The 67,412-nt window shown below is 34.0% G+C and overlaps 2 pseudogenes; one reads left to right on the top strand and one right to left on the bottom strand.

The window, feature by feature from the left end:
• Nucleotides 1-7,061: 7,061 nt before the first annotated feature.
• Nucleotides 7,062-8,485, top strand: LOC141388143 (NADH-ubiquinone oxidoreductase chain 6-like; annotated as a pseudogene).
• Nucleotides 8,486-12,023: 3,538 nt separating this feature from the next.
• Nucleotides 12,024-13,438, bottom strand: LOC141388142 (NADH-ubiquinone oxidoreductase chain 6-like; annotated as a pseudogene).
• Nucleotides 13,439-67,412: the final 53,974 nt, after the last annotated feature.

Genomic DNA, 67,412 nt, shown 5'->3' with positions numbered 1-67,412 from the left:
TATTTATTCTATATTATCTGAGAAAGTCTAATATCTCAACGTCAAGTAATCTTCCCAATTCAATTAAATTCATCAATTGAATGATTACAAAATACCCCACCTGCTGAACACAGATATAATGAATTGCCTTTATTAGTTAATTTGTAATATGGCAGATTAGTGCAATGGATTTAAGCTCCATATATAAATTATTTTACTTTTATTAGAAAACTAATGTCAACATGAGCAAATTAAGGTTTACAAGATAGTTCTTCCCCATTAATAGAACAATTAATTTTTTTTCATGATCACGCATTAATAATTTTAGTAATAATCACTGTATTAGTAGGTTATTTAATATTTACTTTATTTTTTAATAAGTATGTAAATCGATACTTATTACATGGACAAACAATTGAAATTATTTGAACTATTTTACCTGCTATTATTTTACTATTTATTGCTTTTCCTTCTTTACGTTTTTTAGATGAAATTAATGAACCTGCAGTAACTTTAAAGGCTATTGGTCATCATATCGATATTGAAGTTATGAATATTCAGATTTTAATAATGTTGAATTTGATTCATACATAATCCCAACTAATGAATTGCCTGTAGATGGGTTCTGTTTATTAGACGTTGATAACCGTGTAATTCTTCCTATAAATTCACAAATTCGAATTCTGGTTACAGCTGCTGATGTAATTCATTCATGAACTATCCCTGCGTTAGGTGTAAAGGTAGATGGTACACCTGGTCGATTAAATCAAACAAATTTTTTAATTAATCGGCCAGGACTATTTTATGGACAATGTTCAGAGATTTGTGGAGCAAATCACAGTTTTATGCCAATTGTAATTGAAAGTGTTCCTGTAAATTATTTTATTAAATGAATTTCTAAGAATAACTCTTCATTAGATGACTGAAAGCAAGTACTGGTCTCTTAAACCATTTTATAGTAAATTAGCACTTACTTCTAATGAAAAAATTTGTTAAATATATAACATTAGTTTGTCAAACTAAAATTATTAATTCATTAATATTTTTTAATCCCTCAAATAGCACCAATTGGTTGATTAAGTTTATTTATTATTTTTTCAATTACATTTGTAATTTTTAATATAATAAATTACTATTCATATATTCCTCCGATACCTAAATCAATTTTAAACAATAAGACTCACTCAACAAAATCATTAAATTGAAAATGATAACAAATTTATTTTCTGTATTCGACCCATCATCAAGTATTTTTAATCTTTCCTTAAATTGATTAAGTACTTTTTTAGGAATTTTGATAATCCCATCTATATACTGAATAATACCTTCTCGATATCATATTTTTTGAAATAATATTTTATTAACTCTTCATAAAGAATTTAAAACATTATTAGGGCCTATAGGAACTAATGGTTCTACATTTATTTTCGTTTCATTATTTTCTATAATTTTATTTAATAATTTTATAGGGTTATTCCCATACATTTTTACTAGTACAAGTCATTTAACATTAACTTTAACATTAGCTCTTCCTTTATGACTATGTTTTATATTATACGGTTGAATTAATAATACCCAACATATATTTGCTCATTTAGTACCACAAGGAACTCCAGCTATTTTAATACCATTTATAGTATGCATTGAAACAATTAGAAATGTAATTCGACCTGGAACTTTAGCTGTACGATTAACAGCAAATATAATTGCCGGACATTTACTATTAACACTTTTAGGAAATACAGGACCTTCTTTATCAATTATTTTAATTAGTTTCCTAATTATTACTCAAATTGCTTTATTAGTTTTAGAATCAGCAGTTGCTATAATTCAATCTTATGTATTTGCTGTCCTAAGAACATTATATTCTAGAGAAGTAAACTAATGTCAACTCACTCAAATCACCCATTTCACTTAGTAGATTATAGCCCATGACCATTAACAGCTTCAATTGGTGCTATAACAACAGTTGCTGGAATAGTAAAGTGATTTCATCAATACGATAATTCTCTTTTCCTATTAGGTAACATAATTACAATTTTAACTGTTTATCAATGATGACGAGATGTTTCCCGAGAAGGAACTTATCAAGGTCTTCATACTATTTCTGTAACAACAGGATTACGATGAGGAATAATTTTATTTATTCTTTCAGAAATTTTATTTTTTGTTTCATTTTTTGAGCTTTTTTCCATAGTAGTTTATCCCCTTCAATCGAACTTGGAGCTATATGACCTCCTATAGGAATTACTCCATTTAATCCATTCCAAATTCCTTTATTAAATACTGTAATTTTATTAACTTCTGGAATTACTGTTACTTGAGCTCATCATAGTTTAATGGAAGGAAATCATTCTCAAACTACTCAAGGTTTATTTTTTACTGTATTATTAGGAGTCTATTTTACAATTCTTCAAGCTTATGAATATATTGAAGCTCCATTCACAATTGCTGACTCAGTATATGGGTCTACTTTTTTATAGCAACAGGATTTCATGGTCTTCATGTATTAATTGGGACAACTTTCTTAATTGTTTGTTTAGGACGACATTTAAATAATCATTTTTCAAAGAATCATCACTTTGGATTTGAAGCTGCTGCTTGATATTGGCACTTTGTTGATATTGTTTGATTATTCCTTTATGTGTCAATTTATTGATGAGAAGGATAAATTATTATCCATATAGTATATAAAGTATATTTGACTTCCAATCATAAGGTCTATTATTAATAGTATAGATAATTTTTTCAATTTTAACAATTAGCTTAATCCTTTTATTAATTTCTGTAATAGTAATACTATTAGCTTCACTTTTGTCAAAGAAAACTATTGTTGATAGAGAAAAATCATCTCCATTTGAATGCGGATTTGACCCAAAATCATCATCTCGACTTCCTTTCTCTTTACGATTTTTTTTAATTACTATTATTTTTTTAATTTTTGATGTAGAAATTGCATTAATTTTACCAATTATTTTAATTATTAAATTTTCAAACCTTATATATTGAACAATTACATCAATTATTTTTATTTTAATTTTATTACTAGGACTTTATCATGAATGAAATCAAGGTATATTAAATTGATCAAATTAATAATAGGGTTGTAGTTAATTATAACATTTGATTTGCATTCAAAAAGTATTGATTTTTCAATCTACCTTGAATATGAAGCGATATATTGCAATTAGTTTCGACCTAATCTTAGGTAAATTTACCCTTATTCTTTAATTGAAGCCAAAAAGCGGCTTATCACTGTTAATGATAGAATTGAGTTTTAAACTCCAATTAAGGAAGTATGATGTTCAAGTAAAAGCTGCTAACTTTTAATGGTTAAATTCCATTTATACTTCTATTTATATAGTTTAATAAAAACATTACCTTTTCATTGTAAAATTAAATAATTTTATTTTATAAATTACTAAAAAAAATTCAGTATATTCAAAGATTAATTAATCTCCCTAACATCTTCAGTGTTATACTCTAAATATAAGCTATTTGAATAAAAACAAATTATATATATAAATACAATAACAATCCAAAAAACAAAACTTAATAAATAAATTTTTAAATTATTATTTTGTAATATTTGATTTAATTGAGAATTCTTTGTTAAATTATAATAAAGTTGTTGCCCACCAAAATATTCTGACCAACCTTGATCAAATGACTTGATACTTAACTTTCCTAAAATTAAAGAATAATTAATAATCCCATAAGTAGAAATATAAGGTATAAATCATATAGAACCCAAAAAATAAGAACTATTATAATTTATTAAAGCCTTATTTATAAAAAATAAAGAAACATTAGAAATTATATAACCTATAAATCCTCCAATTACACATACAAATAATGTTAACAATTTTAAATTAAAAGGTAAAATAATAACTTCTGGTGTAGGAAAAATTAATCAATTTAATATACTTCCTCCTATAATTCTTAAAATTAATAAACCTATTATACTCTTTATTGTTATTTTGTTATTCTTTTCGTTTAGTTTATTATACAATAACTGGGGATTCTAATTTTTCTTCATTAAATATATTAAATGATGAAGGTTGAGTAATATAACCTTCATCATTTAATATATTTAATGAAGAAAAATTAGAATCCCCAGTTATTGTATAATAAACTAAACGAAAAGAATAACAAACTGTTAAACCAGTAGAAAAAAAATAAAGAAAAAAAGAAAATATATTAATATAAGAAAAAGATACTAATTCTAAAATTAAATCCTTAGAATAAAACCCAGCTAAAAAAGGTATTCCACATAAAGCTAAATTAGCTACATTAAAACAAGAAGATGTTAATGGTATTATCAAACTTAATCTACCCATTAAACGAATATCCTGATTATTATTTATATTATGAATAATAGCTCCAGCACACATAAATAATAATGCCTTAAGCAAGGCATGAGTTAATAAATGAAAAAAAGCTAACTTATAGAAACCTATAGATAAAATTCTTATTATTAATCCTAACTGTCTTAAAGTAGATAAAGCAATAATCTTTTTTAGATCAAATTCATAATTAGCACCTAATCCAGCTATAAATATAGTTAACCCAGATAATAATAGTAATAAATTACCTATTCAACTTATTCTTAAAACAATATTAAATCGAATTAATAAATAAACACCAGCTGTAACTAAAGTAGAAAAATAAACTAAAGCTGAAACAGGTGTTGGAGCTGCCATAGCTGCAGGTAACCAAGAAGAAAAAGGAATTTGAGCACTCTTAGTTATAGCAGCTAATATAACTAATAACCCTACAATTATTATTTCATTATCAGATTGTATAACATCTAAATAAAAAATATAATTTCAACTACCATAATTTAATATTCAAGCAATAGCTAATAAAAGAGCCACATCTGCAATTCGATTAGACAATGCAGTTAATATCCCAGCATTATATGATTTAATGTTTTGAAAATAAATTACTAAGCAATAAGATACTAACCCTAATCCATCCCATCCTAATAAAATTCTAATTAAATTTGGGCTAATAATTAATAACATTATTGATATAACAAATATTAATACTAACATAATAAACCGATTAATTTTATAATCACTTCCTATATATTCCTTTCTATAATAAATAACTAAAGAAGAAATTATTAAAACAAATGATATAAAAATTAATCTTATTCAATCTAATAAAATTGTTATTACAATTATTAAAGAATTTATTGAAACAACTTCTCATTCAATAAAAATTATATAATCATTTATAATAAAAATTAACCCTATCGTAAATGACAAAAGACTACAAAAAAATAAACTAACGAATCTAATAGAACAAATTGATAAATATTTCACGATTTAAAAAGATTTCATCTTATCATTGACACCACAAAACAATATTTTTATTAAACTATTTAAATTATAATCATAATATACACATATCCCCCTTTAAAATCAATAAATTTAATGGAAATCAATGTAAAAATAAAAGTAAATATTCTCGAATTTTACCACCTATAAAAGAATAAATACCTGAAAATAACTTTCCATGTTGTCTATAAGCATATAAATATAATATATAAGCAGCTCTAAAAAAAGATAATAAAGATAATATTAATATTGTTACTCAAGATCAACTAACAATTCTATTAATTAATGAAATTTCTCCTAATAAATTTAAAGTCGGAGGAGCCGCTATATTTGCTGAACTTAATAAAAATCATCATAAAGCTATAGAAGGTATAAAATTTAATAAACCCTTATTAATTAATAAACTTCGACTACCTAAACGTTCATAAGAGATATTAGCTAAACAAAATAACCCTGAAGAACATAACCCATGAGCAATTATTAAAGTATAAGAACCGCATATTCCTATATAAAAAAAAAAAACATTGTTCCACAACATCCCATACAGGACAAGGGAGACTTCTCTCATATTCCTATATAAGTTATAGTTATTAAACCAGCTAATACAATACCTATATGAGCCACCGAAGAATAAGCAATTAATGCCTTAAGATCAGTTTGGCATAAACAAGTTAATCTCACTAATGCCCCACCTACTAATCTAATTCTAATTCAAATAAAATAAAATTTTAATCCTAAAAGTTGTAAAAAAGGAAAAACCCGTAATAAACCATACCCTCCTAACTTTAGCATAATTCCAGCTAAAATTATTGAACCCGAAACAGGAGCTTCTACATGAGCCTTAGGTAATCACAAATGAACTAAAAATATTGGTATTTTTACTAAAAATGCTATAACTAATGAAAAATATAAGATCTCATAATTAAATATATAATTATTTAACAAATAAAAATTCATAGTATTTGTAACCTTATATAAGTAAAAAATACCAACTAATATTGGTAACGACACTAATAAAGTATAAAATAATAAATAAACACCAGCCTGTAAACGTTCCGGTTGATACCCCCACCCTAAAATTAAAAACAAAGTAGGAATTAATCTTCTTTCAAAAAATAAATAAAACATAAATAATCTTATTGTACTAAAAGTTAATACTAATATTAATAATAATAAAATAATATTAAATAAAAATAAATTAGTGTAATTACTACACTTAAAGACAGACTCTCTAGCCATTAACATTAAAGAAACAATTCATAAACTTAATAAAATCAACCCATAAGAAATTATATCAGAACCAAATAAGTAAGAAATTGACATAAAATTATTTGAATATATATTATTTAAAATAAAAACAAAAGAAATTAAAAATAAAAATATTTGAACCATTCAGTATAAATATTTAATAAAACATAATGGAAATAAAAATAAAATTATAAAAATAATTTTTAACATTGTAAAATATTAAATCTTTGAAAATAATCATATCCATGTGTACGAATTATTGAAACTAAAATTGAAAGACCTAAAGCCCCTTCACATACTCTAAAAGTTAAAAATATTATTCTAAAAAAATTTTCATAATTATATATATTTAAATATACAAATAATAAAATAAATAACCGTAAAACAATATATTCTAATCTTAATAATATAGACAATAAATGCTTTCGATTAGAAACAAAAGTAAATACTCCTATAATAAATAAAATTCTAGGTAAACATCAATTTAAAATGATTAACATTAGTTTTAATAGTTTAACAAAAACATTGGTCTTGTAAATCAAAAATAAGATTAATTCTTTTAAAACTTCAAGAAAAAAGAAATTTCTTTATCATTAATCCCCAAAATTAATATTTTATTTAAACTATTTCTTGATATTATACAATGAATTTTAATAACTCTTCTATTTATTTTTAACTTTATTTTTATAAACATTAAACACCCACTAGCAATAGGTTTAACACTTTTAATCCAAACTATTTTAGTGTCAATATTTTCAGGATTAATAACTAAAACATTTTGATTTTCATATATTTTATTTTTAGTATTCTTAGGAAGAATATTAGTTTTATTTATTTATGTAACTTCATTGGCTTCAAATGAAATATTTACTTTTTCTACAAAACTCTTAATCTCTTCAATTTCAATTTTTATAATTATAATCATCTCATTATATTTTATTGATAAAAGTATTTTACTTCAATATACTAATTTAGAAACCCAATCAATTTCAAATTTAAATTTTTATATAATAGAAAATTCTTTATCATTAAATAAATTATATAATTATCCAACTAACTTACTAACAATTTTACTAATAAATTATTTATTAATTACACTAATTGCTGTAGTTAAAATTACTAATTTATTTAAGGGTCCTCTACGACCTATATTTAACTAATGAACAAACCTTTACGACTTAAGCATCCAATTTTAAGAATTGCAAATAATGCACTAGTAGATCTTCCTGCCCCAAGAAATATCTCATCTTAATGAAATTTCGGGTCATTATTAGGCTTATGTTTAATTATTCAAATTTTAACTGGATTATTTCTTGCTATACATTATACAGCAGATATTAATTTAGCATTTAATAGAGTAAATCATATTTGTCGAGATGTTAATTATGGTTGATTATTACGAACTTTACATGCTAATGGTGCGTCATTCTTTTTTATTTGTATTTACCTTCATGTAGGGCGAGGAATTTATTATGGATCATATTTATACACCCCTACATGATTAATAGGAGTAATTATTTTATTTTTAGTAATAGGAACAGCTTTTATAGGATATGTTCTTCCATGAGGGCAAATATCTTTTTGAGGAGCTACTGTTATTACTAATCTATTGTCAGCTATCCCTTATTTAGGAATTGATTTAGTACAATGAGTCTGAGGAGGATTCGCTGTGGATAACGCTACATTAACTCGATTCTTTACATTCCATTTTATTTTACCTTTTATTGTATTAGCAATAACAATAATTCTTTTATTATTTTTACATGAAACAGGTTCAAATAACCCAATTGGGTTAAACTCTAATATTGATAAAATTCCTTTCCACCCTTATTTTACTTATAAGGACATTGTAGGATTTATTATTATAACAATAATTTTAATTTTATTAGTACTAATTAACCCGTATTTATTAGGAGATCCTGATAATTTCACCCCAGCTAACCCCTTAGTAACACCTGTTCATATTCAACCAGAATGATATTTCTTATTCGCTTATGCAGTTTTACGATCTATTCCTAATAAACTTGGGGGAGTAATTGCTTTAGTATTATCAATTGCTATTCTAGCAATTATACCATTTTATCATTTAAGAAAATTCCGAGGAATTCAATTCTACCCAATTAATAAAATTTTATTTTGAACTATAGTGGTTACAGTAATTTTATTAACATGAATTGGAGCCCGACCTGTAGAAGCACCATACGTGCTAGTTGGACAAATTTTAACAGTAATATACTTTTCTTATTTCTTATTTAATCCTTTAATTACAAAATGATGAGATAATCTTTTAAACTAGTTAATGAGCTTGAATTAAGCATATGTTTTGAAAACATAAGATAGAAATTAAATTTTCTATTAACTTTTACCACTAAATTTAATTCATTATAATAAATATAATAAAAAAAATTTAAACCCAAAAAAAAAAAATAATAAAAAATTTAACGAATAATGTAAAAAACTTTTTCAAGCTAAATATATTAATTTATCATATCGAAACCGATGTTAAGTCCCACGAACTCAAATAAATATAAAAGAAACAAAAGTTAACTTTAAATAAAATATAAAAGAAAATACATCACACCCCAAAAATATTACACAAAATAATATACTTATAAATAAAATTCTCGCATATTCAGCTAAAAAAATTAATGCAAAACCCCCTCTTCTATATTCAACATTAAACCCAGAAACTAATTCAGATTCCCCTTCAGCAAAATCAAATGGAGTTCGATTAGTTTCAGCTAAAGAAATTCTAAACCATACTAAAGCTATAGGGAATATTAAAAATAAAAACCAAATAAATAATTGGTATTTATAAAACATTAATATATTATATCCTCCAATTAAAAACACAAAACTTAATAATACTAAAGCTAATCTAACTTCATAAGAAATTGTTTGAGCTACAGCTCGTAAGCCTCCTAATAAAGCATAATTAGAATTAGATGACCAACCAGCAATTATTACTGTATAAACTCCTAAACTTGTACAACATAAAAAAATAATAAACCTAAATTAAAAGAAAATAACTTAATAAATATAGGTATACATATTCAAACTAACAATGATAAAAATAAAGAAAAAATAGGTGAAAAATAATAAGAAATATAATTTGATAATAAAGGATAAGTTTGTTCCTTAGTAAATAATTTAATTGCATCACAAAAAGGTTGAGGAATTCCTATAATTCCAACCTTATTAGGACCCTTCCGAATTTGAATATACCCTAATACCTTACGCTCAAAAAGAGTCAAAAAAGCAACTTTTACTAATACACAAATTACTAATAATAATCTACCAATAATAAATAATAAATTTTCTAAATAAAACATGTACTATTTGTAATATAAATTACATATATAAATTCTAAATTTATTGCACTAATCTGCCAAAATAGTAATATTAATTATATTCAATAACAAAAATAATAATTTATCAAATATTAGGTCCTTTCGTACTGAAATATTTTAATTTTTTAAAGATAGAAACCAACCTGGCTTACACCGGTTTGAACTCAGATCATGTAAGAATTTAAAAGTCGAACAGACTTAACATTTAAACGGCTACACCTAAATATATCTCTTAATCCAACATCGAGGTCGCAATCTTTTTTATCGATATGAACTCTCCAAAAAAATTACGCTGTTATCCCTAAAGTAACTTAAATTTTTAATCGTTAATAACGGATCAATTAATCATTAATTAATGATTTAATTAATTAAAAGTTTTTTAAATTTTAATATCACCCCAATAAAATATTATTAACAATCATAACAAAAAAAATCCAAAAAATTATAATTGCCTAAATATAAAGATTTATAGGGTCTTCTCGTCTTTTAAATATATTTTAGCTTTTTGACTAAAAAATAAAATTCTATTATAAATTTTTATGAAACAGTTAATATCTCGTCCAACCATTCATACCAGCCTTCAATTAAAAGACTAATGATTATGCTACCTTTGCACAGTTAGGATACTGCGGCCAAATAAAAATTATTGGGTCACGATATACCGATGACCGTTGCATTTCATGAGACTTGGATGCTTCTTCGAAACGGAATTCGATATCGTCATATAAATTGCATGGATTGTGTGTCAAAGTTTGCTTAACAAACGTCGTGAGAAGCGAGACTGCAGATATTATGGGTCACGATATATTTGCTTTCATATGGACATGTGATTGATTTGACGAAGCTGACCCTTGCATTTCATGAGACTTGGATGCTTCTGCATCTATCTTCGAGACGGAATTCGATATTGTCATATAAATTACATGGATTGTGTTGTGTGTTGTGTTGTTAGTTTGAATATGTATACCTATATTTATTAAGTTATTTTCTTTTAATTTAGGTTTATTATTTTTTTATGTTGTACAAGTTTAGGAGTTTATACAGTAATAGTTGCTGGTTGGTCATCTAATTCTAATTATGCTTTATTAGGAGGCTTACGAGCTGTAGCTCAAACAATTTCTTATGAAGTTAGATTAGCTTTAGTATTATTAAGTTTTGTGTTTTTAATTGGAGGATATAATATATTAATGTTTTATAAATACCAATTATTTATTTGGTTTTTATTTTTAATATTCCCTATAGCTTTAGTATGGTTTAGAATTTCTTTAGCTGAAACTAATCGAACTCCATTTGATTTTGCTGAAGGGGAATCTGAATTAGTTTCTGGGTTTAATGTTGAATATAGAAGAGGGGGTTTTGCATTATTTTTTTTAGCTGAATATGCGAGAATTTTATTTATAAGTATATTATTTTGTGTAATATTTTTGGGGTGTGATGTATTTTCTTTTATATTTTATTTAAAGTTAACTTTTGTTTCTTTTATATTTATTTGAGTTCGTGGGACTTAACATTGGTTTCGATATGATAAATTAATATATTTAGCTTGAAAAAGTTTTTTACATTTTTCGTTAAATTTTTTATTATTTTTTTAGGGTTTAAATTTTTTTATTATATTTATTATAATGAATTAAATTTAGTAGTAAAAGTTAATAGAAAATTTAATTTCTATCTTATGTTTTCAAAACATATGCTTAATTCAAGCTCATTAACTAGTTTAAAAGATTATCTCATCATTTTGTAATTAAAGGATTAAATAAGAAATAAGAAAAGTATATTACTGTTAAAATTTGTCCAACTAGCACGTATGGTGCTTCTACAGGTCGGGCTCCAATTCATGTTAATAAAATTACTGTAACCACTATAGTTCAAAATAAAATTTTATTAATTGGGTAGAATTGAATTCCTCGGAATTTTCTTAAATGATAAAATGGTATAATTGCTAGAATAGCAATTGATAATACTAAAGCAATTACTCCCCCAAGTTTATTAGGAATAGATCGTAAAACTGCATAAGCGAATAAGAAATATCATTCTGGTTGAATATGAACAGGTGTTACTAAGGGGTTAGCTGGGGTGAAATTATCAGGATCTCCTAATAAATACGGGTTAATTAGTACTAATAAAATTAAAATTATTGTTATAATAATAAATCCTACAATGTCCTTATAAGTTAAATAAGGGTGGAAAGGAATTTTATCAATATTAGAGTTTAACCCAATTGGGTTATTTGAACCTGTTTCATGTAAAAATAATAAAAGAATTATTGTTATTGCTAATACAATAAAAGGTAAAATAAAATGGAATGTAAAGAATCGAGTTAATGTAGCGTTATCCACAGCGAATCCTCCTCAGACTCATTGTACTAAATCAATTCCTAAGTAAGGGATAGCTGACAATAGATTAGTAATAACAGTAGCTCCTCAAAAAGATATTTGCCCTCATGGAAGAACATATCCTATAAAAGCTGTTCCTATTACTAAAAATAAAATAATTACTCCTATTAATCATGTAGGGGTGTATAAATATGATCCATAATAAATTCCTCGCCCTACATGAAGGTAAATACAAATAAAAAAGAATGACGCACCATTAGCATGTAAAGTTCGTAATAATCAACCATAATTAACATCTCGACAAATATGATTTACTCTATTAAATGCTAAATTAATATCTGCTGTATAATGTATAGCAAGAAATAATCCAGTTAAAATTTGAATAATTAAACATAAGCCTAATAATGACCCGAAATTTCATTAAGATGAGATATTTCTTGGGGCAGGAAGATCTACTAGTGCATTATTTGCAATTCTTAAAATTGGATGCTTAAGTCGTAAAGGTTTGTTCATTAGTTAAATATAGGTCGTAGAGGACCCTTAAATAAATTAGTAATTTTAACTACAGCAATTAGTGTAATTAATAAATAATTTATTAGTAAAATTGTTAGTAAGTTAGTTGGATAATTATATAATTTATTTAATGATAAAGAATTTTCTATTATATAAAAATTTAAATTTGAAATTGATTGGGTTTCTAAATTAGTATATTGAAGTAAAATACTTTTATCAATAAAATATAATGAGATGATTATAATTATAAAAATTGAAATTGAAGAGATTAAGAGTTTTGTAGAAAAAGTAAATATTTCATTTGAAGCCAATGAAGTTACATAAATAAATAAAACTAATATTCTTCCTAAGAATACTAAAAATAAAATATATGAAAATCAAAATGTTTTAGTTATTAATCCTGAAAATATTGACACTAAAATAGTTTGGATTAAAAGTGTTAAACCTATTGCTAGTGGGTGTTTAATGTTTATAAAAATAAAGTTAAAAATAAATAGAAGAGTTATTAAAATTCATTGTATAATATCAAGAAATAGTTTAAATAAAATATTAATTTTGGGGATTAATGATAAAGAAATTTCTTTTTTCTTGAAGTTTTAAAAGAATTAATCTTATTTTTGATTTACAAGACCAATGTTTTTGTTAAACTATTAAAACTAATGTTAATCATTTTAAATTGATGTTTACCTAGAATTTTATTTATTATAGGAGTATTTACTTTTGTTTCTAATCGAAAGCATTTATTGTCTATATTATTAAGATTAGAATATATTGTTTTACGATTATTTCTTTTATTATTTGTATATTTAAATATATATAATTATGAAAATTTTTTTAGAATAATATTTTTAACTTTTAGAGTATGTGAAGGGGCTTTAGGTCTTTCAATTTTAGTTTCAATAATTCGTACACATGGATATGATTATTTTCAAAGATTTAATATTTTACAATGTTAAAAATTATTTTTATAATTTTATTTTTATTTCCATTATGTTTTATTAAATATTTATACTGAATGGTTCAAATATTTTTATTTTTAATTTCTTTTGTTTTTATTTTAAATAATATATATTCAAATAATTTTATGTCAATTTCTTACTTATTTGGTTCTGATATAATTTCTTATGGGTTGATTTTATTAAGTTTATGAATTGTTTCTTTAATGTTAATGGCTAGAGAGTCTGTCTTTAAGTGTAGTAATTACACTAATTTATTTTTATTTAATATTATTTTATTATTATTAATATTAGTATTAACTTTTAGTACAATAAGATTATTTATGTTTTATTTATTTTTTGAAAGAAGATTAATTCCTACTTTGTTTTTAATTTTAGGGTGGGGGTATCAACCGGAACGTTTACAGGCTGGTGTTTATTTATTATTTTATACTTTATTAGTGTCGTTACCAATATTAGTTGGTATTTTTTACTTATATAAGGTTACAAATACTATGAATTTTTATTTGTTAAATAATTATATATTTAATTATGAGATCTTATATTTTTCATTAGTTATAGCATTTTTAGTAAAAATACCAATATTTTTAGTTCATTTGTGATTACCTAAGGCTCATGTAGAAGCTCCTGTTTCGGGTTCAATAATTTTAGCTGGAATTATGCTAAAGTTAGGAGGGTATGGTTTATTACGGGTTTTTCCTTTTTTACAACTTTTAGGATTAAAATTTAATTTTATTTGAATTAGAATTAGATTAGTAGGTGGGGCATTAGTGAGATTAACTTGTTTATGCCAAACTGATCTTAAGGCATTAATTGCTTATTCTTCGGTGGCTCATATAGGTATTGTATTAGCTGGTTTAATAACTATAACTTATATAGGAATATGCGGTTCTTATACTTTAATAATTGCTCATGGGTTATGTTCTTCAGGGTTATTTTGTTTAGCTAATATCTCTTATGAACGTTTAGGTAGTCGAAGTTTATTAATTAATAAGGGTTTATTAAATTTTATACCTTCTATAGCTTTATGATGATTTTTATTAAGTTCAGCAAATATAGCGGCTCCTCCGACTTTAAATTTATTAGGAGAAATTTCATTAATTAATAGAATTGTTAGTTGATCTTGAGTAACAATATTAATATTATCTTTATTATCTTTTTTTAGAGCTGCTTATACATTATATTTATATGCTTATAGACAACATGGAAAGTTATTTTCAGGTATTTATTCTTTTAGAGGTGGTAAAATTCGAGAATATTTACTTTTATTTTTACATTGATTTCCATTAAATTTATTGATTTTAAAGGGGGATATGTGTATATTATGATTATAATTTAAATAGTTTAATAAAAATATTGTTTTGTGGTGTCAATGATAAGATGAAATCTTTTTAAATCGTGAAATATTTATCAATTTGTTCTATTAGATTCGTTAGTTTATTTTTTGTAGTCTTTTGTCATTTACGATAGGGTTAATTTTTATTATAAATGATTATATAATTTTTATTGAATGAGAAGTTGTTTCAATAAATTCTTTAATAATTGTAATAACAATTTTATTAGATTGAATAAGATTAATTTTTATATCATTTGTTTTAATAATTTCTTCTTTAGTTATTTATTATAGAAAGGAATATATAGGAAGTGATTATAAAATTAATCGGTTTATTATGTTAGTATTAATATTTGTTATATCAATAATGTTATTAATTATTAGCCCAAATTTAATTAGAATTTTATTAGGATGGGATGGATTAGGGTTAGTATCTTATTGCTTAGTAATTTATTTTCAAAACATTAAATCATATAATGCTGGGATATTAACTGCATTGTCTAATCGAATTGCAGATGTGGCTCTTTTATTAGCTATTGCTTGAATATTAAATTATGGTAGTTGAAATTATATTTTTTATTTAGATGTTATACAATCTGATAATGAAATAATAATTGTAGGGTTATTAGTTATATTAGCTGCTATAACTAAGAGTGCTCAAATTCCTTTTTCTTCTTGGTTACCTGCAGCTATGGCAGCTCCAACACCTGTTTCAGCTTTAGTTCATTTTTCTACTTTAGTTACAGCTGGTGTTTATTTATTAATTCGATTTAATATTGTTTTAAGAATAAGTTGAATAGGTAATTTATTACTATTATTATCTGGGTTAACTATATTTACCCTTGTATTTCTTGAGACATGGATGCTTCTGCATCTATCTTCGAAAGGGAATTCGATATCGTCATATAAATTGCATAAAATGTGTGTCAAAGTTTACTGAACAAACGACGTAAGAAGCGAGACTGCTGATATTATGGGTCACGATATATTTGCTTTCATATGGACATGTGATTTATTTGACGAAGTTGACCCTTGCATTTCATGAGACTTGGATGCTTCTGCATCTATCTTCGGGACGGAATTCGATATTGTCATATAAATTACATGGATTGTGTGTCAAAGTTTGCTTAACAAACGACGGAAGAAGCGAGACTGCAGATGTTATGGGTCACGATATATTTGCTCTCTTATGGACATGTGATTGATTTGACAAAGCTGACCCATGTAATTCATGAGACTTGGATGCTTCTGCATCTATCTTCGAAACGGAATTCTATATCGTCATATAAAATGCAGGGATTGTGTGTCAAAGTTTGCTTAACAAACGACGTAAGAAGCGAGACCGCAGATATTATGGGTCACAATATATTTGATCTCATATGGACATGTGATTGATTTGACAAAGCTGACCCTTGTATTTCTTGAGACATGGATGCTTCTGCATCTATCTTCGAAAGGGAATTCGATATCGTCATATAAATTGCGTAGATTGTGTGTTAAAGTTTGCTTAACAAACGACGTAATAAACGAGACTGGAGATATTATGGGTCACGATATATTTGCTCTCATATGGACATGTGATTGATTTGATAAAGCTGACCGTTGTATTTCGTGAGACATGGATGCTTCTGCATCTATCTACGAAAGGGAATTCAATATCGTCATATAAATTGCACAGATTGTGTGTCAAAGTTTGCTTAACAAACGACGTAAGAAACGAGACTGCAGATATTACGTGTCACGATATATTTGCTCTCATATGGACTTGTGATTGATTTGACGAAGTTGATCCTTGCATTTCATGAGACTTGGATGCTTCTGCATCTATCTATCAACGGAATTCTTTATCGTCTTATAAATTGCACGGATTGTGTGTCAAAGTTTGCTTAACAAACGACGTTAGAAGCGAGACTGCAGATATTATGGGACACGATATATTTGCTCTCATATGGACTTGTGATTGATTTGACGAAGTTGACCCTTGCATTTCATGTGACTTGGATGCTTCTGAATCTATCTTCGAAACGGAATTCTATATCGTCTTATAAATTGCATGGATTGTGTGTCAAAGTTTGCTTAACAAACGACGTAAGAAACGAGACTGGAGATATTATGGGTCACGATATATTTGCTCTCATATGGACTTTTGATTGATTTGACTTGGATGCTTCTGCATCTATCTTCGAAACGGAATTCGATATCGTCATATAAATTGCATGGATTGTGTGTCAAAGTTTGCTTAACAAACGTCGTAAGAAGCGAGACGGCAGATATTATGGGTCACGATATATTTGCTCTCATATGGACATGTGATTGATTTGACGAAGCTGACCCTTGTATTTCTTGAGACATGGATGCTTCTGCATCTATCTTCGAAAGGAAATTCGATATCGTCATAAAAATTGCATGAAATGTGTGTTAAAGTTTACTTAACAAACGACGTAAGAAGCGAGACTGCAGATATTATGGGTCACGATATATTTGCTTTCATATGGACATGTGATTGATTTGACGAAGTTGACCCTTGCATTTCATGAGACTTGAATGCTTGTGCATCTATCTTCGAGACGGAATTTGATATGGTCATATAAATTACATGGATTGTGTGTCAAAGTTTGCTTAACAAACGCCGTGAGAAGCGAGACTGCAGATATTATAGGTCACGATATATTTGCTCTCATATGGACATGTGAATGATTTGACAAAGCTGGGAATTCGATATTGTCATATAAATTGCATAGATTGTGTGTTAAAGTTTACTTAACAAACGACGTAAGAAACGAGACTGGAGATATTATGGGTCACGATATGTTTGCTCTCATATGGACATGTGATTGATTTGATAAAGCAGACCCTTGTATTTCTTGAGACATGGATGCTTCTGCATCTATCTTCGAAAGGGAATTCAATATCGTCATATAAATTGCATGGATTGTGTGTCAAAATTTGCTTAACAAACGACGCAAGAAGCGAGACTGCAGATATTATGGGTCACGATATATTTGCTCATATATGGACATGTGATTGATTTGATAAAGCTGACCCTTGTATTTCGTGAGACATGGATGCTTCTGCATCTATCTTCGAAAGGGAATTCAATATCGTCATATAAATTGCACGGATTGTGTGTCAAAGTTTGCTTAACAAACGACGTAAGAAACGAGACTGCAGATATTATGGGTCACGATATATTTGCTCTCATATGGACTTGTGATTGATTTGACGAAGTTGACCCTTGCATATCATGAGACTTGGATGCTTCTGCATCTATCTTCGAAACGGAATTCTATATCGTCTTATAAATTGCATGGATTGTGTGTCAAAGTTTGCTTAACAAACGACGTAAGAAACGAGTCTGGAGATATTATGGGTCACGATATATTTGCTCTCATATGGACTTGTGATTGATTTGACGAAGTTGACCGTTGCATTTCATGAGACTTCGATGCTTCTGCATCTATCTTCGAAACGGAATTCGATATCGTCATATAAATTGCATGGATTGTGTGTCAAAGTTTGCTTAACAAACGTCGTGAGGAGCGAGACTGCAGATATTATGGGTCACGATATATTTGCTCTCATATGGACATGTGATTGATTTGACGAAGCTGACCCTTGTATTTCTTGAGGCATGGATGCTTCTGCATCTATCTTCGAAAGGGAATTCGATATCGTCATATAATTTGCATAAAATGTGTGTCAAAGTTTACTGAACAAACGACGTAAGAAGCGAGACTGCAGATATTATGGGTCACGATATATTTGCTTTCATATGGACATGTGATTGATTTGACGAAGTTGACCCTTGCATTTCATGAGACTTGGATGCTTCTGCATCTATCTTCGAGACGGAATTCGATATTGTCATATAAATTACATGGATTGTGTGTCAAAGTTTGCTTAACAAACGCCGTGAGAAGCGAGACTGCAGATATTATAGGTCACGATATATTTGCTCTCATATGGACATGTGATTGATTTGACAAAGCTGACCTTTGTATTTCTTGAGACATGGATGCTTCTGCATCTATCTTCGAAAGGGAATTCAATATCGTCATATAAATTGCACAGATTGTGTGTCAAAGTTTGCTTAACAAACGACGTAAGAAACGAGACTGCAGATATTACGTGTCACGATATATTTGCTCTCATATGGACTTGTGATTGATTTGACGAAGTTGATCCTTGCATTTCATGAGACTTGGATGCTTCTGCATCTATCTTCGAAACGGAATTCTTTATCGTCTTATAAATTGCACGGATTGTGTGTCAAAGTTTGCTTAACAAACGACGTTAGAAGCGAGACTGCTGATATTATGGGACACGATATATTTGCTCTCATATGGACTTGTGATTGATTTGACGAAGTTGACCCTTGCATTTCATGTGACTTGTATGCTTCTGAATCTATCTTCGAAACGGAATTCTATATCGTCTTATAAATTGCATGGATTGTGTGTCAAAGTTTGCTTAACAAACGACGTAAGAAACGAGACTGGAGATATTATGGGTCACGATATATTTGCTCTCATATGGACTTGTGATTGATTTGACGAAGTTGACCGTTGCATTTCATGAGACTTGGATGCTTCTGCATCTATCTTCGAAACGGAATTCGATATCGTCATATAAATTGCATGGATTGTGTGTCAACGTTTGCTTAACAAACGTCGTAAGAAGCGAGACTGCAGATATTATGGGTCACGATATATTTGCTCTCATATGGACATGTGATTGATTTGACGAAGCTGACCCTTGTATTTCTTGAGACATGGATGCTTCTGAATCTATCTTCGAAAGGGAATTCGATATCGTCATATAAATTGCATGAAATGTGTGTCAAAGTTTACTTAACAAACGACGTAAGAAGCGAGACTGCAGATATTATGGGTCACGATATATTTGCTTTCATATGGACATGTGATTGATTTGACGAAGTTGACCCTTGCATTTCATGAGACTTAGGTGCTTCTCAATCTATCTTCGAGACGGAATTCGATATTGTCATATAAATTACATGGATTGTGTGTCAAAGTTTGCTTAACAAACGCCGTGAGAAGCGAGACTGCAGATATTATAGGTCACGATATATTTGCTCTCATATGGACATGTGATTGATTTGACAAAGCTGACCTTTGTATTTCTTGAGACATGGATGCTTCTGCATCTATCTTCGAAAGGGAATTCAATATCGTCATATAAATTGCATGGATTGTGTGTCAAAATTTGCTTAACAAACGACGTAAGAAGCGAGACTGCAGATATTATGGGACACGATATATTTGCTCTCATATGGACTTGTGATTGATTTGACGAAGTTGACCCTTGCATTTCATGTGACTTGGATGCTTCTGAATCTATCTTCGAAACGGAATTCTATATCGTCTTATAAATTGCATGGATTGTGTGTCAAAGTTTGCTTAACAAACGTCGTAAGAAGCGAGACTGCAGATATTATGGGTCACGATATATTTGCTCTCATATGGACATGTGATTGATTTGACGAAGCTGACCCTTGTATTTCTTGAGACATGGATGCTTCTGCATCTATCTTCGAAAGGAAATTCGATATCGTCATATAAATTGCATGAAATGTGTGTTAAAGTTTACTTAACAAACGACGTAAGAAGCGAGACTGCAGATATTATGGGTCACGATATATTTGCTTTCATATGGACATGTGATTGATTTGACGAAGTTGACCCTTGCATTTCATGAGACTTGAATGCTTCTGCATCTATCTTCGAGACGGAATTTGATATAGTCATATAAATTACATGGATTGTGTGTCAAAGTTTGCTTAACAAACGCCGTGAGAAGCGAGACTGCAGATATTATAGGTCACGATATATTTGCTCTCATATGGACATGTGAATGATTTGACAAAGCTGGGAATTCGATATTGTCATATAAATTGCATAGATTGTGTGTTAAAGTTTGCTTAACAAACGACGTAAGAAACGAGACTGGAGATATTATGGGTCACGATATGTTTGCTCTCATATGGACATGTGATTGATTTGATAAAGCTGACCCTTGTATTTCTTGAGACATGGATGCTTCTGCATCTATCTTCGAAAGGGAATTCAATATCGTCATATAAATTGCACGGATTGTGTGTCAAAGTATGCTTAACAAACGACGTAAAAAGCGAGACCGCAGATATTATGGGTCACGATATATTTGATCTCATATGGACATGTGATTGTTTTGACAAAGCTGACCCTTGTATTTCTTGAGACATGGATGCTTCTGCATCTATCTTCGAAAGCGAATTCAATATCGTCATATAAATTGCATGGATTGTGTGACAAAATTTGCTTAACAAACGACGTAAGAAGCGAGACTGCAAATATTATGGGTCACGATATATTTGCTCTCATATGGACATGTGATTGATTTGACAAAGCTGACCCTTGTATTTCTTGAGACATGGATGCTTCTGCATCTATCTTCGAAAGGGAATTCAATATCGTCATATAAATTGCATGGATTGTGTGTCAAAATTTGCTTAACAAACGACGCAAGAAGCGAGACTGCAGATATTATGGGTCACGATATATTTGCTCATATATGGACATGTGATTGATTTGATAAAGCTGACCCTTGTATTTCGTGAGACATGGATGCTTCTGCATCTATCTTCGAAAGGGAATTCAATATCGTCATATAAATTGCACGGATTGTGTGTCAAAGTTTGCTTAACAAACGACGTAAGAAACGAGACTGCAGATATTATGGGTCACGATATATTTGCTCTCATATGGACTTGTGATTGATTTGACGAAGTTGACCCTTGCATATCATGAGACTTGGATGCTTCTGCATCTATCTTCGAAACGGAATTCTATATCGTCTTATAAATTGCATGGATTGTGTGTCAAAGTTTGCTTAACAAACGACGTAAGAAACGAGTCTGGAGATATTATGGGTCACGATATATTTGCTCTCATATGGACTTGTGATTGATTTGACGAAGTTGACCGTTGCATTTCATGAGACTTGGATGCTTCTGCATCTATCTTCGAAACGGAATTCGATATCGTCATATAAATTGCATGGATTGTGTGTCAAAGTTTGCTTAACAAACGTCGTGAGGAGCGAGACTGCAGATATTATGGGTCACGATATATTTGCTCTCATATGGACATGTGATTGATTTGACGAAGCTGACCCTTGTATATCTTGAGGCATGGATGCTTCTGCATCTATCTTCGAAAGGGAATTCGATATCGTCATATAAATTGCATAAAATGTGTGTCAAAGTTTACTGAACAAACGACGTAAGAAGCGAGACTGCAGATATTATGGGTCACGATATATTTGCTTTCATATGGACATGTGATTGATTTGACGAAGTTGACCCTTGCATTTCATGAGACTTGGATGCTTCTGCATCTATCTTCGAGACGGAATTCGATATTGTCATATAAATTACATGGATTGTGTGTCAAAGTTTGCTTAACAAACGCCGTGAGAAGCGAGACTGCAGATATTATAGGTCACGATATATTTGCTCTCATATGGACATGTGATTGATTTGACAAAGCTGACCTTTGTATTTCTTGAGACATGGATGCTTCTGCATCTATCTTCGAAAGGGAATTCAATATCGTCATATAAATTGCATGGATTGTGTGTCAAAATTTGCTTAACAAACGACGTAAGAAGCGAGACTGCAGATATTATGGGTCACGATATATTTGCTCTCATATGGACATGTGATTGATTTGACAAAGCTGACCCTTGTATTTCTTGAGACATGGATTCTTCTGCATCTATCTTCGAAAGGGAATTCGATATCGTCATATAAATTGCATAGATTGTGTGTTAAAGTTTGCTTAACAAACGACGTAATAAACGAGACTGGAGATATTATGGGTCACGATATATTTGCTCTCATATGGACATGTGATTGATTTGATAAAGCTGACCGTTGTATTTCGTGAGACATGGATGCTTCTGCATCTATCTTCGAAAGGGAATTCAATATCGTCATATAAATTGCACAGATTGTGTGTCAAAGTTTGCTTAACAAACGACGTAAGAAACGAGACTGCAGATATTACGTGTCACGATATATTTGCTCTCATATGGACTTGTGATTGATTTGACGAAGTTGATCCTTGCATTTCATGAGACTTGGATGCTTCTGCATCTATCTTCGAAACGGAATTCTTTATCGTCTTATAAATTGCACGGATTGTGTGTCAAAGTTTGCTTAACAAACGACGTTAGAAGCGAGACTGCTGATATTATGGGACACGATATATTTGCTCTCATATGGACTTGTGATTGATTTGACGAAGTTGACCCTTGCATTTCATGTGACTTGTATGCTTCTGAATCTATCTTCGAAACGGAATTCTATATCGTCTTATAAATTGCATGGATTGTGTGTCAAAGTTTGCTTAACAAACGACGTAAGAAACGAGACTGGAGATATTATGGGTCACGATATATTTGCTCTCATATGGACTTGTGATTGATTTGACGAAGTTGACCGTTGCATTTCATGAGACTTGGATGCTTCTGCATCTATCTTCGAAACGGAATTCGATATCGTCATATAAATTGCATGGATTGTGTGTCAACGTTTGCTTAACAAACGTCGTAAGAAGCGAGACTGCAGATATTATGGGTCACGATATATTTGCTCTCATATGGACATGTGATTGATTTGACGAAGCTGACCCTTGTATTTCTTGAGACATGGATGCTTCTGAATCTATCTACGAAAGGGAATTCGATATCGTCATATAAATTGCATGAAATGTGTGTCAAAGTTTACTTAACAAACGACGTAAGAAGCGAGACTGCAGATATTATGGGTCACGATATATTTGCTTTCATATGGACATGTGATTGATTTGACGAAGTTGACCCTTGCATTTCATGAGACTTAGGTGCTTCTCAATCTATCTTCGAGACGGAATTTGATATCGTCATATAAATTACATGGATTGTGTGTCAAAGTTTGCTTAACAAACGCCGTGAGAAGCGAGACTGCAGATATTATAGGTCACGATATATTTGCTCTCATATGGACATGTGATTGATTTGACAAAGCTGACCTTTGTATTTCTTGAGACATGGATGCTTTTGCATCTATCTTCGAAAGGGAATTCGATATCTCCATGTAAATTGCATGGATTGAGTGTCAAATTTTGCTTAACAAACGACGGAAGAAGCTATTTGACATAGCTGACCCATGTATTTCTTGAGACTTGGATGCTTCTGCATCTATCTTCGAAACGGAATTCTATATCGTCTTATAAATTGCATGGATTGTGTGTCAAAGTTTGCTTAACAAACGGCGTAAGAAACGAGACTGTATATATTATGGGCCACGATATATTTGCTCTCATATGGACATGTGATTGATTTGACAAAGCTGACTCTTGTATTTCTTGAGACATGGATGCTTCTGCATCTATCTTCGAGACGGAATTCGATATCGTCATATAAATTGCATGGATCGTGTGTCAAAGTTTGCTTAGCAAACGACGTAAGAAACGAGACTGCAGATATTATGGGTTACGAAATATTTGCTCTCATATGGACTTGTGATTGATTTGACGAAGTTGACCCTTGCATTTCATGAGACTTGGATGCTTCTGCATTTACCTTCAAAACGGAATTCGATATCGTCATATAAATTGCATGGATCGTGTGTCAAAATTTGCTTAACAAACGACGTAAGAAGCGAGACCGCAGATATTATGGGTCACGATATATTTGCTCTCATATGGACATGTGATTGATTTGACGAAGTTGACCCTTGCATTTCATGAGACTTGGATGGTTCTGCATCTATCTTCTAAACGGAACTCGATATCGTCATATAAATTACATAGATTGTGTGTCAAAGTTTGCTTAACAAACGACGTAAGAAGCGAGACTGCAGATATCATGGGTCACGATATATTTGCTCTCATATGGACATGTGATTGATTTGACAAAGCTGACCCTTGTATTTCATGAGACTTGGATGCTTCTGCATCTATCTTCGAAACGGAATTCGATATCGTCGTATAAATTGCATGGATCGTGTGCCAAAGTTTGTTTAACAAACGAAGTAAGAAACGAGACTGCAGATATTATGGGTCACGATATATTTGCTCTCATATGGACTTGTGATTGATTTGACGAAGTTGACCCTTGCATTTCATGAGACTTGGATGCTTCTGCATCTGTCTTCGAAACGGAATTCTATATCGTCATATAAATTGCATGGATCGTGTGTCAAAGTTTGCTTAACAAACGACGTAAGAAACGAGACTGCAGATATTATGGGTCACGATATATTTGCTCTCATATGGACTTGTGATTGATTTGACGAAGTTGACCCTTGCATTTCATGAGACTTGGATGTTTCTGCACCTATCTTCGAAACGGAATTCGACATCGTCATATAAATTGCATGGATTGTATGTCAAGGTTTGCTTAACAAACGACGTAAGAAACCAGACTGTATATATTATGGGTCACGATATATTTGCTCTCATATGGACATGTGATTGATTTGACAAAGCTGACCCATGTCACCGACGTAGTCAGGACCGAAATGATTTTCGATCACATAGGGTATTAGCTTATGCTACACATTTTTTTAATTTTTGAATAAAATTTTAAAATGTTTTAAATTTTTCAAGAAATATGTAAAGTATTTGGAGGAAGTATTACAGATAGTTATTTAACTACATTGGTATACTTATTGTCCAACAGATTTGAAAGTATAAAGACTAATGAACGCCTTAGGCTTTTTGAGCAATTTTCCGCATAGTTGTTGTTTAAAAGTGTTGTTTAAGCGTTTATTCGTAAGTGTTACTGAGTTCAGAATAAAATGTTTATTTGTATTTGTTATGGCTTATAAACAACCTCTAGAAAAAACATTCTTGCGATCTTTTGTTTTTGAAATTTTTGATAAGAGCAATTCAACAATAATAATTATATAATTAAAAAAATTAAGTAACAGTGTTTTATTTATAAATGCACTTAAAAGTAGAAAATAATTTTTTATGATGGAATCTCTCAAATAAAACGCTTGCATTTGAATTAAAAATTGTAACAATATTGAACTGCAAGCGTTTTATTTGAGAGATTCCATCATGAAAAATTATTTTCTACTGTTATTATTTGTTGTAACACGGAAGGCACGCCGCAAAAAAACAACAAAGTCATTATTTTCTACTTTTAAGTGCATTTATAAATAAAACACCGTTACTTAATTTTTTTAATAATATACTTATTTTCTAGTTTTTAGTGCATTTAAAAATAGAACACTGAAACTTATTTATTTTATATATATTTTTTTTTTATTTTTAAGATTTTCAATTTTATTTGTATATACTTGAAATTATAAATGATATTTAATGATGGGCTTACATTTATTAATTAAATGTATAATGTTAGTAAACATTTATTTAGGTTGGTAGTGTTGATTTCTGTTGATTTCAGTTAACGCTTCATTATTGCATGGCTTCTTTACTGTTAGTTTCGAGAAATCCAGTTCTTCTATTCTTAATCCATCCAGCGATGGATGACTACATATGCTTGCCCTTCTTCGAAAAGCTTGGATCCCAGATACATCACGGCGTAGTCCACAGTTGACCCTTGTAATTTATGAACAGTTGAGGCCCATGATAGTATCAGTGGAAGCATTCTTCTTTGCTCGAAATAGAGTGAAAAAAGTATTTATTTTTTGACCGAATGTGGAAAAGGTTGTTTGTTAGTTCGGAGGGAGGTGAAAGTTCCTAACATCCACCTTCATAACACCATCCCTTCGAACAACCTCCACCGATCTTCCGAACAACCTCATCCAAACTTCCGAAAAATTTCCTCCGGACAACCTCATCCGAACTTTCAAACAAACTCCTCGGAACTTCCGAACAACATTCATTTTAACTCCGAACAACTTCCACCGAACCTCCGAAACACCACCGCCGAACAACCTCCTCCGAACTTTCCCCTCTCAACATGCTCTTTCAATTTTCAACGGAACCCCATAACCAATTTAGGCCGAAAATGTAGAAACAAACTTTAAAATGTCTGAAATTGGGTGGTACCTATATGGGAGCTATACCAAAACCTGGACCTATGTCCATAATTTTTAATGGGTACGTTTGTGTACAATTGGAAACTCTAGTTGTCAAAAAATGACGATAAAATACCTTAAATCGAGTGGTACCGCTGGATGGGAGCTAAAGGAAAAAATGGACCCATATTGGTTTTGGTTTCATATTCATGTATTGTCATCCAAATCTCAAAAGTGTACAAAGTTTTATTTCGATTGGTCAACTACAACTGTGTGAAAAATGAGTTACCAGATTTGAAAAGCAAATTATATAAATAACTGTAAAACAGTGTAAAAATATACCAAAATTTTGTTTTTGATTTCAAATTCGTGTATTGTCATCCAAATCTGAAAAGTGTGCAAAGTTTTAGTTCGATTGGTCAACTGCAACCGTGTTAAAAATGAGTTACCAGATTTGAACTAAACACACACCAAAGCAAGTTAAATAAAACACTGTAAAAAGGCAAAATTTCTAAAAATAAAAAACAGGCTAAGCCCGGCTGGGATTTGAACCCACGTCCTTAAAACATATCAAAAAATGTTGTCACGGCGTGTTAGCGTTCAAAGCCAAAACTCATAACTTCAAAAGCAGCGCAAAAAGGCGTTTGTCGTGAAGAAAATACATTTCAGCGGCCAAATATCCGCGTAAATGTATAAAACACATTTGCATTTGAAAAACGATAAGTTCTAGGGCAGAGAAGCCACTACATAGTCGATACGTCCGAAGATCTGCTTTACCACCAGTGAAACCAGGTAACGTCATTTGGTGACTATGTGGGTTCGAGTCCTTGGCTTTTTCACTTGCAAATAATTTCCGATCATCAAGCTTAACTCTAAACGAGAAAATTAATAAAAAATAAAAGATACAATCGTTGCTTAATATTGTGGTTTTAAATTTTTGTATATAGTTTCTAACACGTTTTTGTTATGTACTATTTTGAACATCATAACAATTATGTCAATGAATGTCATCTTCAGGGATTTCTCTGTCGATTACTCAATGAATTGTATTTTGGGAAGTACTTTCAATGGATACACATTTCTAGAAATCTTCCTTTTTCCTTCTTCGGCAAAGGACTCTGCTACGACAAATCAAAAAAAAAAAAAAAAAAAAAAAAAACTGGTCGGAAACAGATTCTTCTTCGTCAAAATCTCAGCAAGTATCAGTCGGCTTTGCGGACAGGAATATACCCTGAGCCTACACAACCAAAATCCCTTAACCCAAAGCTATGTATTAGGAGATTTTCAGAATGGTGTAGCCATTTGCGGACGTATGAACTTGCCAACAAAATATAGATTTTATCATTGAACACAAGTAGTCATTTCAGTCATTTCAGTTCTTCACCAATGTTGTTCATTTTCGAACTAAAACTAAGTTTGGACAAATTATTACTAAATCCAAAGTTTGGTCCAAATCTGTGGCTCTATTCAAGAAAAATCGCACATACCGCTTCTTGGGAAAATTCCAGAAGGAGTAGACCAAAAATCACCATCTTCGAACTTTATATAAGGCTCGCAGAAATATCGCGATAAAGTTGTCGTGCGCACCAACCACTACGTTTCCCGACAGGTCTTTTTGTTTATTAATTTATTTATTTCATATTTTTGCTTATAACTAAATTATTAGCATAAAGGAAGTGAAGCCATATTTACTAATTATACAGAGAGGTCTTAAACTGCACTTCTCTGAAAATTTTAGAAATACTCTGTGGAAGGATATCGAACGAGTGGATCGATATTGTCCATATTCGAAGTTGATCAACATTTGGACAGAATATCACGAATGCCAAATTTTAGACCGAATCGGTTGATCTGTTCGAGAATTATCGTGTTCTCCAGGCAGCCACCCACCCAGATAGACGAACATAGCTAAGTGGACTCCAAATTTTCTGAACTCATTTCTTCCAAACACTCTTTGCCCTTAAAACCATTATTTCGATGAGGCACATTTTGACTAAAGGCTGAGAGTATAAAAAATGTAGATTGGGTAAAATTGTGCTTATGGATTTTTGCTAAAAGAATGTATACATGTATAGGCCTTGGATTGGCGCCAGAATTTCATTTTAAAAGAATTCAAGACTTGTTGCCAGAGTTTTCCTAGTTCCTGATCAACTTATGAGAAGATCCATGATAGGAAACCAGAATTTCTGTAAGAGAAATCCGACGATTGACCCGCGATTGGGTGCTAGAATTTCATCATGGATAGACTCACTATTGCTCAGCATTAGTTTTCTATCAAGAAAACCACTATCAGCCTTCAGAAATTCTTTGCGATAAAATCTACGATTGGACACCAAAATATACTTAGGGAAATAACTACAATTGGTTTCTTTATGACAATAACAACGATAGAATTTCCGAAATTGACCATATTCGGACACGGCAGCGTGATAAAAGACAAAAAAGAAGACACGTATCTCGGTGTTTTTTCCTTTATTTATATAACACCTAAATATACCTGTAAATATAAAAAATACTACTGGATAACGCATGATATCCGAACGTTCCCTCTGCATAAATCAATTCTCTACCAATCCCATTTTCCTTCCATAAATTGCTCAATAGAATTCGAGTGGAAAATTGAAGCCGTGATTTTGAACTTTTGTGAAGTAGGAAACAAAGGAAAGGTCCTCAACATTCCATGTAAACAATAAAATAAATGTTAAGATATTTCTTAGGTTTTCCGATTGTATACTCTTTCTTTTGGTCTTACCGAAGTGATATCACTGAATTACATAACATTCACTGTAGTTGTGAGTTATTTGATAAATGATACACCCAAATATATATGCGATTATTAATATATCCATTGTTTTGAACATATATTAACTCTGATATATTGTCAAAAAGACAAGGGACATTGGCCAAGAAGTCTTACGTCATTTTAATTAAAATATAGTAATGAGCAATATTTCATCAGTAATATAAGTCTAAAAGAAGCTTTTCGTCTTTGCTAAATAAGAAATTTTCGCTAACATAAACTTTCAAAATTTTGGTCAGGTGGGCCCCCCCCCCGAAATGAAATCCTGGCTACGTCCCTGACCCATGTATTTCTTAAGACTTGGATGCTTCTGCATCTACCTTCAAAACGGAATCCGATATCGTCATATAAATTGCATGGATTGTGTGTCAAAATTTGCTTAACAAACGACGTAAGAAGCGAGACCGCAGATATTATGGGTCACGATATATTTGCTCTCATATGGACATGTAATTGATTTGATGAAGTTGACCCTTGCATTTCATGAGACTTGGATGTTTCTGCATCTATCTTCGAGACGGAGTTCGATATTGTCATATAAATTACATAGATTGTGTGTCAAAGTTTGCTTAACAAACGACGTGAGAACCGAGACTGCAGATATTATGGGTCACGATATATTTGCTCTCATATGGACATGTGATTGATTTGACAAAGCTGACCCTTGTATAAATTGCATAGATTGTGTGTTAAAGTTTGCTTAACAAACGACGTAAGAAACGAGACTGGAGATATTATGGGTCACGATATATTTGCTCTCATATGGACATGTGATTGATTTGACGAAGTTGACCCTTGCATTTCATGAGACTAGGATGCTTCTGCATCTACCTTCAAAACGGAATTCGATATCGTCATATAAATTGCATGGATTGTGTGTCAAAGTTTGCTTAACAAACGACGTAAGAAGCGAGACTGCAGATATTATGGGTCACGATATATTATCTCTCATATGGATATGTGATTGATTTGACAAAGCTGACCCTTGTATTTCATGAGACTTGGATGCTTCTGCATCTATCTTCGAAACGGAATTTGATATCGTCATATAAATTGCATGGATTGTGTGTCAAAGTTTGCTTAACAAAAAACGTAAGAAACGAGACTGCAGATATTATGGGTCACGATATATTTGCTTTCATATGGACATGTGATTGATTTGACGAAATTGACCCTTGCATTTCATGAGACTTGGATGCTTCTGCATCTATCTTCGAGGCGGAATTCGATATTGTCATATAAATTGCATGGATCGTGTGTCAAAGTTTGCTTAACAAACGACGTAAGAAACGAGACTAGAGATAATATGGGTCACGATATATTTGCTCTCATATGGACATGTGATTGATTTGATAAAGCTGACCCTTGTATTTCGTGAGACATGGATGCTTCTGCATCTATCTTCGAAAGGGAATTCAATATCGTCATATAAATTGCACGGATTGTGTGTCAAAGTTTGCGTAACAAACGACGTAAGAAAGGAGACTGCAGATATTACGGGTCACGATATATTTGCTCTCATATGGACTTGTGATTGATTTGACGAAGTTGACCCTTACATTTTATGAGACTTGGATGCTTCTGCATCTATCTTCGAAACGGAATTCTATATCGTCTTATAAATTGCACGGATTGTGTGTCAAAGTTTGCTTAACAAACGACGTAAGTAGCGAGACTGCAGATATTATGGGACACGATATATTTGCTCTCATATGGACTTGTGATTGATTTGACAAAGTTGACCCTTGCATTTCATGAGACTTGGATGCTTCTGCATCTATCTTCGAAACGGAATTCTATATCGTCTTATAAATTGCATGGATTGTGTGTCAAAGTTTGCTTAACAAACGACGTAAGAAACGAGACTAGAGATAATATGGGTCACGATATATTTGCTCTCATATGGACTTGTGATTGATTTGATGAAGTTGACCCTTGCATTTCATGAGACTTGGATGTTTCTGCATCTATCTTCGAGACGGAGTTCGATATTGTCATATAAATTACATAGATTGTGTGTCAAAGTTTGCTTAACAAACGCCGTGAGAAGCGAGACTGCAGATATTATAGGTCACGATATATTTGCTCTCATATGGACATGTGCTTGATTTGACAAAGCTGACCTTTGTATTTCTTGAGACATGGATGCTTTTGCATCTATCTTCGAAAGGGAATTCGATATCGCCATGTAAATTGCATGGATTGAGTGTCAAAGTTTGCTTAACAAACGACGGAAAAAGCGAGACTGCAGATGTTATGGGTCACGATATATTTGCTCTCATATGGACATGTGATTGATTTGACAAAGCTGACCCATGTATTTCATAAGACTTGGATGCTTCTGCATCTATCTTCGAAACGGAATTCTATATCGTCGTATAAAATGCAGGGATTGTGTGTCAAAGTTTGCTTAACAAACGACGTAAGTAGCGAGACTGCAGATATTATGGGACACGATATATTTGCTCTCATATGGACTTGTGATTGATTTGACAAAGTTGACCCTTGCATTTCATGAGACTTGGATGCTTCTGCATCTATCTTCGAAACGGAATTCTATATCGTCTTATAAATTGCATGGATTGTGTGTCAAAGTTTGCTTAACAAACGACGTAAGAAACGAGACTGGAGATATTATGGGTCACGATATATTTACTCTCATATGGACTTGTGATTGATTTGACGAAGTTGACCGTTGCATTTCATGAGACTTGGATGCTTCTGCATCTATCTTCGAAACGGAATTCGATATCGTCATATAAATTGCATGGATTGTGTGTCAAAGTTTGCTTTACAAACGCCGTGAGAAGCGAGACTGCAGATATTATAGGTCACGATATATTTGCTCTCATATGGACATGTGCTTGATTTGACAAAGCTGACCTTTGTATTTCTTGAGACATGGATGCTTTTGCATCTATCTTCGAAAGGGAATTCGATATCGCCATGTAAATTGCATGGATTGAGTGTCAAAGTTTGCTTAACAAACGACGGAAAAAGCGAGACTGCAGATGTTATGGGTCACGATATATTTGCTCTCATATGGACATGTGATTGATTTGACAAAGCTGACCCATGTATTTCATAAGACTTGGATGCTTCTGCATCTATCTTCGAAACGGAATTCTATATCGTCGTATAAAATGCAGGGATTGTGTGTCAAAGTTTGCTTAACAAACGACGTAAGAAGCGAGACCGCAGATATTATGGGTCACAATATATTTGATCTCATATGGACATGTGATTGATTTGACAAAGCTGACCCTTGTATTTCCTGAGACATGGATGCTTCTGCATCTATCTTCGAAAGGGAATTCAATATCGTCATATAAATTGCATGGATTGTGTGACAAAATTTGCTTAACAAACGACGTAAGAAGCGAGACTGCAAATATTATGGGTCATGATATATTTGCTCTCATATGGACATGTGATTGATTTGACAAAGCTGACCCTTGTATTTCTTGAGCCATGGATGCTTCTGCATCTAACTTCGAAAGGGAATTCAATGTCGTCATATAAATTACATGGATTGTGTGTCAAAATTTGCTTAACAAACGACGTAAGAAGCGAGACTGCAGATATTATGGGTCACGATATATTTGCTCTCATATGGACATGTGATTGATTTGACGAAGTTGACCCTTGCATTTCATGAGACTTGGATGCTTCTGCATCTATCTTCGAAACGGAATTCTATATCGTCTTATAAATTGCATGGATTGTGTGTCAAAGTTTGTTTAACAAACGCCGTGAGAAGCGAGACTGCAGATATTATAGGTCACGATATATTTGCACTCATATGGACATGTGATTGATTTGACAAAGCTGACCTTTGTATTTCTTGAGACATGGATGCTTTTGCATCTATCTTCGAAAGGGAATTCGATATCGCCATGTAAATTGCATGGATTGAGTGTCAAAGTTTGCTTAACAAACGACGGAAGAAGCTATTTGACTTAGCTGACCCATGTATTTCTTGAGACTTGGAAGCTTCTGCATCTATCTTCGAAACGGAATTCTATATCGTCTTATAAATTGCATGGATTGTGTGTCAAAGTTTGCTTAACAAACGACGTAAGAAACGAGACTGGAGATATTATGGGTCACGATATATTTACTCTCATATGGACTTGTGATTGATTTGACGAAGTTGACCGTTGCATTTCATGAGACTTTGATGCTTCTGCATCTATCTTCGAAACGGAATTCGATATCGTCATATAAATTGCATGGATTGTGTGTCAAAGTTTGCTTAACAAACGTCGTAAGAAACGAGACTGTATATATTATGGGTCACGATATATTTGCTCTCATATGGACATGTGATTGATTTGACAAATCTGACCCATGTATTTCTTAAGGCTTGGATGCTTCTGCATCTACCTTCAAAACGGAAGTCAATATCGTCATATAAATTGCATGGATTGTGTGTATTTCTTGAGACTTGGATGCTTCTGCATCTATCTTCGAAACGGAATCGATTGATTTGACGAAGTTGACCCTTGTATTTCATGAGACTTGGATGCTTCTGCATCTATCTTCGAAACGGAATTTGATATCGTCATATAAATTGCATGGATTGTGTGTCAAAGTTTGCTTAACAAACAACGTAAGAAACGAGACTGCAAATATTATAGGTCACGATATATTTGCTCTCATATGGACATGTGATTGATTTGACAAAGCTGACCTTTGTATTTCTTGAGACATGGATGCTTTTGCATCTATATTCGAAAGGGAATTCGATATCGTCATGTAAATTGCATGGATTGAGTGTCAAAGTTTGCTTAAAAAACGACGGAAAAAGCGAGACTGCAGATGTTATGGGTCACGATATATTTGCTCTCATATGGACATGTGATTGATTTGACAAAGCTGACCCATGTATTTCATAAGACTTGGATGCTTCTGCATCTATCTTCGAAACGGAATTCTATATCGTCGTATAAAATGCAGGGATTGTGTGTCAAAGTTTGCTTAACAAACGACGTCAGAAGCGAGACCGCAGATATTATGGGTCACAATATATTTGATCTCATATGGACATGTGATTGATTTGACAAAGCTGACCCTTGTATTTCCTGAGACATGGATGCTTCTGCATCTATCTTCGAAAGGGAATTCAATATCGTCATATAAATTGCATGGATTGTGTGACAAAATTTGCTTAACAAACGACGTAAGAAGCGAGACTGCAAATATTATGGGTCATGATATATTTGCTCTCATATGGACATTTGATTGATTTGACAAAGCTGACCCTTGTATTTCTTGAGCCATGGATGCTTCTGCATCTAACTTCGAAAGGGAATTCAATGTCGTCATATAAATTACATGGATTGTGTGTCAAAATTTGCTTAACAAACGACGTAAGAAGCGAGACTGCAGATATTATGGGTCACGATATATTTGCTCTCATATGGACATGTGATTGATTTGACGAAGTTGACCCTTGCATTTCATGAGACTTGGATGCTTCTGCATCTATCTTCGAAACGGAATTCTATATCGTCTTATAAATTGCATGGCTTGTGTGTCAAAGTTTGTTTAACAAACGCCGTGAGAAGCGAGACTGCAGATATTATAGGTCACGATATATTTGCTCTCATATGGACATGTGATTGATTTGACAAAGCTGACCTTTGTATTTCTTGAGACATGGATGCTTTTGCATCTATCTTCGAAAGGGAATTCGATATCGCCATGTAAATTGCATGGATTGAGTGTCAAAGTTTGCTTAACAAACGACGGAAGAAGCTATTTGACTTAGCTGACCCATGTATTTCTTGAGACTTGGAAGCTTCTGCATCTACCTTCAAAACGGAATTCGATATCGTCATATAAATTGCATGGATTGTGTGTTAAAGTTTGCTTAACAAACGACGTAAGAAGCGAGACTGCAGATATTATGGGTCACGATATATTTGCTCTCACATGGACATGTGATTGATTTGACAAAGCTGACCCTTGTATTTCATGAGACTTGGATGCTTCTGCATCTATCTTCGAAACGGAATTTGATATCGTCATATAAATTGCATGGAATGTGTGTCAAAGTTTGCTTAACAAACAACGTAAGAAACGAGACTGCAGATATTATGGGTCACGATATATTTGCTTTCATATGGACATGTGATTGATTTGACGAAGTTGACCCTTGCATTTCATGAGACTTGGATGCTTCTGCATCTATCTTCGAGACGGAATTCGATATTGTCATATAAATTACATGGATTGTGTGTCAAAGTTTGCTTAACCAACGCCGTGAGAAGCGAGACTGCAGATATTATAGGTCACGATATATTTGCTCTCATATGGACATGTGATTGATTTGACAAAGCTGACCTTTGTATTTCTTGAGACATGGATGCTTTTGCATCTATATTCGAAAGGGAATTCGATATCAACATGTAAATTGCATTGATTGAGTGTCAAAGTTTGCTTAACAAACGACGGAAAAAGCGAGACTGCAGATGTTATGGGTCACGATATATTTGCTCTCATATGGACATGTGATTGATTTGACAAAGCTGACCCATGTATTTCATAAGAGTTGGATGCTTCTGCATCTATCTTCGAATCGGAATTCTATATCGTCGTATAAAATGCAGGGATTGTGTGTCAAAGTTTGCTTAACAAACGACGTAAGAAGCGAGACCGCAGATATTATGGGTCACAATATATTTGATCTCATGTGGACATGTGATTGACTTGACAAAGCTGACCCTTGTATTTCCTGAGACATGGATGCTTCTGCATCTATCTTCGAAAGGGAATTCAATATCGTCATATAAATTGCATGGATTGTGTGACAAAATTTGCTTAACAAACGACGTAAGAAGCGAGACTGCAGATATTATGGGTCACGATATATTTGCTCTCATATGGACATGTGATTGATTTGACAAAGCTGACCCTTGTATTTCTTGAGACATGGATGCTTCTGCATCTATCTTCGAAAGGGAATTCGATATCGTCATATAAATTGCATAGATTGTGTGTTAAAGTTTGCTTAACAAACGACGCAAGAAACGAGACTGGAGATATTATGGGTCACGATATATTTGCTCTCATATGGACATGTGATTGATTTGATAAAGCTGACCCTTGTATTTCGTTAGACATGGATGCTTCTGCATCTATCTTCGAAAGGGAATTCAATATCGTCATATAAATTGCACGGATTGTGTGTCAAAGTTTGCTTAACCAACGACGTAAGAAACGAGACTGCAGATATTACGGGTCAAGATATATTTGCTCTCATATGGACTTGTGATTGATTTGACGAAGTTGACCCTTACATTTCATGAGACTTGGATGCTTCTGCATCTATCTTCGAAACGGAATTCTATATCGTCTTATAAATTGCACGGATTGTGTGTCAAAGTTTTCTTAACAAACGACGTAAGTAGCGAGACTGCAGATATTATGGGACACGATATATTTGCTCTCATATGGACTTGTGTTTGATTTGACGAAGTTGACCCTTGCATTTCATGAGACTTGGTAGCTTCTGCATCTATCTTCGAAACGGAATTCTATATCGTCTTATAAATTGCATGCATTGTGTGTCAAAGTTTGCTTAGCAAACGACGTAAGAAACAAGACTGTATATATTATGGGTCACGATATATTTGCTCTCATATGGACATGTGATTGATTTGACAAAGCTGACTCTTGTATTTCTTGAGACATGGATGCTTCTGCATCTATCTTCGAGACGGAATTCGATATCGTCATATAAATTGCATGGATCGTGTGTCATAGTTTGCTTAACAAACGACGTAAGAAACGAGACTGCAGATATTATGGGTCACGATATATTTGCTCTCATATGGACTTGTGATTGATTTGACGAAGTTGACCCTTGCATTTCATGAGACTTGGATGCTTCTGCATCTATCTTCGAAACGGAATTCTATATCGTCTTATAAATTGCACGGATTGTGTGTCAAAGTTTGCTTAACAAACGACGTAAGAAGCGAGACTGCAGATATTATGTGTCACGATATATTTGCTCTCATATGGACATGTGATTGATTTGACGAAGTTGACCCTTGCATTTCATGAGACTTGGATGTTTCTGCACCTATCTTCGAAACGGAATTCGACATCGTCATATAAATTGCATGGATTGTATGTCAAGGTTTGCTTAACAAACGACGTAAGAAACGAGACTGTATATATTATGGGTCACGATATATTTGCTCTCATATGGACATGTGATTGATTTGACAAAGCTGACCCATGTATTTCTTAAGACTTGGATGCTTCTGCATCTACCTTCAAAACGGAATTCGATATCGTCATATAAATTGCATGGATTGTGTGTCAAAGTTTGCATAACAAACGACGTAAGAACCGAGACTGCAGATATTATGGGTCACGATATATTTGCTCTCATATGGACATGTGATTGATTTGACAAAGCTGACCCTTGTATTTCATGAGACTTGGATGCTTCTGCATCTATCTTCGAAACGGAATTTGACATCGTCATATAAATTGCATGGATTGTGTGTCAAAGTTTGCTTAACAAACAACGTAAGAAACGAGACTGCAGATATTATGGGTCACGCTCTCATATGGACATGTGCTTGATTTGACGAAGCTGACCCTTGTATTTCTTGAGACATGGATGCTTCTGCATCTATCTTCGAAAGGGAATTCGATATCTTCATATAAATTGCATGAAATGTGTGTCAAAGTTTACTTAACAAACGACCTAAGAAGCGAGACTGCAGATATTATGGGTCACGATATATTTGCTCTCATATGGACATGTGATTGATTTGACGAAGTTGACCCCTGCATTTCATGAGACTTGGATGCTTCTGCATCTACCTTCAAAACGGAATTCGATATCGTCATATAAATTGCATGGATTGTGTGTCAAAGTTTGCATAACAAACGACGTAAGAACCGAGACTGCAGATATTATGGGTCACGATATATTTGCTCTCATATGGACATGTGATTGATTTGACAAAGCTGACCCTTGTATTTCATGAGACTTGGATGCTACTGCATCTATCTTCGAAACGGAATTTGACATCGTCATATAAATTGCATGGATTGTGTGTCAAAGTTTGCTTAACAAACAACGTAAGAAACGAGACTGCAGATATTATGGGTCACGCTCTCATATGGACATGTGCTTGATTTGACGAAGCTGACCCTTGTATTTCTTGAGACATGGATGCTTCTGCATCTATCTTCGAAAGGGAATGCGATATCTTCATATAAATTGCATGAAATGTGTGTCAAAGTTTACTTAACAAACGACCTAAGAAGCGAGACTGCAGATATTATGGGTCACGATATATTTGCTTTCATATGGACATGTGATTGATTTGACGAAGTTGACCCTTGCATTTCATGAGACTTGGATGCTTCTGCATCTATCTTCGAGACGGAATTCGATATCGTCATATAAATTACATGGCTTGTGTGTCAAAGTTTGCTTAACAAACGACGTAAGAAACGAGACTGCAGATATTATGGGTCACGATATATTTTCTCTCATATGGACATGTGATTGATTGTTTGATTGATTGGACAAAGCTGACCTTTGTATTTCTTGAGACATGGATGCTTTTGCATCTATCTTCGAAAGGGAATTCGATATCGTCATGTAAATTGCATGGATTGTGTGTCAAAGTTTGTTTAACAAACGACGTAAGAAACGAGACTGCAGATGTTATGGGTCACGATATATTTTCTCTCATATGGACATGTGATTGATTGATTGATTGATTGGACAATGCTGACCTTTGTATTTCTTAAGACTTGGATGCTTCTGCATCTATCTTCGAAAGGGAATTCGATATCGTCTTATAAATTGCACGGATTGTGTCAAAGTCTGCTTAACAAACGACGTAAAAAGCGAAACTGCAGATATTATGGGTCACCATATATTTGCTCTCATATGGACATGCGATTGATTTGACGAAGTTGACCTTTGTATTTCTTGAGACATGGATGCTTCTGCATCTATCTTCGAAAGGGAATTCGATATCGTCATATAAATTGCATAAAATGTGTGTCAAAGTTTACTTAACAAACGACGTGAGAAGCGAGACTGCAGATATTATAAGTCACGATATATTTGCTTTCATATGGACATGTGATTGATTTGACGAAGTTGACCCTTGCATATCATGAGACTTGGATGCTTCTGTATCTATCTTCGAGACGGAATTCGATATCGTCATATAAATTGCATGGATTGTGTGTCAAAGTTTGCTTAACAAACAACGTAAGAAACGAGGCTGCAGATATTATGGGTCACGCTATATTCGCTCTCATATGGACATATGATTGATTTGAGGAAGCTGACCCTTGTATTTCTTGAGACATGGATGCTTCTGGGAAGGGAATTCGATATCGTCATGTAAATTGCATGGATTGTGTGTCAAAGTTTGCTTAACAAACGACGTAAGAAACCAGACTGCAGATATTATGGGTCACGATATATTTTCTCTCATATGGACATGTGATTGATTGATTGATTTGACGAAGTTGACCTTTGTATTTCATGAGACATGGATGCTTCTGCATCTATCTTGGAAAGGGAATTCGATATCGTCATCTAAATTGCATGGATTGTGTGTCAAAGTTTGCTTAACAAACGACGTAAGAAGCGAGACTGCAGATATTATGGGTCACGATATATTTTCTCTCATATGGACATGCGATTGACTTGACGAAGTTGACCTTTGTATTTCTTGAGACATGGCTGCTTCTGCATCTATCTTCGAAAGGGAATTCGATATCGTCATATAAATTGCACGGATTTTGTGTCAACGCTTGCTTAATAAACGACGTAAGAATCGAGACTGCAGGTATTATGGGTCAAGATATATTTGCTCTCATATGGACATGTGATTTATTTGACATAGCTGACCCATGTATTTCTTGAGACTTGGATGCTTCTGCATCTATCTTCGAAACGGAATTCTATATCGTCTTATAAATTGCATGGATTGTGTGTCAAAGTTCGCTTAACAAACGACGTAAGAAACGAGACTGTATATTATATGGGCCACGATATATTTGCTCTCATATGGACATGTGGTTGATTTGACAAAGCTGACTCTTGTATTTCTTGAGACATGGATGCTTCTGCATTTATCTTCGAGACGGAATTCGATATCGTCATATAAGTTGCATGGATTGTGTGTCAAAGTTTACTTAACAAACGACGTAAGAAACGAGACTGCAGATATTATGGGTCACGATATAATTGCTCTCATATGGACTTGTGATTGATTTGACGAAGTTGACCCTTGCATTTCATGAGACTTTGATGCTTCTGCATCTATCTTCGAAACGGAATTCTATATCGTCTTATAAATTGCACGGATTGTGTGTCAAAGTTTGCTTAACAAACTTCGTAAGAAGCGAGACTGCAGATATTATGGGTCACGATATATTTGCTCTCATATGGACATGTGATTGACTTGACGAAGTTGACCCTTCCATTTCATGAGACTTGGATGTTTCTGCATCTATCTTCAAAACGGAATTCGACATCGTCATATAAATTGCATGGATTGTATGTCAAGGTTTGCTTAACAAACGACGTAAGAAACGAGACTGTATATATTATGGGCCGCGATATATTTGCTCTCATATGGTCATGTGATTGATTTGACAAAGCTGACTCTTGTATTTCTTGAGACATGGATGCTTCTGCATCTATCTTCGAGACGGAATTCGATATCGTCATATAAATTGCATGGATCGTGTGTCATAGTTTGCTTAACAAACGACGTAAGAAACGAGACTGCAGATATTATGGGTCACGATATATTTGCTCTCATATGGACATGTGATTGATTTGACGAAGTTGACCCTTGCATTTCATGAGACTTGGATGCTTCTGCATCTATCTTCGAAACGGAATTCTATATCGTCTTATAAATTGCACGGATTGTGTGTCAAAGTTTGCTTAACAAACGACGTAAGAAGCGAGACTGCAGATATTATGTGTCACGATATATTTGCTCTCATATGGACATGTGATTGATTTGACGAAGTTGACCCTTGCATTTCATGAGACTTGGATGTTTCTGCACCTATCTTCGAAACGGAATTCGACATCGTCATATAAATTGCATGGATTGTATGTCAAGGTTTGCTTAACAAACGACGTAAGAAACGAGACTGTATATATTATGGGTCACGATATATTTGCTCTCATATGGACATGTGGTTGATTTGACAAAGCTGACCCATGTATTTCTTAAGACTTGGATGCTTCTGCATCTACCTTCAAAACGGAATTCGATATCGTCATATAAATTGCATGGATTGTGTGTCAAAATTTGCTTAACAAACGACGTAAGAAGCGAGACCGCAGATATTATGGGTCACGATATATTTGCTCTCATATGGACATGTGATTGATTTGACGAAGTTGACCCTTGCATTTCATGAGACTTGGATGCTTCTGCATCTATCTTCGAAACGGAACTCGATATCGTCATATAAATTACATAGATTGTGTGTCAAAGTTTGCTTAACAAACGACGTGAGAACCGAGACTGCAGATATTATGGGTCACGATATATTTGCTCTCATATGGACATGTGATTGATTTGACAAAGCTGACTCTTGTATTTCTTGAGACATGGATGCTTCTGCATCTATCTTCGAAACGGAATTCTATATCGTCTTATAAATTGCACGGATTGTGTGTCAAAGTTTGCTTAACAAACGACGTAAGAAGCGAGACTGCAGATATTATGTGTCACGATATATTTGCTCTCATATGGACATGTGATTGATTTGACGAAGTTGACCCTTGCATTTCATGAGACTTGGATGCTTCTGCATCTATCTTCGAAACGGAATTCTATATCGTCTTATAAATTGCACGGATTGTGTGTCAAAGTTTGCTTAACAAACGACGTAAGAAGCGAGACTGCAGATATTATGTGTCACGATATATTTGCTCTCATATGGACATGTGATTGATTTGACGAAGTTGACCCTTGCATTTCATGAGACTTGGATGTTTCTGCACCTATCTTCGAAACGGAATTCGACATCGTCATATAAATTGCATGGATTGTATGTCAAGGTTTGCTTAACAAACGACGTAAGAAACGAGACTGTATATATTATGGGTCACGATATATTTGCTCTCATATGGACATGTGATTGATTTGACAAAGCTGACCCATGTATTTCTTAAGACTTGGATGCTTCTGCATCTACCTTCAAAACGGAATTCGATATCGTCATATAAATTGCATGGATTGTGTGTCAAAATTTGCTTAACAAACGACGTAAGAAGCGAGACCGCAGATATTATGGGTCACGATATATTTGCTCTCATATGGACATGTGATTGATTTGACGAAGTTGACCCTTGCATTTCATGAGACTTGGATGCTTCTGCATCTATCTTCGAAACGGAACTCGATATCGTCATATAAATTACATAGATTGTGTGTCAAAGTTTGCTTAACAAACGACGTGAGAACCGAGACTGCAGATATTATGGGTCACGATATATTTGCTCTCATATGGACATGTGATTGATTTGACAAAGCTGACCCTTGTATAAATTGCATAGATTGTGTGTTAAAGTTTGCTTAGCAAACGACGTAAGAAACGAGACTGGAGATATTATGGGTCACGATATATTTGCTCTCATATGGACATGTGATTGATTTGACGAAGTTGACCCTTGCATTTCATGAGACTTGGATGCTTCTGCATCTACCTTCAAAACGGAATTCGATATCGTCATATAAATTGCATGGATTGTGTGTCAAAGTTTGCATAACAAACGACGTAAGAACCGAGACTGCAGATATTATGGGTCACGATATATTTGCTCTCATATAGACATGTGATTGATTTGACAAAGCTGACCCTTGTATTTCATGAGACTTGAATGCTTCTGCATCTATCTTCGAAACGGAATTTGACATCGTCATATAAATTGCATGGATTGTGTGTCAAAGTTTGCTTAACAAACAACGTAAGAAACGAGACTGCAGATATTATGGGTCACGCTCTCATATGGACATGTGCTTGATTTGACGAAGCTGACCCTTGTATTTCTTGAGACATGGATGCTTCTGCATCTATCTTCGAAAGGGAATTCGATATCTTCATATAAATTGCATGAAATGTGTGTCAAAGTTTACTTAACAAACGACCTAAGAAGCGAGACTGCAGATATTATGGGTCACGATATATTTTCTCTCATATGGACATATTGATTGTTTGATTGATTGGACAAAGCTGACCTTTGTATTTCTTGAGACATGGATGCTTTTGCATCTATCTTCGAAAGGGAATTCGATATCGTCATGTAAATTGCATGGATTGTGTGTCAAAGTTTGCTTAACAAACGACTTAAGAAACGAGACTGCAGATATTATGGGTCACGATATATTTTCTCTCATATGGACATGTGATTGATTGATTGATTGATTGATTGATTGATTGATTGGACAATGCTGACCTTTGTATTTCTTAATACTTGGATGCTTCTGCATCTATCTTCGAAAGGGAATTCGATATCGTCTTATAAATTGCACGGATTGTGTGTCAAAGTCTGCTTATCAAACGACGTAAAAAGCGAAACTGCAGATATTATGGGTCACCATATATTTGCTCTCATATGGACATGCGATTGATTTGACGAAGTTGACCTTTGTATTTCTTGAGACATGGATGCTTCTGCATCTATCTTCGAAAGGGAATTCGATATCGTCATATAAATTGCATAAAATGTGTGTCAAAGTTTACTTAACAAACGACGTAAGAAGCGAGACTGCAGATATTATAAGTCACGATATATATGCTTTCATATGGACATGTGATTGATTTGACGAAGTTGACCCTTGCATATCATGAGACTTGGATGCTTCTGTATCTATCTTCGAGACGGAATTCGATATCGTCATATAAATTGCATGGATTGTGTGTCAAAGTTTGCTTAACAAACAACGTAAGAAACGAGACTGCAGATATTATGGGTCACGCTATATTCGCTCTCATATGGACATGTGATTGATTTGACGAAGCTGACCCTTGTATTTCTTGAGACATGGATGCTTCTGGGAAGGGAATTCGATATCGTCATGTAAATTGCATGGATTGTGTGTCAAAGTTTGCTTAACAAACGACGTAAGAAACCAGACTGCAGATATTATGGGTCACGATATATTTTCTCTCATATGGACATGTGATTGATTGATTGATTTGACGAAGTTGACCTTTGTATTTCATGAGACATGGATGCTTCTGCATCTATCTTGGAAAGGGAATTCGATATCGTCATCTAAATTGCATGGATTGTGTGTCAAAGTTTGCTTAACAAACGACGTAAGAAGCGAGACTGCAGATATTATGGGTCACGATATATTTTCTCTCATATGGACATGCGATTGACTTGACGAAGTTGACCTTTGTATTTCTTGAGACATGGCTGCTTCTGCATCTATCTTCGAAAGGGAATTCGATATCGTCATATAAATTGCACGGATTTTGTGTCAACGTTTGCTTAATAAACGACGTAAGAATCGAGACTGCAGATATTATGGGTGATTGATTTGACAAAGCTGACTCTTGTATTTCTTGAGACATGGATGCTTCTGCATTTATCTTCGAGACGGAATTCGATATCGTCATATAAGTTGCATGGATTGTGTGTCAAAGTTTGCTTAACAAACGACGTAAGAAACGAGACTGCAGATATTATGGGTCACGATATAATTGCTCTCATATGGACTTGTGATTGATTTGACGAAGTTGACCCTTGCATTTCATGAGACTTGGATGCTTCTGCATCTATCTTCGAAACGGAATTCTGTATCGTCTTATAAATTGCACGGATTGTGTGTCAAAGTTTGCTTAACAAACTTCGTAAGAAGCGAGACTGCAGATATTATGGGTCACGATATATTTGCTCTCATATGGTCATGTGATTGACTTGACGAAGTTGACCCTTCCATTTCATGAGACTTGGATGTTTCTGCATCTATCTTCAAAACGGAATTCGACATCGTCATATAAATTGCATGGATTGTATGTCAAGGTTTGCTTAACAAACGACGTAAGAAACGAGACCGCAGATATTATGGGTCACGATATATTTGCTCTCATATGGATATGTGATTGATTTGACAAAGCTGACCCATGTATTTCTTAAGACTTGGATGCTTCTGCCTCTACCTTCATATGGAGATGTGATTGATTTGACAAAGCTGACCCTTGTATAAATTGCATAGATTGTGTGTTAAAGTTTGCTTAACAAACGACGTAAGAAACGGGACTGGAGATATTATGGGTCACGATATATTTGCTCTCATATGGACATGTGATTGATTTGACGAAGTTGACCCTTGCATTTCATGAGACTTGGATGCTTCTGCATCTACCTTCAAAACGGAATTCGATATCGTCATATAAATTGCATGGATTGTGTGTCAAAGTTTGCATAACAAACGACGTAAGAACCGAGACTGCAGATATTATGGGTCACGATATATTTGCTCTCATATGGACATGTGATTGATTTGACAAAGCTGACCCTTGTATTTCATGAGACTTGGATGCTTCTGCATCTATCTTCGAAACGGAATTTGACATCGTCATATAAATTGCATGGATTGTGTGTCAAAGTTTGCTTAACAAACAACGTAAGAAACGAGACTGCAGATATTATGGGTCACGCTCTCATATGGACATGTGCTTGATTTGACGAAGCTGACCCTTGTATTTCTTGAGACATGGATGCTTCTGCATCTATCTTCGAAAGGGAATTCGATATCTTCATATAAATTGCATGAAATGTGTGTCAAAGTTTACTTAACAAACGACCTAAGAAGCGAGACTGCAGATATTATGGGTCACGATATATTTGCTTTCATATGGACATGTGATTGATTTGACGAAGTTGACCCTAGCATTTCATGAGACTTGGATGCTTCTGCATCTATCTTCGAGACGGAATTCGATATCGTCATATAAATTACATGGCTTGTGTGTCCAAAAGTTTGCTTAACAAACGACGTAAGAAACGAGACTGCAGATATTATCTTCTTCTTTATTTGCCTATTCGTTTTTCGAATTTTGGCGATCAATGCAATTATATACATACATATTACATCTGTTACATTATAAATTTCATTTTGGTGTTTATAAATTTCTTATTATCTCAGCAAATGACTCTCTGTTTCGGCTTTCGCTGAGAAGATTCCCAACATCTTGGATACCAGTCCACTCCTGTATGTTATTAATCCATATCAGTTCTTTTCTTCCTCTAGTGGGTCTTCCTTCAATTTTTGTTCGGATTATATTTTGGAGTAGCTTATATTTGTTGTTTCGCATTATATGACCAAGATAAGCTGTTTTTCGTTTTTTATTATATGGATTATTTCCTTTTCCTGGTGTAGCCTTTGCAGTACCTCACTGTTTGAAACAAACTGCGTCCATGGAATTTTCAATATTCTTCTGTATGTCCACATTTCAAAAGCTTCTAGTTTTTTAATATCTGTTGCCTTTAAGGTCCAAACTTCGACAGCGTATAACAGAACTGACCATACATATGTTTTCATGTATCGCAGCTTGGTTTTTATGTTTATATCATGGCTGGTAAAGATTTTCTTGTACTTGATAAATGCTTCCCTCGCCATTTCAATTCGGCATCTTATTTCGGATGAGTTATCCAGCTTGTCATTTATCACTGCACCGAGATATTTAAAGCTGTATACTCTCTCTACTGGTGTATCTTTTATTGTTAATGTGAAAGGGGGACAGCGGTTTTCTTTGCTCACAATCATATATTTTGTTTTCTTAATATTGATTTTTAACCCATACAACTCGCTTTGTGCTACCAGCCTATTTAAGAGATATTGAAGACCTGACATGCTGTCAGCTAAGATTGTTGTGTCGTCTGCATATCTTATATTGTTGATGAAAGCGCCATTTACAAATATTCCTTTCTGAACATCTTTAAATGATTCCTGAAATATTTTTTCGGAGTATACATTGAATAGTAAAGGTGACAATATACATCCTTGCCTAACACCTTTAGATATTATTATATCTTCAGTCATCTCTCCTTCAACATCAACCTGTGCGGTCTGTTGCCAATATAAACTTTTTATGCAGCGAATTTCCTTTTCTTCGATACCAATAGATGCAAGGATTTCTACAAGTTTATCGTGTTTGACTGTATCAAATGCTTTTTCATAGTCTATAAAGCAAATATAAACGTCTTTTTGAGCATTTTTACATTTTTGAAGAAGAACTTCAATTGAAAAAAGCGCTTCACGTGTTCCCATTCCTTCTTTAAAGCCGAATTGAGAGAATCCCATAACATTTTCACATTTTTTATATATCCTGCCATGAATTATCTTGAGAAAAATTTTAAGGGCATGGCTCATAAGACTAATTAGTCTATAATCGTTGCATGCTTTTGGATGCCCTTTTTTAGGAATAGCTATGAACGTAGATTTTAGCCAGTCCTGTGGATATTTACCGGTTTCATATATGCAATTAAAAAGCCTTACAAGTATGTTGATATTATCGCCTTCAATCAGTTTAAGAATTTCGGATGGGATTTCATCTGGACCACATGCTTTCTTCATTTTTAAAGATTTAATAGCAGCTTCAGTTTCGTGTTTAGTTATCGGAGTTCCTACTTGTGGCTCGGGTTCCATTATGTCGTAGTTTGATCTGTTTTCATCTGTATAAAGAGAGGTTATGTAATTCTGCCATATAGCTTTTTTCTCCGTAATATCAAAAACAGCTTCATTGTTGCTGTTGTATAGAACTTTTGGCAGTGATTTACGATATATTCCCGCTGCTTCCTTAATTTTTTTGTGGAGATTAAAATCGTCATGAAGTTCTTGTAATCTTTCGATCTCCTGGCATTGTTTGTTAAGATTGTCATTTTTAGCTGCTCTGATTGCAGATTGTACTTCTTTATTTAATTCATGATATAATTCGTAGTTGGAATTCTTATATTTTCGACGTTCTTCCATTAGGCCCAGTATTTCTGCAGTCATCCATTCATTCTTCCGTTTTCTTGCATTGCTTCCTAAATTATTATCTGCTATTGATTTTAGCGATTGTTTTACCGACTTCCATATGCTTTCACTGTCCATTCCTTCAATTTTACTAAATTCTTGCCCTATGAAGGCTTTTATTTCTGTTTTTATTGATGGCTCATCAAGTTTCTCAACGTTAATTCTCTTACGTATTTTTTTCTTCATGTTTGTCCTTAGCTTTGTTTGTAGCTTTGTCATCAGTAATACATGATCGGATGGGACGTCCGCTCCTGGATACGTAGAGGTTTTTGTTACAAAAGAAGAATAGCGTTTGTTAATTAATATATAATCGATTTGATTCCTCACTATGTTTGTTGGTCTATCCTGGGGTGACTTCCAGGTATACAGTCTTCTAGGGGGAAGGGAGAACATTGTGTTTGTAATTTTCATGTTATGTTCCTGGCAGAATTGGATCATTCTGCAGCCTCTTTCATTCCTCTCTCCTAGGCCATGTTTTCCCGTAATCCCGGGCACTATATCTTGGCCCACTTTAGCATTAAAGTCGCCTTGAACTATCGTTATTTCATGGTGTTTAGTCATGTTCATTAAGTATTTAATATCTTCGTAAAACTCGTCGACTTCTTCTTTGCTTTTATCAGCGGTAGGTGCATATACTTGTATAATATTAATTTTTAGTGGTCTTGCTTCCAATTGTATAAGCATTGTTCTATCAGATTTGGGAATAAAGCCTGATACACATTTTGCTATATGTTTTTTAACAATAACTCCAACACCGTTTCTGTGATTTTTATTCATATTTCCTGAATAAAACATTTTAACATTTTCAGAGACAAAGTCTCCACTGTCAGGCCACCAGGTTTCGCAGACTCCTAAAATGTCGATTTTCAATTTATTCATTATTAGCAAACTTTCCAGATTCATAAAGACTTTGCACGTTCCATGTACCAATATTCAGAGTGTGTTTTGTTTTACCTCCGGGGATTCTTAGCACCCTCGTATGACCGGAGATTGAGGGCCGTTGTTCATGTGTGTCCATATTTGCATGATTTTCATGGGATATTACTTCAATGGTTTCCCGTTGCCTTCTGAAGGGTTTACAGTTTTCCTTCTCGGTATTCAGCCGCTCCACTGGAGTACAGACGCTGTTTGCAGTCGCCCAATATGGGAACAGACACTGCTTTTTCCTTTTTTCTTTTGGTTCGCCCCACATATTTTATTTTTGCGGTACCCATCATATGTTGAGCGTTCCCCTATCCACCACCTGGGGAGGCGTCCGATGGGAGACAAAAAAGAGAAAAAAAAAACAACTCCGCACGGAGCAGATATTATGGGTCACGATATATTTTCTCTCATATGGACATGTGATTGATTGATTGATTGGACAATGCTGACCTTTGTATTTCTTGAGACATGGATGCTTTTGCATCTATCTTCGAAAGGGAATTCGATATCGTCTTATAAATTGCACGGATTGTGTGTCAAAGTCTGCTTAACAAACGACGTAAAAAGCGAAACTGCAGATATTATGGGTCACCATATATTTGCTCTCATATGGACATGCGATTGATTTGACGAAGTTGACCTTTGTATTTCGTGAGACATGGATGCTTCTGCATCTATCTTCGAAAGGGAATTCGATATCGTCATATAAATTGCATAAAATGTGTGTCAAAGTTTACTTAACAAACGACGTAAGAAGCGAGACTGCAGATATTATAAGTCACGATATATTTGCTTTCATATGGACATGTGATTGATTTGACGAAGCTGACCCTTGTATTTCTTGAGACATGGATGCTTCTGGGAAGGGAATTCGATTCTTCTTTATTTGCTAATTCGTTTTCCGAATGTTAGCGACCAATACAATACAAATAGTTTTTTATAAATACATATGGATACAATATTTGTAATATTTTTTTGTTTATAGATTGCTTAGTATATCTGCAAATGCCTCTCTATCTCTAGCCTTAAACAATAGGATTGTAATGTCTCGGATGCCAGTCCATTCTGTGATGTTATCGATCCATGTTGTCTCCTTTCTACCTCTAGCAGGCCTTCCTTCTATCCTTGTGCGGATTACAATTTGCAGTAATTTATATTTTTGATTTCGCATTATATGTCCCAAATATGCTGTCTTTCGTCTTTTTATAACTGAGATAAGTTCTCTTTCGCAGTGCATCCTTCTTAGAACATCGGCATTTGTCACATGGGCTGTCCAAGGAATTTTCAGAACTCTCCTATAGATCCACATTTCAAAAGCTTCAAGTCTTCTTATATCAGCTGTTTTTATGGTCCATACTTCCATTGCGTACAATAGCACTGACCAGACATAGGTTTTGATAAAACGAATCTTTGTTTCAAGATTAATGTCATGACTCGTAAACACTCGTCTGTATTTTGAAAATGCTTCTCTGGCCAGTTCAATTCTGCATCGTATTTCATTTGAACAGTCCCACTGTTCAGTTATTGTAATTCCTAGATATTTGAAACTTTTAACCCTCTCCACATTGGTGTTGTGAATTTTCAATGTTGCATTATTATGGGTCACGCTATATTCGCTCTCATATGGACATGTGATTGATTTGACGAAGCTGACCCTTGTATTTCTTGAGACATGGATGCTTCTGGGAAGGGAATTCGATATCGTCATGTAAATTGCATGGATTGTGTGTCAAAGTTTGCTTAACAAACGACGTAAGAAACCAGACTGCAGATATTATGGGTCACGATATATTTTCTCTCATATGGACATGTGATTGATTGATTGATTGATTTGACGAAGTTGACCTTTGTATTTCATGAGACATGGATGCTTCTGCATCTATCTTGGAAAGGGAATTCGATATCGTCATCTAAATTGCATGGATTGTGTGTCAAAGTTTGCTTAACAAACGACGTAAGAAGCGAGACTGCAGATATTATGGGTCACGATATATTTTCTCTCATATGGACATGCGATTGACTTGACGAAGTTGACCTTTGTATTTCTTGAGACATGGCTGCTTCTGCATCTATCTTCGAAAGGGAATTCGATATCGTCATATAAATTGCACGGATTTTGTGTCAACGTTTGCTTAATAAACGACGTAAGAATCGAGACTGCAGATATTATGGGTGATTGATTTGACAAAGCTGACTCTTGTATTTCTTGAGACATGGATGCTTCTGCATTTATCTTCGAGACGGAATTCGATATCGTCATATAAGTTGCATGGATTGTGTGTCAAAGTTTGCTTAACAAACGACGTAAGAAACGAGACTGCAGATATTATGGGTCACGATATAATTGCTCTCATATGGACTTGTGATTGATTTGACGAAGTTGACCCTTGCATTTCATGAGACTTGGATGCTTCTGCATCTATCTTCGAAACGGAATTCTGTATCGTCTTATAAATTGCACGGATTGTGTGTCAAAGTTTGCTTAACAAACTTCGTAAGAAGCGAGACTGCAGATATTATGGGTCACGATATATTTGCTCTCATATGGTCATGTGATTGACTTGACGAAGTTGACCCTTCCATTTCATGAGACTTGGATGTTTCTGCATCTATCTTCAAAACGGAATTCGACATCGTCATATAAATTGCATGGATTGTATGTCAAGGTTTGCTTAACAAACGACGTAAGAAACGAGACCGCAGATATTATGGGTCACGATATATTTGCTCTCATATGGATATGTGATTGATTTGACAAAGCTGACCCATGTATTTCTTAAGACTTGGATGCTTCTGCCTCTACCTTCATATGGACATGTGATTGATTTGACAAAGCTGACCCTTGTATAAATTGCATAGATTGTGTGTTAAAGTTTGCTTAACAAACGACGTAAGAAACGAGACTGGAGATATTATGGGTCACGATATATTTGCTCTCATATGGACATGTGATTGATTTGACGAAGTTGACCCTTGCATTTCATGAGACTTGGATGCTTCTGCATCTACCTTCAAAACGGAATTCGATATCGTCATATAAATTGCATGGATTGTGTGTCAAAGTTTGCATAACAAACGACGTAAGAACCGAGACTGCAGATATTATGGGTCACGATATATTTGCTCTCATATGGACATGTGATTGATTTGACAAAGCTGACCCTTGTATTTCATGAGACTTGGATGCTTCTGCATCTATCTTCGAAACGGAATTTGACATCGTCATATAAATTGCATGGATTGTGTGTCAAAGTTTGCTTAACAAACAACGTAAGAAACGAGACTGCAGATATTATGGGTCACGCTCTCATATGGACATGTGCTTGATTTGACGAAGCTGACCCTTGTATTTCTTGAGACATGGATGCTTCTGCATCTATCTTCGAAAGGGAATTCGATATCTTCATATAAATTGCATGAAATGTGTGTCAAAGTTTACTTAACAAACGACCTAAGAAGCGAGACTGCAGATATTATGGGTCACGATATATTTGCTTTCATATGGACATGTGATTGATTTGACGAAGTTGACCCTAGCATTTCATGAGACTTGGATGCTTCTGCATCTATCTTCGAGACGGAATTCGATATCGTCATATAAATTACATGGCTTGTGTGTCAAAGTTTGCTTAACAAACGACGTAAGAAACGAGACTGCAGATATTATGGGTCACGATATATTTTCTCTCATATGGACATGTGATTGATTGATTGATTGGACAATGCTGACCTTTGTATTTCTTGAGACATGGATGCTTTTGCATCTATCTTCGAAAGGGAATTCGATATCGTCTTATAAATTGCACGGATTGTGTGTCAAAGTCTGCTTAACAAACGACGTAAAAAGCGAAACTGCAGATATTATGGGTCACCATATATTTGCTCTCATATGGACATGCGATTGATTTGACGAAGTTGACCTTTGTATTTCTTGAGACATGGATGCTTCTGCATCTATCTTCGAAAGGGAATTCGATATCGTCATATAAATTGCATAAAATGTGTGTCAAAGTTTACTTAACAAACGACGTAAGAAGCGAGACTGCAGATATTATAAGTCACGATATATTTGCTTTCATATGGACATGTGATTGATTTGACGAAGCTGACCCTTGTATTTCTTGAGACATGGATGCTTCTGGGAAGGGAATTCGATTCTTCTTTATTTGCTAATTCGTTTTCCGAATGTTAGCGACCAATACAATACAAATAGTTTTTTATAAATACATATGGATACAATATTTGTAATATTTTTTTGTTTATAGATTGCTTAGTATATCTGCAAATGCCTCTCTATCTCTAGCCTTAAACAATAGGATTGTAATGTCTCGGATGCCAGTCCATTCTGTGATGTTATCGATCCATGTTGTCTCCTTTATACCTCTAGCAGGCCTTCCTTCTATCCTTGTGCGGATTACAATTTGCAGTAATTTATATTTTTGATTTCGCATTATATGTCCCAAATATGCTGTCTTTCGTCTTTTTATAACTGAGATAAGTTCTCTTTCGCAGTGCATCCTTCTTAGAACATCGGCATTTGTCACATGGGCTGTCCAAGGAATTTTCAGAACTCTCCTATAGATCCACATTTCAAAAGCTTCAAGTCTTCTTATATCAGCTGTTTTTATGGTCCATACTTCCATTGCGTACAATAGCACTGACCAGACATAGGTTTTGATAAAACGAATCTTTGTTTCAAGATTAATGTCATGACTCGTAAACACTCGTCTGTATTTTGAAAATGCTTCTCTGGCCAGTTCAATTCTGCATCGTATTTCATTTGAACAGTCCCACTGTTCAGTTATTGTAATTCCTAGATATTTGAAACTTTTAACCCTCTCCACATTGGTGTTGTGAATTTTCAATGTTGCATTATTGTGGCCATTCTTTTTGCTTATAACCATGAATTTTGTTTTACTGATGTTAATTTTCAAACCATATTTCTCGCTGTGTGTTGTGAGCTTATTCACAAGATTCTGGAGACCAGATATGCTATGCGACAGTAAAGTTGTATCATCAGCATATCGTATGTTGTTCAGAAATGTTCCATTTAAAGGAATGCCTATTGGAATTTTGTTTATCGATTCTTCAAAAATTTTTTCTGAATAGATATTGAATAGCAAAGGTGATAATATGCACCCTTGTCTGACTCCTTGGATATATCAATACTATTTGTCATTTCCCCATTCACTTCTATTTGTGCATTTTGATTCCAATATAGACTTTTAATACATTGTACTTCTTTCTGATCTAGGCCAATGGAGATGAGGATGTCAATCAACTTATCGTGTAACACTGTGTCGAAAGCTTTTTCGTAATCAATGAAGCATAGAAATAGGTCTTTTTGTGCGTTTTTACATTTCTGAACCAATGTTTGTATTGAAAAAAGTGCTTCTCGGGTTCCCATACCTTCCTTGAATCCAAACTGGGATGTTCCCATGGCTTTTTCACATTTTGAGTATATTCTGGAGTGGATAATACGCAGAAATATTTTTAGAGCATGGCTCATAAGGCTAATAAGTCTGTATTCGCTACAATATTTTGCATGGCATTTCTTCGGAATGGTAATAAATGTTGATTTTAGCCAATCTTGCGGGAATCGGCCTGTATCATATACATGGTTAAATAATTTTGTTATAATTTCTATATTTTCTTCATCTATTAGTTTTAGGATTTCCGAGGGAATCTCGTCCGGCCCACAAGCTTTCTTATCTCTCAGACTGTTTATAGCAGTTTCAACTTCTCTTCTACTTATTGGTGTTCCTGTAAGAGGATGTTGCGTCTGTTCTTCAAAAGTTGTTCTATGTTCATCTGTAAAAATTTGTTTTATATAATCTCTCCAGATATTTTTCTTTTCTTCTATGTCAAAAACAGGATCATTATTATTGTTGTAAAGTACTTTTGAGGGAGTTTTGCGGTATACACCAGCAAGTTCTTTTAACTTTCTATGGAGATTAAAATCCTGACATTGTTTAATTATGTGGTTGTTTTTTGCTATTCTTACAGCGGTTTGGATTTCCCTATTTATTTCCCAATATCGTTCAAAATTTATGTTTTTATGTTTTCGTCTCTCTTCCATCAAGTCGAGAATATCCTGTGTCATCCACTCTTTCTGTTTAGATATTTTGTGGTATCCAAGGGTATTATCCGCTAGGGGCTTGAGCGTAGTCCTTAGTGCATTCCATAAGTCGTCAACGTTTTCAGTATTTATGTTTCTCAGTTCTTGATTTATTTTATCTCGGAAATATGTTTTGAATGTGGTATTTTCAAGCTTTGACACATCGAGTTTACGGCGAATCTTCCGTTTTTTGCTTGTGGCAATTTTTATGCGCAACTTCATCATCAGAAGATTGTGGTCTGAAGGAACATCAGCACCTGGATACGTTGAACATTTCATAACCGAAGATCCGTATCTGGTATTAATTAATATAAAATCTATTTGATTTCTCACAATAGTGTCCCTTCTATCTTGCGGTGATTTCCACGTGTATAGTCTTCTTGGGGGAAGACAGAACATTGTATTTGTTACCATCATTTTATGTTCCTGACAAAACTGAATTAGTCTATCACCCCTTTCATTTCTTTCGCCAAGACCGTATTTTCCTGTTATACCTTGACACTTTTCTGCTCCTATTTTAGCGTTGAAGTCGCCTTGAATTATTGTTATTTCGTGGCTTTTTGTCATTCTTAATAAGTCGTCGATTTCCTCGTAAAAAGATTCAATTTCATGATTACTTTTGTCCGCAGTAGGTGCATATACTTGGATTATGTTTAAATCAATTGGTTTACATTGAATTTTAAGCAGCATAGTCCGATCCGACTTAAAAATAGAACCCGTTACGCTTTGCGCTATGTTACTTTTTACTATAAATCCCACACCGTTTCTGTGATGTTCGGTAGAATTGCCAGAGAAGTATATTTTCGCGTTTTGGGAGCTAAATTCACCGTTTTGTGGCCACCAGGTCTCACTTATTCCGAGTATATCGATGTTTAATCTACTCATTTCCGCTATGGTGTTGGCTAGTTTTCCTGCTTCATAGAGACTCCTTATATTCCATGTTGCAATGTTTAAATGTTGTTTTTTACCTCCGGGGATTCTTAGCACCCTTGTATTGCTGGAGACTAAAGGCCGTGTATTTGTTTCATCACTCATGATTGTATGGTTTTCGAGGGAGAGATACTTCAGTGGTTTCCCGTTGCCTTCTGAAGGGTTAACTGTTTTCCTTCTACGTATTCAGCCGCTCCACTGGAGTACAGACGCTGTTTGCTGCCGCTTACTTTAAGACAGACGCCGCTACCTGTTGGTCCGCGGGACGTATTTGATTTCCGTCCTACCACCCATATCTGGGAAGCATTCCCCTATCCGCCACCTGGGGACGCGCCCTATAGGGGTTACAGGTTCCCCGAAGGGAATTCGATATCGTCATGTAAATTGCATGGATTGTATGTCAAAGTTTGCTTAACAAACGACGTAAGAAACCAGACTGCAGATATTATGGGTCACGATATATTTTCTCTCATATGGACATGTGATTGATTGATTGATTTGACGAAGTTGACCTTTGTATTTCATGAGACATGGATGCTTCTGCATCTAGTGGAAAGGGAATTCGATATCGTCATCTAAATTGCATGGATTGTGTGTCAAAGTTTGCTTAACAAACGACGTAAGAAGCGAGACTGCAGATATTATGGGTCACGATATATTTTCTCTCATATGGACATGCGATTGACTTGACGAAGTTGACCTTTGTATTTCTTGAGACATGGCTGCTTCTGCATCTATCTTCGAAAAGGAATTCGATATCGTCATATAAATTGTACGGATTTTGTGTCAACGTTTGCTTAATAAACGACGTAAGAATCGAAACTGCAGGTATTATGGGTCAAGATATATTTGCTCTCATATGGACATGTGATTTATTTGACATAGCCGACCCATGTATTTCTTGAGACTTGGATGCTTCTGCATCTATCTTCGAAGCGGAATTCTATATCGTCTTATAAATTGCATGGATTGTGTGTCAAAGTTCGCTTAACAAACGACTTAAGAAACGAGACTGTATATTATATGGGCCACGATATATTTGCTCTCATATGGACATGTGATTGATTTGACAAAGCTGACTCTTGTATTTCTTGAGACATGGATGCTTCTGCATTTATCTTCGAGACGGAATTCGATATCGTCATATATGTTGCATGGATTGTGTGTCAAAGTTTGCTTAACAAACGACGTAAGAAACGAGACTGCAGATATTATGGGTCACGATATAATTGCTCTCATATAGACTTGTGATTGATTTGACGAAGTTGACCCTTGCATTTCATGAGACTTGGATGCTTCTGCATCTATCTTCGAAACGGAATTCTATATCGTCTTATAAATTGCACGGATTGTGTGTCAAAGTTTGCTTAACAAATTTCGTAAGAAGCGAGACTGCAGATATTATGGGTCACGATATATTTGCTCTCATATGGACATGTGATTGATTTGACAAAGCTGTAAAGGCGCCGAAATTGCGTTTCGAAAAAGAGATAAATAAAAACACGAACGTTTTAGTTTTCAATAATAAAAGCAGAAGCTTTATTGAGTAAATAATAAATAAATTAAAAAAGGGAAAATAGGAAGAACAGATTACCTGTGTTACGAGTGGCGATCGAAAAACGAAGTGTCAATAATAATGCCGAAAGGTCGCGTAGGCGCAAAAACAACACTCGTTAGAAAACTCCTTGATGACAGATCACTGTTGCAACAAAAAAGGAGTAGGCCGTTTTCTAACGAGTATGCAAATCGAACACAATGAATGTAAAGCGAAAAGCGAGCATTGCCAAACAATGCAAATTTAAACCAAATATTAATTCTTACTTAAACATTGGCGCCGACCTTGCAACATTATTAATGTTGTAACACCATATCGATAAGTAAATACAATAACAAGTAATCATATATGCTAGAGTAGTAGGTGGTGCAGTGTATTTGTGAGCAATTCAATTGGTTCCGACATACCCGACAACTATACTTATGAGGCGTGTACGAATCGTCCGCAGTGACGGACGTACGCTCTCTTTCTACCATACGAACATGGTATGAATTGCCCGAAACCGCCAAGGTCCTAGTGGAACCCACAGTTATGGATTCCGACCTGGAAAGTACGAAATTTGTGCTCGAAGCCGATAACGAAGAACCCGCAGTTACGGATTCAGATGTCAACTATATTTTATTAAAATCCGCATTGACGGATTTCGATAGATCTCCATTTTCTAGTAGAACCCGCAGTGACGGATTCAGATGTCAATTTTTTTTTTTTTTTTTTAATCCGCAGTGACGGATTTCGATAGATCTCCATTTTCTAGTAGAACCCGCAGTGACGGATTCAGATGAAATGTGCATTTTACTACGAAAAAATTTACTATGTTACTCCGAGTTCAAAGAGTAAAAATTAGCCGCTTCACAACGCGGTTACCGTACTAACTTCCGGTACACAAAAATAAATGTGCTTGAGCTTGAACATTATAAAACCGATTCACAAGCGATAACGGTTCGTCAATTACGACAGGTTCAGGACGAGCGATAAATGAGCACCTATTTTTAACCATTAGACATTTATATTCGTCTGCTAAATGGATTTTTTTGGGCAGTAATTACTAACCCATTACTAACTCTGCGACGAAAAAACAGTTGTGAATACGACTACAACCAGTTAGCCAAACCACGAAGTGCTTTCATGAGTGACGAAAACTATTCCAGCACAATTTCAAAATAGCACGAATAATACCAAAAATTTCAATTTCAGAACCAAGCGGAGCCAGATCTCGAATAGACCAATCCGACTAGTCTAGACTAAGCCATTCCATGCCACCAAAGAAACTCGCCACGAATATAGGCCAAAAAAGGGGTTTTGATTGCTCTCAACAATGAAATTCCAAGCCAATTTCCATAAGAATGATTTTCAAAAGTTTAGACGCTAAACTGTGCCGCAAAACTCTAGCCGAAGGAGTGAACCCGATTTTAAGGCAACGATAATACGATAATAGATGCACGAACACATCTACGAAATTACGCTACTCCGAATGAGTAGCGAACAAAAAGGGGATGGTCCCAAACAATTTGATTAACTTTGAATTCTCGACGAGGGGATCGGTCCAGTGACTAGCCCTCCAAACACAGAATTTTGGGCAATCAAAGTCCCCGATAGTATTGACTGACAACCATCTAACAAGATTTTTGGATACAAGTCTGCACCCAACAAGAGATCCACAGGACGTGAATCGAACAAATTAGCATCTGCCAGACGAATACTTGGCATTTGAGCTCTGAAATCAGATGAAACAGTAAACGATGGCAAGTTACCAGAAATTGACGGCAATACCAAAGCACTAGTTTCTAGTAACACCGAAGGATCACAAGGGCTTCCAATTTTTATGGCACAAACTTTTTGTGAATTTGCCGAAATCGCACAATTCACACCCGAAATAACCGCATTCGTTGAACCTACCGGAAGTTTCAACCTATTTTGCAATCGCTCTGTTACAAAAGAGGATTCAGAGGCGGGGTCTATTAAAGCCCTAGCTGGATAGGAAATGCCACCATGCATTATGTTGACCATCGCTGTCCCCAACAGAACCGACTTATTCTGTGAGGTATGAAAGACCTGACGAGCTACAGATGCCGAGGATGTGGATGGACGAGAAGGGTCGAGAGGTGGAGGGTTGGAAGGACGAGCTACAGATGCCGAGGATGTGGATGGACGAGGAGGATCGACGGGTTGAGTGTTGGAAGGAGTAGAGGTGTTCCTACTGACCGAGGAAACACTTGAGGTCGAACTGTTTGGCGACGAGTCGCTACGGTGCAACAATGTGTGATGACTTCGATTACATTTCGAACACCGACAATGACTACTGCAATTTTTTACTTCATGCCCCTTATGCAAACAATTCACACACAATCTACGACGTTTCACAGTGGAAAACCTAGCCGAGACAGACATATTTTTGAATCGACGACATTCAAAAAGCAAGTGGAACTGCTGGGGACAAAGAAAACAATCATTTTTCTGCGAAGTTTTGGGAGAACAAGAAGAACTCGTATTAGTCACGAACGAGTGAAGCTTTTTCACGTTAGACTTTTTAACCTGATCATTTCCTCTCATGTCGTGAAGACACATGAGCGTCTGAATTCGCTCAGTTAGAAAACTGTCGAGATCTTTCCACAACGAAATAGAAGCTTTGTCTTTAACACTTTGCTCCCACAAAGTTTGTGTTAATTTTGGGAGCCTTTGAAGACAAATAAAGACCAAGAACGGATCCCAATTTTTCGTACTAACGTCGTAAATGGACATTGCAGACAAACAACCATTAATACCACGCTGGATTTGTTTGAGGACCCGAACACGTCTCGATTTCAAGTACCGGAAGCGAAAATAATACTTTGATCTGACTACGAATCAACAAACGAGGATTATCATAAGTCGATTTCAAAGCATTCCAAGCAAGACTAAAGCTACGGTGAGTCAAAGGGAACTTAGAAACAATTTCACGAGCTTCCCCACTAGTTTTTTGCGTCAAATGACAAAGACGCTCAATATCCGACAATCTAGAATTTGTAATATAGACCGTGCTAAATAAGTCTCTAAAAGTAGGCCACGAGAGAAAATCACCTTCGAAAACGGGAATATCGCATGGAGGCAAAGCTAAATTATGGACCATGTCTAAATTTGGCGGGTCAATAGCAAAATTCGAGCTATCCCTAGAATTCCCAATACCTGATATTGGGGAGCTAGAAGCCTGAATACCCACACTTCGAACAGTGTGAGTAGACGAATTCGTGTTATTAAAACCGGGATCACTTCTCTGGGCTTCCCTTGGAGTGGCAGACGAACCCTGTCCATCCTTAGGAATATCGGAAAGATCCTGATTTAACGAAACCACTGAACTGCTATATGAGCTCAAGGACGATTTTCGAGACCGCCGAAATTTGTTCAAATATTTATTTATTATGGCCTGACAATCCATAAAAAGTTCATAAACAACCGCGTACTTACCATCGACAACACCAATGTCTTCCGCAGTTGTATCCCCAGCCGATTTCAAATATTCTAAATAGTTATCAAAGGAACTTTCCACCTTGGACCAATTTTTAACTAACTCGGTACTTTTTACTTCTAAGAGAAAGAAATCTAAGTCTTCTTCCTTCGCGTCTTTTATTTTAACACAAAATATTTCAAAATTATCCGAAACTCGGGTAAAATCACTGAGAGGAGTGAAAGGCATTTTGCAAAGATTTTCTTTAAAATCAAACGAAAACTTCAAAATTTACGAAAAAATAAAAACCCAAGCTTTTCAAGCAGAAAATGCGACAAAAAACGATAAAAGCGAAAAATTCCAACTCAGATAATCGAAAAAAGTTTAAATTCTTGCGAAAAGATCAAATTTCTTTCCAAAACCAACAAGAATTTCCAAGATTTTTCACAAAAAAAACCCACGAAAATAGCAAAATTTACGAAAAAATTGAGAAAAATCAACAAAAATCGCCGAAAATGTTCGATAACAAACGAAAACCAACTTTTTCCCTTTAATAATTTCGAAAAATGTTCAAAAAGTGTATAAAATATCGAAAAAAGCAAAAATATTTCGAAAAAATTCAAAAAATAATTTATAAATATATAATATTTATGTCAAAATATTCAATAAATAAGCTTGAAATATTTTTTACGATACCAAAAATATTAAAAACGGCAAAAAATTACTATTTTAATGTCCAATTACAATAAAATAATAATTTTTTCCAAACCGATTAATATTATCGTAAATGCGGACTGTAAGGTGCACGATAAACGAAAATGTCCCAAAATGTATTTATTTTTATATATACACACACTGCAATTTAATATGCAAACAATTTTCTCTTTTGTACCCAACGTGTAAACCAGCCCCAATCGACCGACCCGATGTGTGTAGCGTACACGCAAACAAAAGAGAAACGAAAAAAATTATTTTCACTAGGCTAGCTACAGCTGCCTAAAGCAATGGTATGTATGTAAGTGATGTGTGTGTATATAACAAGCAAGAGACCGACGACGACGTACGTATGTCACTAGCGTATGTATGTTTATATTATTGTGTATTATTGAACAGGGAATAATGCGAGAATAGAAGGAATAATTTCGAGTATTTTTCGGTGGTTTTTTTCTTTTGTTAGGCACAACAAGACAGTAGTAACCCGATGGAAATAATTAAGTAATTAATTCCCGATAAACAAATGAATTATTTTATTAATAAAATTAGCAAAATTTAACACGACTGTTAATTAAATTTTATTAATAATTACACCACCATTCACTAATGAAAAATACAGTGTTTTTGACAATTTTTTTGCACTTTTTTCCACAATAAATTTTGCAACAAAAATTATTTTTTATTGGTTTTCACTGTTCAATAATAACACCGAAAAAAATCAGAGAAGACAAAAAGGAATACGCGACGCGTTGTAAAGCGGCCGTATGTGTTGTTGTAAATAAATCGAAAAGACAATTTTGGACGATGGATATTTGTATTTTTTTTATATTTTTTGTTATTTATTTTTCACAACGCGAGCTCACAAATAATGAAACACTGCACTCACCTGTTTGTTTATATTTTGATGAGATGAGATGTTAATGAGGATGGTTGAGATGATTATGATGTTGATGATGATGTTTTGATGCTGCGAGAATAAAAAACGAAAACCAATTAGAGCAAAAACCAAAACAATCCAAATGCTCGTATCCGGCTCGATTGGACCAAAATGTAAAGGCGCCGAAATTGCGTTTCGAAAAAGAGATAAATAAAAACACGAACGTTTTAGTTTTCAATAATAAAAGCAGAAGCTTTATTGAGTAAATAATAAATAAATTAAAAAAGGGAAAATAGGAAGAACAGATTACCTGTGTTACGAGTGGCGATCGAAAAACGAAGTGTCAATAATAATGCCGAAAGGTCGCGTAGGCGCAAAAACAACACTCGTTAGAAAACTCCTTGATGACAGATCACTGTTGCAACAAAAAAGGAGTAGGCCGTTTTCTAACGAGTATGCAAATCGAACACAATGAATGTAAAGCGAAAAGCGAGCATTGCCAAACAATGCAAATTTAAACCAAATATTAATTCTTACTTAAACCCTTGTATTTCATGAGACTTGGATGCTTCTGCATCTATCTTCGAAACGGAATTTGACATCGTCATATAAATTGCATGGATTGTGTGTCAAAGTTTGCTTAACAAACAACGTAAGAAAGGAGACTGCAGATATTATGGGTCACGCTCTCATATGGACATGTGCTTGATTTGACGAAGCTGACCCTTGTATTTCTTGAGACATGGATGCTTCTGCATCTATCTTCGAAAGGGAATTCGATATCTTCATATAAATTGCATGAAATGTGTGTCAAAGTTTACTTAACAAACGACCTAAGAAGCGAGACTGCAGATATTATGGGTCACGATATATTTGCTTTCATATGGACATGTGATTGATTTGACGAAGTTGACCCTAGCATTTCATGAGACTTGGATGCTTCTGCATCTATCTTCGAGACGGAATTCGATATCGTCATATAAATTACATGGCTTGTGTGTCAAAGTTTGCTTAACAAACGACGTAAGAAACGAGACTGCAGATATTATGGGTCACGATATATTTTCTCTCATATGGACATGTGATTGATTGATTGATTGGACAATGCTGACCTTTGTATTTCTTGAGACATGGATGCTTTTGCATCTATCTTCGAAAGGGAATTCGATATCGTCTTATAAATTGCACGGATTGTGTGTCAAAGTCTGCTTAACAAACGACGTAAAAAGCGAAACTGCAGATATTATGGGTCACCATATATTTGCTCTCATATGGACATGCGATTGATTTGACGAAGTTGACCTTTGTATTTCTTGAGACATGGATGCTTCTGCATCTATCTTCGAAAGGGAATTCGATATCGTCATATAAATTGCATAAAATGTGTGTCAAAGTTTACTTAACAAACGACGTAAGAAGCGAGACTGCAGATATTATAAGTCACGATATATTTGCTTTCATATGGACATGTGATTGATTTGACGAAGCTGACCCTTGTATTTCTTGAGACATGGATGCTTCTGGGAAGGGAATTCGATTCTTCTTTATTTGCTAATTCGTTTTCCGAATGTTAGCGACCAATACAATACAAATAGTTTTTTATAAATACATATGGATACAATATTTGTAATATTTTTTTGTTTATAGATTGCTTAGTATATCTGCAAATGCCTCTCTATCTCTAGCCTTAAACAATAGGATTGTAATGTCTCGGATGCCAGTCCATTCTGTGATGTTATCGATCCATGTTGTCTCCTTTCTACCTCTAGCAGGCCTTCCTTCTATCCTTGTGCGGATTACAATTTGCAGTAATTTATATTTTTGATTTCGCATTATATGTCCCAAATATGCTGTCTTTCGTCTTTTTATAACTGAGATAAGTTCTCTTTCGCAGTGCATCCTTCTTAGAACATCGGCATTTGTCACATGGGCTGTCCAAGGAATTTTCAGAACTCTCCTATAGATCCACATTTCAAAAGCTTCAAGTCTTCTTATATCAGCTGTTTTTATGGTCCATACTTCCATTGCGTACAATAGCACTGACCAGACATAGGTTTTGATAAAACGAATCTTTGTTTCAAGATTAATGTCATGACTCGTAAACACTCGTCTGTATTTTGAAAATGCTTCTCTGGCCAGTTCAATTCTGCATCGTATTTCATTTGAACAGTCCCACTGTTCAGTTATTGTAATTCCTAGATATTTGAAACTTTTAACCCTCTCCACATTGGTGTTGTGAATTTTCAATGTTGCATTATTGTGGCCATTCTTTTTGCTTATAACCATGAATTTTGTTTTACTGATGTTAATTTTCAAACCATATTTCTCGCTGTGTGTTGTGAGCTTATTCACAAGATTCTGGAGACCAGATATGCTATGCGACAGTAAAGTTGTATCATCAGCATATCGTATGTTGTTCAGAAATGTTCCATTTAAAGGAATGCCTATTGGAATTTTGTTTATCGATTCTTCAAAAATTTTTTCTGAATAGATATTGAATAGCAAAGGTGATAATATGCACCCTTGTCTGACTCCTTGGATATATCAATACTATTTGTCATTTCCCCATTCACTTCTATTTGTGCATTTTGATTCCAATATAGACTTTTAATACATTGTACTTCTTTCTGATCTAGGCCAATGGAGATGAGGATGTCAATCAACTTATCGTGTAACACTGTGTCGAAAGCTTTTTCGTAATCAATGAAGTATAGAAATAGGTCTTTTTGTGCGTTTTTACATTTCTGAACCAATGTTTGTATTGAAAAAAGTGCTTCTCGGGTTCCCATACCTTCCTTGAATCCAAACTGGGATGTTCCCATGGCTTTTTCACATTTTGAGTATATTCTGGAGTGGATAATACGCAGAAATATTTTTAGAGCATGGCTCATAAGGCTAATAAGTCTGTATTCGCTACAATATTTTGCATGGCATTTCTTCGGAATGGTAATAAATGTTGATTTTAGCCAATCTTGCGGGAATCGGCCTGTATCATATACATGGTTAAATAATTTTGTTATAATTTCTATATTTTCTTCATCTATTAGTTTTAGGATTTCCGAGGGAATCTCGTCCGGCCCACAAGCTTTCTTATCTCTCAGACTGTTTATAGCAGTTTCAACTTCTCTTCTACTTATTGGTGTTCCTGTAAGAGGATGTTGCGTCTGTTCTTCAAAAGTTGTTCTATGTTCATCTGTAAAAATTTGTTTTATATAATCTCTCCAGATATTTTTCTTTTCTTCTATGTCAAAAACAGGATCATTATTATTGTTGTAAAGTACTTTTGAGGGAGTTTTGCGGTATACACCAGCAAGTTCTTTTAACTTTCTATGGAGATTAAAATCGTCGTGAAGGCTTTTTAATCTTTCAATCTCCTGACATTGTTTAATTATGTGGTTGTTTTTTGCTATTTTTACAGCGGTTTGGATTTCCCTATTTATTTCCCAATATCGTTCAAAATTTATGTTTTTATGTTTTCGTCTCTCTTCCATCAAGTCGAGAATATCCTGTGTCATCCACTCTTTCTGTTTAGATATTTTGTGGTATCCAAGGGTATTATCCGCTAGGGGCTTGAGCGTAGTCCTTAGTGCATTCCATAAGTCGTCAACGTTTTCAGTATTTATGTTTCTCAGTTCTTGATTTATTTTATCTCGGAAATATGTTTTGAATGTGGTATTTTCAAGCTTTGACACATCGAGTTTACGGCGAATCTTCCGTTTTTTGCTTGTGGCAATTTTTATGCGCAACTTCATCATCAGAAGATTGTGGTCTGAAGGAACATCAGCACCTGGATACGTTGAACATTTCATAACCGAAGATCCGTATCTGGTATTAATTAATATAAAATCTATTTGATTTCTCACAATAGTGTCCCTTCTATCTTGCGGTGATTTCCACGTGTATAGTCTTCTTGGG

The sequence above is a fragment of the Musca autumnalis genome, unplaced genomic scaffold (genome assembly GCF_047663935.1).
Source record: "Musca autumnalis isolate F117 unplaced genomic scaffold, ASM4766393v1 scaffold_60, whole genome shotgun sequence".
Taxonomy (NCBI): domain Eukaryota; kingdom Metazoa; phylum Arthropoda; class Insecta; order Diptera; family Muscidae; genus Musca; species Musca autumnalis.
Note: the sequence above shows the minus strand (reverse complement) of the source record. Positions and strands in the feature narration are given on the sequence as shown.